The following is a 70,993-nucleotide window of genomic DNA, read 5'->3' as shown; positions in this document are numbered from 1 at the left end:
AGAGACCTCAGAGTGTGGGTAACCATTTTTCAAACCCCCTGCCAAATATTATGTATATGTTCTACTTTTTATGTGTGCATGAGTGTGAAGTTGGAAAATTTGATGTTGTCAAGCTCCCTACTCTAATTTAGACTTTGAAAGTCTATAAGCCTCTTGTTATCATGATAAAAAGGCCCATGGGAACCTGCGCCTCCAGGACTCACCGTCTCCAGGATCCAGTGCAATCACACTAGTAAAACAAAGCTCCAGGGCCCTGAAGTCCTTAGTTAAAGGCCGATGTTATCCTACCTGGAGATGTCTGCACTTACATAACTCCTAAGGAGACCCCAAACATCACCTGGAAGATAGGATTAGATCAAAATGGTTTTCAGACGCCACTTTAATCAAGTTTTGCACTATACAGTAATGGGCGGGGTGGTGAAAGACGGTGATTGTTTTCAAGCTAATTCACCTGCCCCAAGGCGAACAGTCTGGGCTCCCAAGAACAGAAAATGGCGTTCCTTCCCAGGGGAATCCCCTCCCTGAGCTGCCAGGACAGGATTTTGGGGAGAATGAGCACAAAGGACAGGGTAAGCTAGTTAAGAGAGCCAGGTAGATCTATGAACTCTTGCCAGTGCAAACCAGAACTAGGCATGAGGTACCCCACCACCCCAGTCCCAGCCACTCCCCCTTGAGGCCAAACCGCCTCCCCGCCGGGACTGACGGCCAGTGTTCACTTGGTAACTCTCCCCCAGTGGTGCACCCAGCGGCGCAGAAGCCCCAGCAGTCGTGGCCACCATCCAGCTGAGGCAGCCTGCAGGCCAGAGCCCTCCCAGGCCTTCCTCCTCACTGGCCCCTCCGCTTCCAGTGCGTCTGCCTGGCCATAGCAGAGCAGCCAGTATGTGGGTGGCTGTGGGGGGTGGGAGGGGCCGGAAGCAGCAGTGAAGCGAATCAGACGTGGGTTCTGGGGCTGCGCCGACGTGGCGGCAGGCCCGGCCGTGGCCCGCGGAAGGCCCCACAAGGCCCTGGGTCCTCCATTAGTTCTTCTCCGGGCGGTTTCTGTTCAGGACGGCTTTAGGAGCAAATTCCAGCTTGTCCTTAAGGCTCACCACCTGCGTGTGGTCCTTGCCTAGCAGCTCATCCAGCTTGCGGTCTTCCCGGCGCTCCGAGATGCTCTTCTCCTCCTCCACAGGCTGTGGCTCCTTGCCCCTGATGAACCATTCCAGGTGGTAGCCCACAGCTCCGACCACGAAGGCCACGGGAAAGGTGACATAGGGAGCATAGGTGCGCACCGCGGTCCAAAGCACAGGCCACATGGCATCTGCAGGGGAGCACAAGGCCATTAGGGAGAAGAGCGCCCTCCCCGCCGAGCATGGATAACCCGCCGCGGTGCTCCGCTTACCAGGCGGCCTGGCACGGCGTACTGAGCATCCACCCCATGCGGAGCAATGCAAGAGGGCACCCCGCTTTATGCAACAGTGGGGTCCCCAAAACGATCTAGGCAATGTCAGAGGGTCCCACTGTTAGGGAAGAGGGCGAGAGTCTATCTTATGGACTACACTCTTTGACAGTTACACAACCATGTATGGCAGTGTTCCCCACAAGAGACCCTCTGAGCCTTACCTAATACAGCTTCAAGCCTGCTGGTGACCCCAGGCCCTCCCTGCACAGTTTGCCAGCATTTCAAGAGTCGATAAGAGCCTTCCTTTGCTCTATACAATTTCTCCATCAGCAGAGCTGGCCACCCCTTCCCCACCACACACAATCCCACCGTGAGTCTCTTGTCCTTTGCCCCACATAAAGAAGGAGCATATTTAGGCAGCCAAATCCATTACCCAACCAGTCTGAATTTTAGGTAAAGAGATAATGGTTTTTTCTTATTCTGAACCTGACTTTCCTGACTAGATGAACCTCTACAAATCTGCTGGCCAAATCCCTTTCAAAATACACTCTCTTCAACCAAAGTCATATCCTCATATTTACATAATTAAAAATATCACCAACCCATTATACATTCTCTGGACACCCTAGAACTTGAAAATGAAAATTCTATGTTTAAAGAAAAAAACACTGTACAGAACTTCCCTGGTGATCCAGTGGTTAAGACTCCATGCTCCCAGTGTATGGGGCCTGGGTACGCTTCCTGGTCAGGGAACTAGATCCCACATGTGGCAACTAAGAGTTCAAATGCCACCAACTAGAGATTCTGCTTGCCACAACTGAGGCAGCACACAGCCAAATAAACAGCAGTTGATAAAGAATCTGCCTGCCAATGCAGGAGACGTGGGTTCGCTCCCTGGGCCAGGAAGATCCCCTGGAGAAGGAAATGGCAACCCACTCCAGTATTCTTGCGTGAAGAAGTCCATGGACAGAGGAGCCTAGCAGGCTACAGTCCATGGAGTTGCAAAGAGTCAGACGCTACTGAGTGACTAACACTTTCACTTTTTTTTTTTTCATAAAACAAAACACAACACTGCACAAGCCATGGCCCTAGAGTTTCCAGAACTGAAGACAACACCAAAAAAATGTAAAAACACACAAAGTGGGTCACGCTAATGGCCATTCAGTCTCAAATGATTATTGTTAACAATTATCAAGGACTACTCACAGTGATATTCATTCATGTTTATTTACTGCGCACTAAGTGCCAGAGCCTGGGGTAAGCACTCTATATATTCTATCTTCTCTAAAACACATGTCCACTCTGCGATAGATGGCATTACCAGAGGGTTACGGAACGTGCCCAAAAGTCTCAACTGAAATATCATTCCTTTTGTACCCCTGTAAGTGTTTCCCCAGCTCGGCTGTCTCTGGTCTACCTCACCAAAGATCAGATGACTCTCTCCCTCTCTCTTTGGTTCCAATTCTCTTTGGAGGAATCCCAGCATTTTGTGGACCCAAGATTATAATGGACCATCACCAGGGGAAAAACTGCCAGAGCAGCTCTGAGGTTGCGCTCTGAGTCCCTGTCTTAACACCAGGCACTATACCAGACAATTCACACACTAGTCGTCACGTGACCTTCACAGGTGCAGATCGCCTCTATAAGGAAGGAATTACTAGTCCAGATTTTTGTTGAAGGCCACAAAGGCTCAGGAACCTAACCTTAACTGGCCCAAGATCACCAGAAATGACAAAGCCACTAATTGGAACCCAGGCCTCTCCATCTTCAACACCTCTGTTCCTTCAGCTGGAAAAAACACACTGCAAATAGGTGTATGTGTGTATGAGCACACAGTTCACTCCACGAAGTCCTGTCCGCCTCTTTGTGACTCCATGGACTGGCTTCTATCCAAATCCTGGTCTTCAAGAGAGCTTCCTGCAATTCTTCCCTGTCAACTTGGCACTTCACTTCCTAAAAGAGCTTCTCTTTTTGAAAACTCTGAGATTTGTGATACATTCAGAGATCTGTGAAATGATAAGGCAGCCCTGAAGAATCTCAAACCTAATACGTCTTCATTTTCTTTCCTATCTTGTAAGCAAGTCCTCTGTGAGTAAACACTTTCCCTCAACAGCAACTCTCTGCACAGGTCACCAATTTGTCTTAAAATATATGAAGCATGAGTCCACCGTGTTTTTCTCTCTCATATGCAGCCCAAGGTCTCCCTCTGTGGTTCACATTCTAATCATCCCCAAATCACTTAATCCATTCAACATTTAGAAACACTTTGTTTGTGTCGCACATTGGGCTGGCCTACCCCATTTGTGTGCATTTCTCAAAACACTTTGCGGTCCAAAAGGGCAAGGCCAATGTTTGTGCGTTCCCACTGTGGCCTATCCATCTCCCATCCTTCCCACCCCATCCGGCATTAAATGCTGAAAAAGTTTGTTGAATGAATGAGCAAGTGTCTTGTGTAAAACCACCGCAGTCACTCAACCACCCGCCCTTAAAAGGTGGCAGGAACACAGCAGGTGCCTCTGCTGATCACAGGAAGCTAGATACTCTAACAAGTCATCCCTAAGGGGTCAAAACGGGAGGCCAAAGTGTCTGGCAAATACCGTGAGGCCTATTTCCAGCCCCGCACGGAGGAAGTCTGAGCAGGAAAAGGTCAAATGGGTTGCGGGGAAACCTGCCCTTGTGCCGGGGGTCCTGGAGGCCCAGTGAGATGAGAAACTGCAGTCAGGAGATTTGAGAACCGCTAACAAGGGCAAAGGAGGCCAGACTGGGTGGAAAAATCAATCCTGACCTTCACTGAGACCGGTCCAGGGATGAGAGCGCAAGGTCAGGGTCCAAGGGTCTGCCCTTCGCCCTTCTCTGGGTTCCCTGGGCCCGGCCCCTGTCCCACCTGTCTGACCTCGTCGGGTCCGTCCTCACCCACGTGCCTAAGACCGAGAAGCCTTGACAGCTAAGTGTTCGCAGGGCGCTCGCTCAGACGCTCACACCGAGCCCGGGGAAGAGAGAGGGGCCATCTCTTCTCAGGCCTCGTCAGGGCCAGAGCCAACGCTAGGCATTACCCCTCCCCTAACTCAGAGGTCAAGGCCACGAGGCGTCACCACAACTATGGGCGGCCCAGCAGCAGCTCCGGAAGAGAGACCGCCTGCCGAGACGCGTGCTCACCTGCGCGAAAGTCCGCACACCACAGTCCGGACCCCGCCCTCCAGCCGAGCGCCTGGAGCCCAGACACCACCTCTCCCAGCGGCCCGCGGGGCCTAGCCCCGGGACCCGCCCACTGGCGCCGGCTCCCTCGGAGCGCAAGGATTGGCTGAAAGGACTGGGGAAGCTAGGCGCCCGCAACCGGCCGCGCCGAGCTGAGATGCGTACAGCGTCCCCTTCCGGCTGGGAGGTTTCTCAGTGACGTCACCACGGGCTTTCGGTTGGAGAAAGGAATCAACTGATGTTGACTAGGCGGCTCCTAAGACTTTGGTCTGGACACAGAAAAATAAAAAACATGACCCTTGACCTCAAGAAGGGCTCAGCAGAGTAAAATCTAGAACTCTTAAAAACTATTCCGATCTGGGCTAGCTTTCTAGCCGTGTGACATTGGGAAATGTGTGACATTCAGCCGTGTGACTGAGCCTCCTTTCCCTCTTATGCATAGACGTAATAATACCTATTTCACAGGATGTTGTGAGAGTTGATGAGATAATGTATGCGAAGTGCTCTGCTGGCATATCGCAAGCAGGGAAATAAATGACACTACTGTTAGCATCAGTTCAGTTCGGTCGCGCAGCTGTGTCCGTCTCTTCGCGACCCCATGGACCACAGCACACCAGGCCTCCCTGTCCATCACCAACTCCTGGAGTTTACTCAAATTCATGTCCATTGAGTCCGTGATGCCATCCAGCCATCTCATCCTCTGTCGTCCCCTCCTCCTCCTGCCCCCAATCCCTCCCAGCATCAGGGTCTTTTCAAATGAGTCAGCTCTTGGCATCAGGTGGCCAAAGTAAAGTATTGGAGTTTCAGCTTCAACATCAATCCTTCCAATGAACACTCAGGACTGATCTGCTTTTAGGATGGACTGGTTGGATCTCCTTACAGTCCAAGGGACTCTCAAGAGTCTTCTCCAACACCACAGTTCAAAAGCACCAATTTTCCAGCGTTCAGCTTTCTTTATAGTCCAACTCTCACATCCATACGTGACTACTGGAAAAACCATAGCCTTGACAAGAGGGACCTTTGTTGGCAAAGTAATGTCTCTGCTTTTTAACACGCTGTCTAGGTTGGTCATAACTTTCCTTCCAAGGAGTAAGTGTCTTCTAATTTCATGGCTGCACTCACCATCTGCAGTGATTTTGGAGCCCCAAAAAATAAAGTCAGCCACTGTTTCCACTGTTTCCCCATCTATTTGCCATGAAGTGATGGGACCAGATGCCATGATCTTCGTTTTCTGAATGTTGAGCTTTAAGCCAACTTCTTCACTCTCCTCTCATACAAATAATTAAAATACAGTAACACCTAATTCTTACTTGGCCTGGCACCCCACTCCAGTACTCTTACCTGGCAAATCCCATGGATGGAGGAGCCTGGTAGGCTGCAGTCCATGGGGTCTCGAAGAGTCAGACACAACTGAGCCACTTCACTTTCACTTTTCACTTTCATGCATTGGAGAAGGAATTGGCAACCCACTCCAGTGTTCTTGCCTGGAGAATCCCATGGACGGGGGAGCCTGGTGGGCTGCCATCTACAGGGTCGCACAGAGTCGGACACAACTGAAGTGACTTAGCAGCAGCAGCAGCAACACCTAAGTCTTACTTGGCCCCCCAGGTGCAAGTAGTCACTCCCTCCTCTGTGTCTCCATTGCACCCTGTACAGATGTCTATTTTATAGCGTATAGAAGAAGAGAAAAAAAACACACCAGAGTGTAGGCTTCATAATACCCCAGGTAGCTCTGCGTCACCACCTGTGTGATGCAGCAATAACACATACTAAACCCCTCCTCTTCCCCCCATAGAGACCACTGTTTCACACCTCCACGCCTTTATTTACACTTTTTCATCTACCTGGAATGCCCTTCCCACCTTTCTTTACCAAAGGAGCTCTGGCTTGTTTTTCAAGCTTAAAGGACATCTTGGTAGGAAGCCTCCTAGATTGCATTATCAGGTTAGATCCCCTTCCTGTACAGTTTCAAAGATCTCAGTACTAAGTTCTGACAATGGAGGAGGAGAAAAAGGAACTGATAAAGAATAAAGAAAGGTGTAGGAACCGGGGACTTCCCTGGTAGTGTCGTGGTCAAGACTCTGTGCTCCCTATGCAGGGGGCCCAGGTTTGATCCCTGGTCAGGGAACTAGCTCCCACGTGCTGCAACTGAAAGAGCCCTGGAGCCACAATGATGCTCAAAGATCCCGTGCTGCAACTAAGACCTAGAACAGCCAAGTAAATAAGTTTTTGAAAAAGAAATGTATAGGAAACCACTATTAGCAGAAAGTGTTCACTAACTGAATATGTAGAGAGAAGAAAGCTATGACAAACCTAGACAGCATATTAAAAAGCAGAGATATCACTTTGCCAACAAAGGTTCATCTAGTCAACGCTATGGTTTTTTCCAGTAGTCATGTATGTATCTAAGAGTTGGACCATAAAGAAAGCTGAGTGCTGAAGAATTGATGCTTTTGAACTGTGGTGTGGAAATGACTCTTAAGAGTCCCTTGGACAGCAAGGAGATCAAACCAGTCCATCCCAAAGGAAATCAGTCCTGATATTCATTGGAAGGACTAATGCTGAAGCTGAAACCCCCAATACTTTGGCCACCTGATGCGAAGAACTGACTCATTGGAAAAGACCTTGATGCTGGGAAAGACTGAGGGCAGGAGGAGAAGGGGACGACAGAGGACGAGATGGTTTGATGGCACTGTTGACTCCATGGACATGAGTTTGAGCAAACTTTGGAAGATAGTGGAGGACAGAGCAATCTGGTGTGCTGAAGTTCAGGGGGCTGCAAAGAGCTGGACATGATTAGCGCTGAACAACAACAACAGAGAAGAGAACAGAATGGCCTACAATAACTAGCCTTCTGTCAGCCAATTAACATTTTCTAGGCATTGCCAAAGCCTTTCACTCTGTGGATCACAATAAACTATGGAAAATTCTGAAAGAGATGGGAATACCAGACCACCTGACCTGCCTCTTGAGAAACCTATATGCAGGTCAGGAAGCAACAGTTAGAACTGGACATGGAACAACAGACTGGTTCCAAATAGGAAAAGGAGTACATCAAGGCTGTATATTGTCACCCTGCTTATTTAACTTATATGCAGAGTACCTCATGAGAAACGCTGGGCTGGAAGAAGCACAAGCTGGAATCAAGATTGCTGGGAGAAATATCAATAACCTCAGATATGCAGATGACACCACCCTTATGGCAGAAAGTGAAGAGGAGCTAAAAAGCCACTTGATGAAAGTGAAAGTGGAGAGTGAAAAAGTTGGCTTAAAGCTCAACATTCAGAAAACGAAGATCATGGCATCTGGTCCCATCACTTCGTGGGAAATAGATGGGGAAACAGTAGAAACAGTATCAGACTTTATTTTTTGAGGCTCCAAAATCACTGCAGATGGTGACTGCAGCCATGAAATTAAAAGACACTTACTCCTTGGAAGAAATGTTATGACCAACCTAGATAGCATATTCAAAAGCAGAGATATTACTTCACCAACAAAGGTCTGTCTAGTCAAGGCTATGGTTTTTCCAGTGGTCATGTATGGATGTGAGAGCTGGACTGTGAAGAAAGCTGAGCACTGAAGAATTGATGCTTCTGAACTGGGGTGTTGGAGAAGACTCTTGAGAGTCCCTGGGACTGCAAGGAGATCCAACCAGTCCATTCTGAAAGAGATCAGCCCTGGGATTTCTTTGGAAGGAATGATGCTAAAGCTGAAACTCCAGTACTTTTCCACCTCATGGGAAGAGTTGACTCATTGGAAAAGACTTTGATGCTGGGAGGGATTGGGGGCAGGAGGAGAAGGGGACGACAGAGGCTGAGATGGCTGGATGGCATCACCGACTCGATGGACGTGGGTCTGAGTGAACTCCGGGAGTTGGTGATGGACAGGGAGGCCTGGTGTGCTGCGATTCATGGGGTCGCAAAGAGTCAGACACGACTGAGCGACTGAGCTGAACTGAACTGAGGCACTGGAGATGCAAAAATATCTGGGACCATCTTTTCCCTCAGGAGTTGTCTAATGTGGAAGCAGAAGTGTCTAGGAAATGTTGAGAGAGTGTGCAAAATGTGATGGCAGGAGTGTGCACAAGCGGCACAGAGAAGGATCCTCAGGAAGAATCAGGGAAGATTCCCCAGAGGAACCTTGAGTCTCAAATGCTGGCGAGCAGTTCTGCTGCTTGAGAACTGAGTGGGGCTCCAGGACACAGACTTAGGAATCAGAGAGCTGTAAACTCAAATGCTGGCCCTGCTGCCTGCTAATCTCAGAAAATCTGTTCACCCATTGTTTAAAAAAAAATGACAAAGAAAGTGGTTAAGATTTCACCTTCGGGGATGGGGGCGGGGGTGGTGCCATGTGCACTTTCGATTCCTGATTGGGAGCGAAGATCCCACATGCTCTCAGTCAAAAAATCGGGGGGAAAAAAACCAGAAACAACACTGTAACAAATTCAATGAAAACTTTAAAATTGGTCCACATCCAAAAAAAAAAAACTTAATAAAAACAAAATCCCTGGGTTGGGAAGATCCCCTGGAGAAGGGAAAGGCTACCCACTCCAATACTCTGGCCTGTAGAATTCCATGGACTATACAGTCCATGGAGTCACAAAGAATCAGACACGACTGAGCGACTTTCGCACTTTCACACACTTCACTTTCAGCTCCTCCTAAGTGCTTGGTAATTGGTCACCCATGTTTTGCTTTCAGTTTATGTTTCCTTTTCACTTTACGTATTCCTCGACTTCAGGCCTCCTTCTTCAATGTCCTATGTCCATTTATGGCATTATTTAGTAAGCCCAAAACTTGACTGACATTTTCAAGGCCTCTTCATCTTTGCATTAGTCCCCACATCCAGTTTACAGCACCTAGGCCTCCTCAATGTCTCTCAAATTCAACATCATCCCTTACCTGGTCCACCTTGGCAACTCCTTCAGTGGTCTCCCTGCCTTCCATTGTCTCCTTCAGTCCATTTCTTTCAAACACTTAAATAAAACCATGAAATCTCCAGCTTACACTCATGGGTCCCTTCCAGCCACATCTCCTTTATTTCCTCTCTACCCTGTCCTGCCTGTCACCTCTCAGTCTCTGCTCTTCCCATCATCTACTACACACGTACTGTTCCATGACCTTGCCTAGGTGGGTCTGTTTGCCTGAAATGAATGTCTTCCCTTTTCATCCCTCACTGTAAAACCCATAATTCATCCTGCAAGACCCAGTTCAAAAGGCCTCTCTTGCAGAAAGCTTTCCCAGACTTGCTGGCTATTAGAGGCTTCCTCCTCTGGTCTCTTCAGCTGCCTGGGTGAATAGGCCTCCCTTTGTGCCATAACTTTGTGTTTATGTGACTCGCTAAGCCAGATGGGAGCAACTCAGGATGGGATCTAATCCTTCACATGCCCATGGAGCTCAGCACAACAACCTGGGCCACAACACCCTAAGGAGACTCCCCCCGTCAGCCCCTCCATCAGCCACCCACTGGGAGATTTTAGACATCACGTCTACAGCAGGATGCCTACACAGTCTCAGATGCTGCCTGTCCTCTGCCATCCATTCCCATATACCTCTTGGCCCCAGCAAGCCTGGCCTAGTTATGCAGATTCATAAAAAGCTGTATAATGTAGAGGGTTAAATTTAGACTTAGCCATTTCCTGGCTTCGTGATTTGGGGTAAGTTGTTGAACCTCTCCAAGCCTCAGTTTTTTCATCTGTAAAATGGAGTTGATAACAACACCTGCCTCATAGGACTGCTCTGAGTATTGTCTAGTTCAAACTTCACCCAGGTCCCCACTTTCGAACCTCAGGATGATAAAGTCACTCAGCCAATGTCTCTCTTGGTAAGTCTTGGGATAGCAGACTTATGAGCAGTTTTAGGTGAAACTTGAGAGAGTCAAACAATTTTAGTGTTCCCAAACCTGGCCAGCATCAGAATCACCTCATTTGTCAAAGACTTAGCCAAGGGCAAAGATTCTATTCACTTTGTCTTGCACAGGAGCCCTCTTCACCTCCCAGTGGAGAGAGGACCTCTTGCTTTTCAGGTGGTCTTCCAAACTAGCCTGTAAAATATCTGCTCATGTCACTCTCCTGTTCAAAACTCTTCATGGCTCCCCATGGCCCTCAGGATCCAGGCAAACCTTCCTCAAATTGACTCAAAAGCCCAGCATGATCAAGCCTCTGCACTCCCAATGCCTCTTTCTCCCCCAGGCTTCTGCACAGATGTTCTCTGATCTTGTACATTCTTTACAGCCCTCTTTCAGGGGCTAATACCTAGTCATCTCTCCAGCACTCACCCTTATAATGTAACTGCTTGCTTGTTGCTGCTGCTGCTAAGTCACTTCAGTCGTTGTCTGACTCTGTGTGACCCCATAGACAGCAGCCCACCAGGCTCCCCCGTCCATGAGATTCTCCAGGCAAGAACACTGGAGTGGGTGGCCATTGCCTTCTCCAATGCATGAAAGTGAAAAGTGAAAGTGAAGACGCTAGTCATGTCCGACTCTTCGCAGCCCCATGGACTACAGCCTACCAGGCTCCACCATCCATGGGATTTTCCAGGCAAGAGTACCAGAGTGGGGTGCCATCACCTTCTCCGAGCTGCTTGTTTACTTATCTGTTTTTCCCATACAGCTGCTAGCACCATAAGAGTAGAAACTTGTTCAGGGCTATCTTCCCAGTGATGGACAGGGCCAACCGTGGTTCTTGATAAATACTTGCTGAATAAATGAATGAGAACTGGCTAGTCCAGAGTGACCCAGAAGAGCAGGCAACCCTTTGGGAAGGTTCTTCCTCCTGTCTCAAGGTGACACGTCAGCCTGAGGACTGGCAAGAAGACATGGTGAGCAGGAGCTGCCATCTTTTCCGGGGCTCAAAAGGCTGTAGAGCTAAAAGCTCAGGATTGACATTGGACAGACTTGGGTCTACACTCTTAGCTCTGCCTGTGACTTTGACCTGAACACTTGACCTCTCCTGAGCTTCAGCTTTCTCCTCTGTTAGAAGATTGAGCTACATTCATGTAAAGCACTTACATCTTGCCTGACCCACAGCAAGCATCCAATAAATGTTAGGCTGGGGATGCCACTTAGCTTCCCAGGAAAGTTCTGTTCTCTCTTTTGTTTCCCATCAATGTGCCCATGCACTGGAGGCATCAGAAAATGCGACGGCACAGAACTGAACAGTTTTCCGGAGCAGAGAGAACACTGGCTTTTTAGGGAAAAGAACACCAATATTTGTTCATATCGAAGAACAGCAGTCCTCACTGTTTATGAAGCACATGCTTCCCTCTGGGGCGGGGTGGAGGTGGGGGTGCGGGGCGAGGAGGGAAGCCCAGGCAAATGGAAGGCATAAAGGAAACCAGATTAACTAGAAGGAGGTGAAAGACTGGCCTCTCCACCCCAACCCCAGCCCCTCTAGGAGGATCTTTCTGTCGCCACCAGGAGGCCAAATCCCCTTTCCCCCAGCTGGCCCACGAAACCCTGCTCTCCCCAGATCAAGATGTTGGCTCGGGCATCCCCATCCCGCCACCCCGCTCCCTGTCCCCCCCACCCACTCCCCCACGCACGCACGCATGCGCAGAAGTGGCTTCTTCTGGAGAGAGCAGCTGGCTCAAGTGCAGTTCTGCCGTTTTATTTTTCCTGGGATACTCAAGGGGATGTGGGAACAGCCACAGGTGTGGTGAGGGGAAGCCCCCATCTCCCCTCCCCAGCAGCTGGGGAAAGGGGAGAGGCCCAGGCGCCCTGGTCCTGGGTTGGTCCAGCCACTGTGGTCCCTGGGCCCGGTGGGCTGAGGGCTCAGGGGAGAGCCCCTGGGAGGGTGGGGCGGGCTCCTAGGCGGGGTTCGGGATTCTTCATAAAAAGCCACGAAGCTTGATTTCCCCACGAAGCCCAGCCCCGCGGGGTGGGGGAGGGGGTGTGGGGTGGGGAGAGGGGGGACGCAGAGCCCAGATGGGGGACCTGGCCCGGCCTGGCCCGTGGGGGGTGGGGTGGGGCAGTAATGGCAGAGATGGTGCCCGTGGGGAGGAGGTGGGGACGAAGCGTCGGACCTCGAGGAAGAGGGGTCCCGGTGGGGGCACAGGGCGGAGAGGCACGGCCCCCAGCCCAGCCCGGGCGCCTTCGCGTGGGGTCAGGAAGGTAAAAAACCCACGAGCGCGTGACGGGCAGGAGGGGCCGGGGCGTGCGGTGCCGGCGGGGCGGGCGCACGGGGCGGCCCGCGTTCACAGTGACCTCGACGCTGGGTGTACAGTACGGGTAGAAAACCGCGGGCCCGGGCCCGGGCTGGGCGGGCCGGGCCGGTCACAGCCTGGTCTGGGCCTCGGGGATGTAGATCTCGATGCTGTCGGCGCTCTCGGTGGCCGAGCTGTGGCGGAAGGAGGCGGCGCGCTTGGCCGCCAGGAGCCGCTTGCGCGCTTCCTGCCGCTGCCGGTCCACCGAGTCCAGGGAGCGCTCCTTCACCGGCACACCCCGGCCCCGCGAGGGCTTCTTTGGTATCGGCGGAGGGACCTTCTTCTCCTCCTGCCGGCAGAGGCGCGGCGCTTAGTTTGGAGGCGGGGTCCCGGCTGACTCCCCACCTCGCTCCCCCTCGGCCCCGAGGGGTTCACAGCGCACACCTCTGATCGTGAGCCAGGCTCTCGCGAGCGCGTGCGGGGCCCCCCCGACGCCCCAGGGGTGCCTCTTCTGCCAAGGTCAAACACATTTTTCATCTTTTAAAAAAAGGTGGACTCGTGCGCCCCCTGGTGAAGCCGTTTTCCACCTCTCGCGTCAGAGAGAGGGTTTGCTCCCTCTCGGGAGTGGATGCTCTCCCTCCAGACCCAGGGGGAGCGCAGCTCCCCTGACCCGGGCGAGGCAATGCGGGCCACATTCCAAGCTGCTGGGCCTCATCTCTATGAAGGTCTAGTGAGATGGGGGCTGAAGGTCCCCTCTGTGCCTAGAGCCAAGCTGAGGGCAGTCTGCCATTCTCGCTCCCTCAAACCACAGCTGCAGCCACCAAAGAAAGGGGTTCTTGCAGCTCAGGCAGAGATGAGATGGTTCTTGCCTTGGAACCGAGCAGAGGGCAGTGACCCAGAGGGTGGTCGTAGAGGGTCCCCATCGCCTGTCCAGGGCTGCCTTGGCTGCCCAGGGTCTCTTCTCCTGCCCTCCTCTCCCCTGCCCACACTCTCTGGGGAAGGGCATTTCCCAGGGTCTGGGCTCTTGGCTTGAAGGGACCTCCCCCCACCTTAGGCTCCAGGAGTTTCCAGCTGTTGGCCTTGAGTTGCTGTAGCTCCAGGAACTTGAGGGTCACATCCTCGATAGAGAGCTGCAGGAGGTCCCAGAAACCCGCCAGGTCCTGGAAGGTGGGCACAGGGAACGCAGTGGGGTCCTGCAGTGGAAGGAGTCAAGGGGAAGCAGCCAGTCAGAGAGGCCTGAGCCCCAGCCAGGGCCTGAGAAAGCCCCACCCCACCCTCACTGTCCAGTTCAATCTGGGAGAGTGGAGTGGGGACCGGGAGGCAGGGAGACAAGAAAGAGCCCAGACCTCTCCATCATGGGCACAAACACCTGTCCTCACTTCCAGGCATCCACACGCTCTGGTCATCTACCAGGCACACACACCTGGTGGGCTCTATACCCACGAGCACTCACCATGCTTTGCTGACACAGCCGGAAGAACTGCTGAACCTTTTGGGACAGGAGAAGTTGTGTGCTGCCCACGGCACTGCGGATTTTCTCCAGGACTGGAGAGCAAAAGGAGATGGGGGAGGGGAATAATGCCTCTCCTTCCTCTGCCTCCAGGAAGTCTGCCTGGGATGACTCTGACCCCTCTTGTTATCTGGCACCATACATCTGTCAGTCTCCTCCGGCCCCTTCCTGTCCCATATACTCAAGATACTAACAAGCAATTCCTGCCCCACTTCACCAAGAAGACTGACTCCCCAGACACTGATGTTTCTTGCCTCATATGATCTACATTTCTTGACTGGTTATCCTCCTGTGTCCTCTTCCCTTCCATGTCAGAGGACAGGTGGAAATCAGTACCAGTCCAGCCCTACAGCCTTAGCCAGCCAGGCACTAGCTCAGTGACGCCTCGCTGGCAGAACTTTGTCACCCATCAGCATGTGAGTCCTTGGCTCACTGAGAATTACCAAAGAATGAATTACCCAATTACCAAACGTCCCTGACTCATCTTCTAGTCACGATCCTATCAGCTTGGGGGTTCGGTGGTAAACCGTTGTCTCCCCTCACACTGGACCTGCGGGCCCCTCTGGCAGGACCATGTCTTCCTGGCTGAGTCTCCTCCCAGGCCACAGACAAGAGCTGACCCACACACCGCCACCCCCTCTGCCTGAAGTCCTGCTCTCACACCTGGATCAGACCTGGATTCCCAGCCAGCCCAGGTAGGAATAGGGGCTCCTGGAATCTCCATGGTCTTGGGCTGGTGGCTACCTCCTAGAAAGCCCAGCCCTTTCACCCACTCACTTTCCCCAGTCCTAGCTCTGGCCTCCGAAGCTGCTCGCGCTTCCTTCCAGGAGCTCCCGGCATGCTGCCAGTGGGAGCCACCAAGGCCTGGGGTCACGCCGCCAAACTGTGAGAAAGGCACAGTCGCGCCCAAGGTCCTCTCCTATCCCACCGCATCCCCAGCCACCGCCAGGCACCGGGCCTCGGCGCCCAGAGTCCCCGCACTCACTCTCCTCCGGCAGCTCATAGTCCTCCGCCTCGCGCTCCATCTGCTGGCACCAGTGCTCCAGCTTCTCCACCTCCGCCCTCAGCATCTTGATGAACCACTCGCCATCCCGTGGGCAGGGGGACGTGCGGCCTGAGTCCGGGAGGCTACGTGAGCCACGCTCCATCCAGGAGTCGCGGCGCCCGGACCCAGGGCCAGGGGTAGGGGCAGGGGCAGGGCCGGGCGACCCATCGGTGGCCGGCGGCTCGTACGGCAGTGGGTAGCCCTCGCGGTAGGCCCACTGGCCCTGCGTGTGGACCGTGCGGAAGACTGAGTAGGTGGGGGCCCGGGGCCCGGGCTGGGGCTCAGAGGCATGCCTCTGGAAGGAGCGTCCGAACTGCAGAGCCTTATCTTCTGTGGCCACTGCGGCCAGGCCGGCCAGGCCCTCCAGCTCCAGGTCAGCCTGCACGCCGGCTGTCACACTGTTGGAGCGTTTGAACCTCGCCCGCCTGGTGAGAGAGGTGGCAGTCATCCCTGCCCCTGCCCAGTCTCACCCCAGCCCTCATCTGCACCCCAGGCCAAAAGGACAAGGAATGAGACAGGAAGCCTACAAAGTGATGGACAGTCATCCACCACCTTTAAACGGATCGGTCCTCACCACGGGTGAGCACATAATATACCTAACTGCTGCACCGGTTCTGGACAGGGGTGATGGTCAAAACATTAAACCACGCATACTCGATGGGCAGAGCAGAGGCTGGCATATACCCATCAGACAAGACACAGCCAAAGTACTAGGGCGTCATCCTGCAGAAGCTGGGTTGAGGGGTGGACCAGAAGTGCCCCAGGAGGGTCCAGGGTGGTGGCTCTTCGCCACAACCACAGAAGTATCTCAGCATTTTAACAGTGTGTCTTTGCTAATTTATACCAGCTGTATGGGTATGTCCTTACTTCTATGGAGAGACAAATCAGCTGTGGCCCAGAGAGGCCCACAGTCACCCAGCTGCGAAACAGCAGAGCCAGAATGTGGACCCAGGGCTGCCACGCTCCACAGCCCAAGAACTCCCCACCACACCAGCTGCTAGAACATCAGGAAGAACTGTCTTAGAGCAGCTGGGGGAAGGGGGTTGGGCTGCAGCTGGGAGGACTTCTCCTCTAGGGACCCCATGGCTCAGCACAGAGCCGGGCCAGACAGTCAGCAGGTGCCAAGAGAGCTGAATTAAGTTGCTGACAGGAATGACACAGGGCCTGGAAATTTCTTGTCTTTGAGTTAATAATATGCAAATCATATGCAAAACAGAGTCAGTTGGCCTTGTTCTCCCCTCCCCACCCCCCCATCTGACTGAGTTCAGTCAGAGTGAGGGCTCTTTTCTATGAAGAAGTCACTTCTCCCGAGGGGCATGAGGTTGGGGGTCAGACAACACTTAAAGAAGTGAGAGTCAGGAGATGCGGGGGTGGCAAGGAGAGATGAATAGAAGTTTGCGGTCTGGAAATTCAAGGAGCAGGCAAGAAAAGCCCATGTGTCCTAAGCTCCCTCCACTCTCACGGTCAGAAGAAAAAGGGGGTTGGGAGCTAGGTTTAGGGGCTCCTCCGCTTCCTGGGAGACTCCCACAACCCCCACAACTTCAGCCCTCCTCTTGCTGCCCAGGCCTTCTTTCCCTGCCTGCTTCGCCTGCCTGCTTCCCTCCAGCTGGCGGGCTGCCTGCTGGGAGCCTGTTGCCATAGAAACCAGGCCCGGAAGGATGCGGCAGGACCCAGGAAAGAGAGATGCACTCGTGTGCAGTCTCCAACCAGCCCTATGTTCCAACCCCCACCCAGAGAGAGAGAAAACAGGAACATAACCACGTTGCGTCCCACATGGTCTTCACCTTGCCACCTGCCCTGTCTTGCCCTGGTCAAGATTTGCATCACTCACCGTGACTACTGGATCAGCCTCCTTTTAGACACAACTGCCTCCACTCAGTACAGCAGAGAAGAGCACAGAACTAGAAGGCAGACCTGAGCTCTAATGCTGGCCTTGAGGCCATGTGCCTTTGGGAAGTCACTCACCTTCCACCTGGACCATCTAGTACATACATATACATATGTGTGTGTGTGTATAAATACATTATATGGTACATATGAATATATATTACATACAAACACACACATATATGACATAAAATGATAGGAATGGACCAGTACATTGCCAAGGTACCTCGTTTCTCTAACATTATACTTTGCAGGTGGGGGATGAGTGTAATTGGCAAGGGAGATTGAGAGGGACAAACTTCCAGCTACAAAATATTATAAATAACTCGCAGGGGTGAAATGTGCAGCATGAGTAATATAGTCAGTACTACTGGAGTAACTTTATATGGTGACAGATGGTAACTAGACTTATCGTGGTGACCACTGCAATATGTATATATATATATATATATATATATATATATATATACACACATACATACATACACATATATATAGTGTATGGAAATACTGAATTTTTAAATAAAATAAAATTATAATTTAAAAGATTATATCATATACAATTATACCTATGCATATTTTAGGATCTGGGGCCCAACTTTCCCTCACCAATCCACCCAGGACTAGAATAGTCTTTCTTTCTTTAATACTTATTTACTTATTTGGCTGTGCTGGGTCTTAGTCAAGGCACAAGGGATCTTTATTCTGAAGTGCAGGATCTTTAGTTGTGGCATGAGAACTCAGTTGCAGCATGTGGGATCTATCAGTAGTTCCCCGACCAGGGATTGAACCTGGGCCCCCGGCATGGGGAGTGCAAAGTCTTAGCCACTGGACCACCAGGGAAGTCCCTGGAGCGGTCTTTCTGAAGTTGACCTCTGCCCAGCTCATTCCCCTGCTCAAAACCCTTTCATTGCTCCCCACTGCCACCAAGATAGAGTCCAGGCTTCCTGTGCTGATGTTTACTCTGGACGCAGCTCCCTCTAATCTCATCCAGCTTGCACCCTCTGCTCCCCGAGTAGATTCTCGGGGACTTTAGCCCCTGTGCTTGCTATTCCCCCACTTGAAAGGGCCTTCCTCCTCCTCACTGCCTGTTGGTTCCTTGCTCAAGTGCCCTCTTCGGTGAGCCTTCCCTAGACCATCTGCAGACCATTTCTCCCTCAGCGGTCTTCTTGCTCATGGAGGCAGTCCCACTCTTTAGCACTTCCCAGGTGGCTCAGTGGGCAAAGGATCCGCCTACAGAGCAGGAGACACAGGTTCCATCCCTGGGTCAGGAAAACGCCCTGGAGAAAGGCATGGTAACTCAGTTCAGTATTCATGCCTGGGGAATCCCATGGACAGAGGAGCTTGCTGGGCTGCAGTCCATGGGGTGGCAAGGAGTCAGACAGGCCTGAGCACTCATGCAGGCTGCTGTTTGGTTCCATTTCTCTGTTTCTGGTGAGAGTTTCGTGTGTCTAACTGAACTGTTAGGATGTCCTTTGGCTTCCTTTGAATATTTTTGTGCTTTGAGCTCCAGTTAGTCTCTGGCTCCTTCAGGGCTCCAGCAATTGCAAACCTCTCTGGGAAAGGTGGGGCTTGGCCCAGTAAACACATTAGTGAAGATATGCCTCCCCTATTTGCTTTCCTGTTACCCCCACGAAGCATGGACCTGTCCTTTGGTATCACTGGGTCTGTGCCTTTCACTCTCCTCTGAGAGGTCCTGAGAAGATCACTCCGTGTCTTGATGGAAATAGGCCACATAGTCTGGAACTTCAGAAGCCTGAGTGCTCCAGGCTTCATGGTTCTCAAGTCAGTACCTCAAGGAGCTCTCTCATCGTGTCTACTTGAAGGAAGACCAAAGAAATTGAGGAGCTTATAGGATTACTGGAAACACAATCTTTACCAACACGTCCAGCCAGGAGCCAGAGATTTGCACAGCGCAAGCAGGAAGTGGCCATCCTTGAGCAAGTGGCACTTAAAACTAGCAGTGTGGGATTTCCCTGGTGATCCGATGGTTAAGAATTTGCCTGCCAGTGCAGGTGTTTGATCCCCGGTCCAGAAAGATTCCGCATGCCGTGGGACAACTAAGCCCAGGCACCACAACTACTGAGCCCAGGTGCCTAGGACCTGTGCTCTGAAGCAAGAGAAGTCACCGCGATGAGAACCCCGGGCACATCAACCAGAGAGTTGCCCCTGCGTGCCGCAGCTAGAGAAAACCTGCTCGCAGCAACAGAGACCCAGTGCAGCCAAAAATAAATAAATGATTTTAAAAATAAATAAAACTAGCAGTGTGGGATAAGATTACCCAAGAAAAGAGCAATGGAACAAAGATGCAAAGTCCTGGGAACACAGACATTGCAGGGACTGGTAGAGACAGTGTAGCCCCAGATGTGTCTAAGCCAGAGAGGAAAAGGAAGAAAAACAAGAGAAAGTCACCTAAAAGCAGACAGGAGACCAAACAAAGTGGGGAGTCCCCCAAAAAAGGGTCTCACGAGGGGATAAGCAGCCAACTGGAAAATGCAACCAACTGAGAATGAAAGGTGTCCACTGACTTGGTAACATGGAAGCCACTTGTGATCAGGGCAAGAGCCAGTTGGATGGAGTATGAGCAAGAGGCAGAGGCAGGGGCTGTGAGAAAGAGTGCATGCTTGACTGCTCACTCACGTCCGACTCTTTGCAACCCTATGGACTGTAGCCCGCCAGGCTCCTCTGTCCCTGGGATTCCCCAGGCAGGAGGTGGAGAAAACTAGGCCAGACAATGGGCTTCCCCGGTGGCTCAGCAGTAAAGAATCCATCTGCAACTCAGAAGACACGGTTCCATCCCCATGTCGGGAAGATCCCCTGGAGAAGGACATGGTAACCCGCTCCAGTATTCTTGCCTGGGAAATCCCATGGACAGAGGAGCCTGGTGGGCTACAATCCATGGGGTCACAAAGAGTCAGAGAGGACTTAGCGACTAAACCACCACCACCACCATCAGGCAAGACAACTCTTCCAAAGAGCCTGGTAGAGAAGGGAGGAGGAGAGAAGGCAAAGTACTTTTAAGGAAGGGATAATATGATTATCTGGCAATTATCTCTCAATAGGACTGGGAGGAGGGACATTTTGTTGAGGATGGTTCTCACATGCTATATCCCTAAGGGGCAGGCAGAATAATGGCCCCCTGAAGAAGTCGATTCCCACAACCTGTGAATATGTTACCTTCCACAGCAAAAAAGACTTTGCAGAAAAGACCACATCAAGGATCCTGAGATCCTGCACTATCCAGTTGTGTACATTTTAGTCAAAAGAGTCCTTATCAGTGAAAGAGGGGAGCAGGAAAGTCAGGATCAGAGAAGGCAATGGGGCAACAGGATCAAGGCTGGAATGGCATCATGTGAGGACTCTGTCCGCCACTGTTGGCTCGGAAACCAGAAATGGGCTACAAGCCAAGGAATGCAGACAGCCTCTCTAAACTGCGAAAGGTGACAAAATAGATGCTTGCCAGAGACTCCAGAAGGGATCAGTCCTGCCAACACCTTGATTTTAGCCCAGTGAAACCCGGTTCAGACTTCCAACCTCTAGAAATGTAAAATCATAAATATGGAGTATTAGATGCTGCTAAATTTGTGACTATATATCCTATCAGCAACAGGTAACAATGCAATTTGTAAAGAGAAGTCAACTGAAGCTAGAGGAGAGAAAGGCAGTAATCCAAGGACCAGATATGAGGGGAATAAATAAAAACGAACATCCTCTAAGCAGTTTGCATATGCTAAAGCACTTTATATGCTTTAATCAATATGCTCAATCATCACATTAGTATCACCCCTACTTACAGGTGAGAAAACTAAGACTTACAGAAGCTTAGTGACTTCCTAAGACCCGACAGTATCAATTTAGGGCAGTCTGTCCACAGTGGCCAACTCTTAAACCATGGCACTCCACTGCCTCCCTAGGACTGAGGGAGAGGGCAGCTTTAACCAGAAAGGCAGATACCTCAACCCCTGAGGCCAGACTGTGGGAGGAGGCAAGGGAAGAGACGCAAGCTAGAGATTGGTCCAGAAGTGGAAAGAGATCCCACCAGATGACCTCAATTGTTACAATAAAATATGCTGGGAGGGGACTTCACTGGTGGCCCAGTGAAGACTCCACACTTTAACTACAGATGGCACGGGTTTGACCCCTGGTCAGGGAACTAAGATCCCACTTGCCGCAAGGCATGGCCAAAAAATAAAATATAAATTAAAAAAATAATGAAGTAAGCAGGGCAGTTGTCTGCTGGAGATCAGGGGCTAAGGAGGCTGGGGGAGGAAATGAGAATGAACAGCTTTTGAGGAGGCAGGCGAGCCGAGTGGTTAAGCATGTCTATTTTGGAGCCAGACAGCCTGGGTCCAAAGCCCAGCTCTATGGTTTGTGCCTCAGTTTCCTTATCTGTAAATGAGAGTGATAACAGTACTGTTATGATAAATCTAAATAACTTAACCGCACCTGGCCTGCCCATTGCAAATGTTAGCTATTATATGGTAAGGCAGGAAGACTTGTAGCTTGCACTGAAAAGAAAGGGAGGTGAACAAATGAAATAATGGGAGTGTAGCACTGAGAACCCAGCAAGACCATTGTAGTTACTGATTATCATGATTGCTTTTGATCATTTCCATCTGTTCTCCCACAGCACTCTGAATAAAACCTCTTTTATACTCCATATCACACTGCATTATAGTTGCGTTTTTGTCTGTCTCCCTTATTAAATTGGGCAGTTCCTCAAATAAACGTTGCTTGAGTGGTAGATTGGTTGGTTGGTTGGTTGGCTGGAAGGATGGCAGAGACTACGAATCATCCTTCAACATCCATTGCTCTTCTCCCTTAATTATAGAATCCCACAGTTTTAAGTTAGACACATGGCCACTTCAAATAAAGATTCTTTTACCAATTCCCCCTTGCAGCCAGGTGCAGCATGTGGTTAAGTTGTAGCTGAGGGGATATAAGCAGAAGTAGAATGTGCAACTTTCAGAAAATGTTCCTAAAGGGAAAGGGTATGCCCTTCTTTGTTCCTTCTTCCTCCCTGCTGCCCAGAATGCAGACACAATGGCCGGACCCCAAGCAGCCATTTTGGACCATGGGATGGAAGCCAAGGACTGAGGACGGAGGAGCAGTAAGGTAAAAGAAGACTGGGTGCTGCCACTGTGTAGCACCTGCCAGCCCTCAACTGACTCTGGACTTCTAGGCACAAGAGAAATAAACTTCTGTCACATTTGAGTCACTGTCATTTAGGGATTTTCTGTAACTCACAGCCAAACCTAATCCTAACTCGAACAGATCCATTTTCAGAGCACTGAAGTGCAGGGCTTATGCCCCTATTTAGTTTTGGATCTGGCAGTATTTGCTGCAGTCTTCACCAACAGCTGCAAACACAGGATAGAAATTGGCTTCAGTTATGAATCACCATTAACTCATAACAATGCCTTTCACAATATTTTCTCCCCAAGCCTTTTAACAAGGTTGAGGAGGCCTTCTCCCCTCAAGTCCTTTCGAATGACAATGCTCACATTCCTGATGCTTCTGGAAGTTGTTATCATGGTTACTTCTGGGAGATGTTTCTACTGTGATTCTCTAAGGGATAACAAAAGGCTCTGGGAAGAAACTGGCTTATCCCAAGAGATGCATTGTCCAAGGAATGCTCAACATTCTAGGAGTTGTCAAGTGGTTTGGCTAGGAGTATTTGGCAGCAGACTGGCAGGGGTGGGAGGGAAAATGGGCCTGGAGATTTCAGCAAGGCTCAGCCATTGTACCAGCTCCCTCTCTGACAAAGCATCCAAGAGCTTAAACATATAATCAATCAGGGCTTCCCATGTCCACCATCCCTAGCCTGGGGGCTGTCTCCCTACCCCCACCCAAGTGGGGCTAGGATGGGAGACTGAGGAAGAATCATGACCATCTTGGAGCTGACGGCAGAGGACTAGAGGTGGTGTCCACCCCCCAGTCTTGTGGCCAGTCAGCAACTCACTGCTTCTGCAGGACTGCTCTTGGAATATAACATCATGAGGACGGATGCATCCTGTTCTTTCAGCACATGCCCTTCACAAGTCCCAGTGCCAGAAATGACGGTGATGCTAAGCAAGGGGTGGACTTCTTGCACAGAGTCCTCCATGTATCCCTAAGTGGGCATTTGGATCTAAGCAGGGTTGTCAGATAAAATACTACAGGCCTCTCAGTTAAATTTTAATTTCAAATAAATAACAGCTAATTTTTTAGTATATGTCTCAAGTACTCTTTGGGAAATACTTTTACTAAAAATAATTCATTGCTTATCTGATAATCAAATTTAATTGGCTGGTATAGTGTTTTCTACTCATGTTTTTTGTTTTGTTTTGTTTTTGCTAAATTTGAGATTTAAGATAAGATCTTAGTGGGAGAGATCTAGACGTGGAAGCTACAAGGGGATCTCATGATTGGACAGAGTCGGAAGTAAAAATCACATGGTTTCGATGTTCTCAGAAGGCCCTACGAACATTCTTCTGAGATTCAGCAAGGACATTTGATGCATTCTTTTATCAAGGCCCAGAGTGTGCTGGGTCTGGAAAGACAGGTGCTGTGGGATGCTCTGAGACAGGGCTGGTAACTGTTTCTTAACTATGCTCCCTCCCTCTCTCCCACCACAGAGTCAGCACCTGCTGGTCCTTCTGCCGGGAATGCTCAGCTCCCACTTTTTGTTGATTTTTGCTCATCCTTCAGGTCTCCACTCAAATGTCACCTTCTCCGCAACGGGGAGTCCATGCCTGGCCCCCCGATGGGCCCAAGCCCCGTATCACACACTCTCACAGTGCGTGTGCCTCTCCTCCGAGGCTCCTGCAGTGACACTTCTGCATCGCTTAGGAGGTTCTTAGATTAACGCAGCAGCCAGCTTCACAGTGCAGGGTTGTGTCTGGCTGGGTCCCTCGTTGTGTCCTTGGTGCCCAGCACAAAACGTGACACAGATACCAGGGATACAACTAACGCCTGTGGACAAATGAATCTTAGGTGGAGGCATGGTGGAGATGGAACTGAAGGGGCACCAACCCCAACTCCTGTCTATCTCTAAGCCAGGCCACCACTGCTGATGAACAACAGCCAAGACCCACAGGCAACTCTCAGGTGTTACGGGCAATAAATCTGAATTTTTCGCCTAACAGGTTGGCAGAGAACCCCTGCATAGCAGAAAAGGAGAAACTTTTCCTCCCCTGCCATTTTTAAAACCAAAGTACAGAGAGAGAAAGAGAGAAATACTGGGACCAGTGAGACAGGAGCAAGGATAAGAGAGTCCAGGAAAATTTGGTGGCAGCGGGTGGGGGGGAGCTAAGCCTGGATGCATGCCTAGAAAGGCTGCTGGTACTCATGGCTCACTTTTACGTACCAGTTGGGACATGGTGTGTGGTAAGTGAGACTTCGAGTGCCAGGGACATAAGGGACAGAAAGGACGGCGCAGGCGCATAACTAAGGATGCCTCCAGCAGACATGCAAGGAACCTGGCCAGAAAGATGCGCCAGATTTCTTCTCTCCCCACCTGTCACCCCCTCTGGATTCCCAGTGTGATCACCTGTCCCAAGCAATTCAGTTCCTTAGACACTGATCCAACACCATCTCCCCTCCCCAACCCACCCCTCCAAACCTCCCTGAGCACCTACATGAGGACAAGGAAGACCTCAGTCTCTACCTGTCCCCACCCTTCCTAACTTCACTCCAAATGCTTCCAAAATCAGTCCACTTCTCTATCTGCTGTTCATGGCCTAGTCCAGACGACTGATCAATGTAGTGGACTGAACCAACCACCCCCATTCACACAGAAATACTGGATCAAGCAAAGCCCCAAAGGTGGTTTTGCTACAATGCCAAGCTTGAAAATAGGAAAGAGACAACTTCAAGTATCAGAAACAAAGAAGAGATTCAAAATCTGAGTGGTGAACAGGAATCTAAGCCAAGTGAGCCACAGGAATATGGGCCAGACATATGCTAGAGGCTAGATGGTAATGCCCAGGGAGGATAAAAGGAGACACCCTGAGCCTGTGCATCCTGGGGACCTGGAAGGAGACCCCATGAATAAAGCCAGCAGCCAGAAAAAAAAAAAAAGGTTGTTTCATTTACAAATGCAGACTAAAAAACTCATGTCATGATTCAGGTATGTGGCCTGGAAGCAGGATGCTGAAAAATCAGAACATCAAGGCTGCTCTGTGTGTGGGTGTGGGGTCTGAATGAGTAGTACCAGTGAAATACAGAAACCTCAAGCTGAGATATTAACTCTAAAACTGGTCCCAAGCTCAAGCAGGACTTCGGCATAAAGGGAATTGAACCCAGGAGGAAGCAGTGGGCAGTAACAAGCAATAGTGAACACATAAATTGTTAAAACATGTTTGTAAATCCAAACTATTAAACCATAAAAGACATAACAACAACTGATTTGGCAGGGTTTTTTAAAGAGGTATAATCAGAATACTAGAAAAACATAACATGGAAAATGGGAACTAAGAAGGAAATTAAAGTGTTTCAAGGTTCTTATTTTGTGCCTATTTCAAGATAGAAATACTGATTTCATACTCTATTAGAGAAATGTGAAATTAAGTATATTGTTTGAAATCTGAGGGAAATCACTACTAAAACATATACTTCCAAACCAGTGGAGAGATGGAGGGAACAGCAGAAATAAAGTCACCTTGATCAGTTCAATAGATGGCAGAAAAGTAGGGGAGGATAAAAACAAAGAAAAAGCATGTCCGGAAGAAAATTTTCAAAGAGATGACAGAAATAAGGCCAAATGAATCAGTAATCAAAAATATATAAATGGATTAAATAGGTCTGCTAAACTCTAGCCCCATACTGCTTATGAGCAGCATACCTAAAACATGAGGATACAGAGACATGAGGAGACAAAGGATGAAAAAAGATGCAGTGGAAAACTAATCAAAAGAAAGCAGACATGGCAATTAAACCAGGCAAAAGCTACTTCAAGGCAAAAACCAGCAATAAGGATGAAAAGCATCCTAGTTAATGATAAAAGGGCCAGCCCATCAAGAAGATACAATAATCATAAGCCTGAATACTACTGACTTAAAAAAATGCACAATGCAAGAACTGCCAGTTAAGTTTTATTTGGGGCAAAATGAGGACTGCAGCCTGGGAGATACAACCTCAAACAGCTTTGAGAAACTGCTCCGGAGAGGTAAGGGGGAAGGATAGCATACACGGGATTTTGGTAAAGGGGGAGTACGTGCAATCAAGCACATTCTTTTGGAGAAAGTTTCTGCTGAGAAACAATTGTCACCATGAAGGATTTTAGTGCTTTTCTAGATATGATGAGATACAAGAATTGGGCTCGTAGAAACAGCTCCTGAGAATATCTGACTATCTGAAGATCTGTCCTGCCGGCTTTCCCGCAGAATGCCTCGTTTCTGCTCTCCACCCTGAGCTCCCTCATGGGTGTCGGAGGCGCTGTTGCAGCAACAGCACGTGATGTAATCCTCGCAGAGGGGGATGGCAAGCACCCAAGGCAAGTGCCAATTTGTGGTCGACAATACTAAATAGCGTTCTTTCAAATTAAAGAAAATGATTAATGAAATTCCCAGGGGAAACAGCACATGCATAATTATGGCAGGACATTTTTAACACACCTGTCTCATAACTGTTAAACATCCAAAACACAAAGGTAAACATTTGAAAATGTAATTTATAAGTCTGACTACATATACGTATATGATGAAGAAGCCCTGACAAATTCTAAGGAATAAATATCATACAGAATGCATTCTGTAATCACAGTGTAGCAAATCTAGAAATTGAGAATGAAAAGGAGCCCTGCACACACACACACACACACACACAAATACATTTGGAAATCTTTAAAAAATTCTTCTAAATAATTTACAAGTTAAAAAAGAAATTATGATGAAAGTTACAAGCTAGTTAGAGCAGAACAATGAAAACACTGCGTCCCAAAACTGATGAGATACAGATACAGCAATGTAGTTAGAAGCGAATGGATAGCCTTAAAAACACATTAGAAAATAAGAAATAGGTGTTGGGAGGCTGAAAATAAACAAACATGGTAAAAAAAAGAAAATAATAACACAAAAGTAGTAGTTTCAAAAGGAAATATTAAAGGTAAAAGAGAAACAACAGAGACACTTATCCAAACCCAAAGCTGGGTTTTTTTTTAAGACTAATAAAGGACAATTTTTAAAAATATATTAAAAATAATAAAATATACAAACTTTGGGCAAAATGAGTCAAGAAAGAGAGGTAGGGTATAAATATGTGGTATTAGGATTAAAAATGAGGCACAGCTTATAAATATGTTACAATTTTATAAAATTATAATACTATCAGAATATTTATACCAAAAATTTTGAAAACTATAAATTTTTGTTACATGGCCCATATTTTAGAAATACATGAGTCACCAAAATTGACTCAAGAAGAAAAATAAAACCAGAATAGATCAATAACCGCTAAAGAAACTGAAGCTGTAGTTTGAAGTTTCTCCTATCCTAGAGAGGCATCAGGCCCAGACAGCTTTATAGGCAGCCTTTACCAAAACTTGAAGGAAGCGATAACCCTTATTTTACACAAATTGTTTCAAAGAACAGAAACACAGAGAACACTACCAAGCTCGTTTTCAGAGTCGAGCATAACCTTAATGCCTGAACTAAATAACAACAATCAAAACAAAATTGTAGGCCAATATCATTTATGAACATAAATATAAAAATCTTAAATAAAGTAAAAGCTATTCAAAAATCCAGCAATGTCTATGAAAATAATACCACAAGACTGTGACAAGAACTGTTAGAGTTCCATACACTCATTCCATATACTCATACTTCCATATACTCATTCCATATACTCATTTTCTCTTTGTCTGCAGCAATAAGAACCCTAATTTTCAGCTCTGCTCATTGCACTTTGCTTCCCAATGAAAGACTATTCCACAGCCAACCTTGCAGCCAGATGCCACCATGGAATGAAGCTTTAGCCAATGTGATGTGTGAAAGTGCTGTCTGTAACTTTTAGGAACTCTCTTAAAAAGGACGGACTGCATCCGCCTCCTCTCTTCCTCCTTGATACAGCTCAGAATGCAGACAGGAGAGCTAGGGTTTAATCATCAGCTTCTTGGATATGAGTGCTATACAAAGGGTGGAAGATCAGCAAGATAAGCAGAGTCTGGGGTCCTGACACTGAACTTCTACATCCAGGCTTTTTATTTGTTTGTGTGCATGCTAAGTCACTTCAGTCATATCCAACTCTTTGTGACCCCATGGACTGTAGCCTGCCAGGCTCATCTATCCATGGGATTCTCCAAGTAAGAATACTGGAGTAGGTTGCCATGCCCTTCTCCAAGGCATCTTTCCAACCCAGGGATGGAACCTGCATCTTCCTGCAGCTTTAGTGAGAGAGAAATATACTGAAGACACTACTGAGTCCCTGTCTACTGAAAGTGAAAGTCGCTCAGTCACGTCTGACTCTTTGCTACCCCATGGACTATATAGTCCATGGAATTCTCCAGGCCAGAATACTGGAGTGGGTAGCCTTTCCCTTCTCCAAGGGATCTTCCCAACCCAGGGATCAAACCCAGGTCTCCCGCATTGCAGGCGGATTCTTTACCAGCTGAGCCACAAGGGAAGCCCAAGAACACTGGAGTGAGTAGGCCCTGTTTAGCCAAACTTAATCCAAATTGATAACGGGATTCATTGAGGTTTAACCCAGGAATGAAGGAATGGGTCAACATGGAAAATCGATCGATATAATTCAGCACATTACAGATGAAAGGAGAAAATTTAGGACTATATCTCAGTAGATTCTGGAAAAGCACTCAATAAAATTCTACTCTCATTTTTTATTGAAAAATAAAAACTCTTAGCCAGGTAGAAATAGAAAGGAATTTCCTTAACTGGTAAACAATTTCCATCAAAATCTGCAGCCAACATCATCATACATCTAAGTGGGACTTAGAAGATATTCACTAATATCAGGAATGACACAAGAATGCTACACTCAACAGTGAACTGGAAGTCCTAGTTGATACACTATTACAAGAAAAAGAGATTTTACTTTTATCTATATACTTATTTGACTGTGCCATGCAGCTTGTGGGATCCTAGTTCCCTGACCACGGATTGAACCCACACCCTCAGCAGTGGAAATGTGGAGTCCTAACCATTAGACAGCCAGGGAATTCCAAGAAATTTTTAAAATACAGATTTAAAAGAAATATTCTCATTTGCAGAACTGACTACACTAAAAAAAAACATCATGATTTTCAGACAAACTTTGGGTCTTAATAAGACAGAGCAGCAAGGTTGCTGAATACAAAATCAACATGTAAAACCTAATAGTGTTCCCATACATTGGTAGTACCCAAGGATACATCTAACAGGGAAAAAAGATCCCCAACTTGAGATTGTCCACAATGCCTTCCTTCTGGATCATGAAAAAATCCTGCTTCCTAGCTTCCCCATGTCTGCCCTCACTTCCCTCAAATTAATTCTTCACTCAGCAGCTAGTGATCTTTTGTAAACATAAATTAGATCACACCACGCCCCTTCTTTAGCCTTTCAAAGGCCACACATTAGTTAGAATTAAATTCCAAGCGGAGTTTAGGGAAGAATGGATACATGTAGACGCATGGCTGAGGCCCTTTGCTATCCACCTGAACTATCACAATACTATTAATCCAGCTATCCAAGTGTCCAAGTGTTAGTCACTCAGTCGTGTCTGACTCTTTGCGATCCCGTCAGGCCCCTCTGTCCACAGAATTCTCCAGGCAAGAATACTGGAGTGGGTAGCCATTCCCCTGGTCACGGGATCTTCCCAACCCAGGGATCGAACCTGGGTCTCCTGCATTGCAGGCGGATTCTTTACCGTCTAAGCTACTGTACTCAAATATAAAATAAAAAGGTTTTTTAAAAGAGAATTAAATTCCAGTTCTTTATCATGCCCATGCTCTACGTGACCCGGCCCCATCTATTCTCCAGTCCACTGCCTCACAACCACCCCATCCTGTTCCACACCAGCCCTATGAACCTCCTTCAGTTCCTGAGGCATGTCCCTCTTTCCTCTTCCAGTGCTGCCACACAGTACTAGCCCCTCTTTCTGGGATGCTTCCCGCAAGCCCACCAGCCCCTCGCCCACTATCACCTGAGTGTTCCCAGTCAGCCCGCAAGTCTCAGCTTCAATGTCACCTGCTTAATCTGAATAAAGTCCCTTCTCTCTTAGCGCCTGCTTTTTTCTTTCACATGACCACTGTAATGTGCAACAATATCCCATTACTTGTTATACCATAGTGTGTAATCATATTTTTACTCATGTATTATTTTCTTTTTCAACTTTATTTAATGTATTTATTTATTGGCTGAACCACACAGCCTGTGGGATCTCAGTTCCCTGACAGGGATCAAACCCACACCCCCTGCATTTGAAGCAGTTTTAACCACTAGACCTCCAAGGAAATCCCACTCATGGATTGTTTATTCATTGCCTTGATTCCCTTCTAGGCCATAACTCCTATGAGGGCAAAAGTCATGTCTTTCATGCTTCCCGGAGTGTTTAACCGAAGCTGTCATATAACAGACGCTTAATAAGTATTTTCTAAATGAATCAATCCAGGAATGAATGACAGAGTTTGCTGATTTAGCTCAAGTCTCAGCAGCATGCCTGCTATACTCTTCCCAGGATTCAGGTTTGTTTGGAGGAATGGGGGTCTATCTGGATGAGGGACCAAGAAGCCTCATCAAGAGGCAAATGGGGCCTCCTGGGCTTGGTTTATGGTCCATGGTTCAGCATTAGAGTTGGCAGCAGGGTTCTGAACACAGAGCTGCACCTAGCCATGACTCTACCCCGCCTCTCAAGAACTCAAGTCATGGACTTGTAGGATTCGGTTTGCCATGAAGTACAACTTTTCTGAGCTCTTTATGGTATATTAAGAATTCAAAGGGGACCTTCCTGATGGTCCAGTGGCTAAAGACTCCACACTCCCAATGCAGGGGGCCTGGGTTCGATCCTTGGTCAGGAAGTAGATCCTACATGCTGTAACTAAGACCCAGTGAAGGTAAATAAATAAAAAGAATTTGGAGGACAGGAGCTTTCAGGAATAATGGGGGCAACAAGGGTGTCTTTTTGCTGTCCTCGATAGAGACGTTCACAGCCTTAAGAGCATTTGGAGCTGCAGGGAGCTAACATGAAGAGGAGGGAAATGGTGCATCCCCACAGGAACCTCAAGAAGTCTTGATCACACACGCACAAGATGCTCCCAGGGGTTCCCAGAAATAGCTGGGGGAATTTAGGGAAGGTCTAAAAGCCCAACTTCGGCAACCACAAACAGAGCTGCTAGGGACTGCTACGGGCACTCTAGCTTTACTCCTTCAGGGGGTACGGCCTGGGCCACACCGATTACCAGGAAACTCTTACTGCCAGCCCTAGGCAGGTTCCCAGACACCACACTTAGGGCCACTGGCCTGGGAGCAGGGCAGCCCAGAAGGCAGATGGGCCACTGTGGCACTGCTACCTGGTCATAAGGGAAAGAAAGCATCTTTCACAGGAACCCAACAGAGGGATTCCTTCCAGTGTTCCCTCCAGAGCTCTCAGTGCTAATTTTTCAGTTGGAAATTAAGAAAACAATCTTTCTGAGGCCATCTCATGCCAGAGAGTGGCTGTTGATTTCTTGGGTACAACACAGACTCAAGCATATAATAGGTACCCCCGACTGGTTAAATGCTTGTGTGAGGCGAATGAGGAGGAGTGTTATATCGACCAGGGGTCCCTGAGAGGCAATCTTCATGTTTATTTGTTTCTTTTTGAGCTCACTTACTTGTACACCACAGGAAGTCAGCAGGGACTAGAAAAATCCTGTGATCCTCTGTAAAGCACAACTGCTGGAGGCCTACTCTGCACCCCCCTGCTGCTGCTCCCTACCACCCCCTTCCCTGGACCTCTGTATGTCTCCTGTCCACTGCTCAGCACCTGGGACAGGCACTGGAACTAAGAGAATTCACTTTAGATCTGATGACTGCCCGGGGTGGGGCATCTCTGTGGCTGCTCTGACGCCTCCCCAATTAAAGGGCTTGTTCGCCAGGACCAGGAGGAAAGGGTTACAGGGAGACCAGGCCTGTGAGGTCCTTATGCAGCCCTCTCTTCTCTTCTCCCCCTGCCCACAAGGCCTGAAATATCCCCACTGGGACCTACCTCTTGTCTTCTTCCACCTGTACACCGATGGAATGGAACTCTCTTCGACTCCTATTCTCTGTGTCTGAGTCCGAGATAGTCTCCACCTGGTGGCAAGGTTGGGGAGTCAGTAGGCAGGGCTAGACCAAGGCCCTTAAGCTTGAGGGCCAAGGGAGAAGGGCAAGCGATGCCTGAGCCTCAAGCCAGAGGGCAGATCCTGCAAATATGACCTGCCTGAACAGGACGGCAGACCCAGGAGGTTAGAGGCATTAAGGTTACAACTTCTGGGCACTGCTCTCCGCTTGCCAGGGGTGATGGTGCCAGGATGAGGGACAACGATGTGGGCCCGGCTGTTTGAAGCAGCAACCCCACCCCACGCTCCGTCGATGATCAGGCTAAGAGCAAGCAAGGAAAAGGTCTGTGTATCCAGAAGGCCTCACTGACCCTCTCAACCCATTCTCAACATGGCCAAGGCCATACAGAATCCATGGTGTTAAAAATTTAAGCAATCAAGAAAAAGCAAACTTTCGTTGGCGCCTCCTCCTGCCATACCTGAACCCCGATGGACGGCCGCCACTTCCGCTGCCGCGCCAGGCTCCGCAGCTCCTCCCGGCCAGGAATGGTCTTGATGATGAGTGTGGGGGGCTTGGGGCTGGCCCGGGGTGGCACCGGCGCCAACTCCAGGGTGCGCGCGCCCATGGCCGGGCCGTCCAGCCCGTCCGCGGAGCTGCAGCGCCGGGCTGGGCCCTCCGCCGCGGTGAAGCTCTCGTGGGCGGAGTCGGTGCTGCTCTGGGCGGTGATGGAGATGCGGGGCGGGGCCTGGCTTCCCGGCGGGATGGGGGGCGGGGCCTTTCTGAAGTTGAAGGCTGAGGCCAGGGAACCCAGAGACACAGCCGATGAGAAACGCCGTCCCGGTGAGTCTGTGGCCGACCACCCCCGACACCCACGCGGTAGCACAGGACCCACCCACGCCTAACCCACGTGCCGCTACGTAAAGAACCACGGATCATTCCTTCACCGGCCCAGAGAGGCGAGCGAACCGCCCGAAGTCGAGCAGCACGGCCGCGACCAGGGCAGGAGCTGGAACCCAGATCACTCTCCAACCTAGGGCTGGACCAGGGGCAGAGAGGGCATACTCACAGGAGCCGGGCCTCCCTGAGACAGAGGCAGGGGCAGCAAGGAGGGGCAGGCAGTCGTCGTCTTGAGAGCAGCCAGCCTGGATGGCCCGGAGGTAGCTGTGGCTCCGCATGCGGAAACAGCCGGGCAGATCCAAAGCGTCCACGGCCTGGGACTCCAGTTCCCCAAATACGGACCCGCACATGGCCTCCAGCTGCTGGTTCAGCTCTTCGCTGAGCTGGGTTGCAGGGACCAGAAGGACAGTTACCGTGGTGCTCGAATGGGGGCGTGTCTGAGGCACTTTGCCTTAGGAACATCTCTAGTTCTGCAGAGGCTGAGTCTCAGTGTGAGACTTCCGCATTTGGACTAAAAGAAACCCCGAGCCCATGCAGAGAAAGATGGAGGCACCTCTGCCCTGTGCCGGTCCTGGGGCCTGCTTTGGGATCAACCTTGATGTCTAATCTTTCCTCTAAATACTCCGTCTGCCCCAGCTATACCTCTCCCAGGCGGCGCCATCTTCCTCTCCACCTGATCCCATCCCCTCACGTTCTCTCACCTGACCCCTGGGGGAGAGGACAAGGGAGCTGACAGCCAAGTATGGGGGGTGGGTACTGCAGGAAAGAACAACTGTTACTATTTACGACCTGAAAAAGTGAAAGTCGCTCAGTCTTGTCCAACTCTTTGCGACTCCAAGGACTACAGTCCACCAGGCTCCTCTGTCCATGGAATTGTCCAGGCAAGAATACTGGAGTGGGTTGCCATTTCCTTCTCCAGGGGATCTTCCCCGACCAGGGACTGAACTCAGTTCTCCTGCATTGCAGGCAGGTTCTTTACTGTCTGAGCCACCAGAGAAGCCCATTTATGACCTACTGCATTACAAAAATGATCGAAAGCAACCTACAGAGATATAATCATGTGGAAGGAAGGAGATTAATGAGTACATAATGGAGCAAAAATTATCAACCTTGTAGTGTTTCAAGCCCTCCCCCACCTTCTGCCCACTAACTAAGGAGGGACTCAGCCTGGTTCAGCCTGCAGGTTCCTACCCTGCCCTCCTCCTCTGAGGGAAGTTCAGTCATTGAGGATCAAGATTCTTGTTTTTGGTTTTGATAGTTTGTGACGCAGAATCATTTTGTGATGTGTTAAAAAAGAATTTAAGCAACTAAGAAAAAAGCAAAACAAGAATTTTGTTCATGGAACCATGTTGCATAACACTGCACTAAGACTAAATACACCAGAGGCTGTTGTTTCATTTGTTTTGAATGAGAAAACTGGCAAAAAGAAAATATAAAGGTATGGAAGAAGGTGGGTTAGTGGTAAACTCAACACTCAGGGAACAGGATGGTTGCATCTTTGACCCTGAGCTTCAGAACAGCCAACGCTTTGAGTATAGGCTGTGGGTTGTCTGCAAGGGCTATGTTGTAAGACTCAGCTGGACTCAAATGCTGGCTCTCCTACTTCCTAGCAGTGTGGCCTGAGAAAGTCATTTAAAGTTTTGGGGCCCCAGTTTAATCACCAGTCAAATAGGAAAGATAATGGTACCATACTCGTAGGACTATTTAGGGAACTCAAAGAAAAACATGGGAGGCACTTGGTGCAGGTAAGCCTTCCATCTGTGCCATGTGATGGTGTCAGGGCCTGCCTGGCAAACACAGGCCACCACTCATGACAACGGTCACTGAGTCCCAGAGAAATTCCCCCACAGGTGATTATGCAGAGGCCACTGGATGAAGTCATGGACAAGGTCCTCAGTAGCAACCAGAGGATGAATATGACAGCAAGTATCCCGTGGCTGCATCTTGTGAGTTCTCCCAGGAAAGAGTCATGGCATCCGATTTACGTGTAGTCAACAGAGAAAGGAGTGGCTTGATCCATGTGTAAAATGTAGCTCAACATTTCCAAACTCGGCCTCCAAAGTATATATGATATTATAACACTACAGTCTACCTCAAATTGAGCAAGAATTTCCATCCTATTCTACCGATAGGCAAACCAAGGTTCAGAGAGGGTAGATGAATTATCCAAAGGTGCCCAGCATGTACGTGAGAAAACCAAAGTGCTGTTTCCTGACTCTCCTGCCAGGCTGACTGAGTATCAGAATTTCCTGGAGACCTTGTTAAACTTACATTAACTTGGGCACCACCCCAAGGATCTGAACCCAGAGTTCTCTAACTCTAAGCCTCTCTTCGTTTTGACTGCTTTGAAGGTCAGAGCCAAATTTTCTGGAGATTCAGGTTCAGTGATTCCAATATTGGCCCAGTAATTAAAAAGGAAGACTGTTTTCAGCTTTTTTCTAAACGAACTTCATTACAAGTGTACAGAAATTACAAAAAAAAGTGTTAGTTGCTCATTCATGTCCAGCTCTTTGTGACCCCATGGACTGTAGCCTATCAGGCTCCTTTGCCCGTGGAATTCTCCAGATAAGAATGTTGGAGTGGGTAGCCATTCCCTTCTCCCGGGGATCTTCCCGACCCAGGGATCAAGCCCAGGTCTCCTGCATTGCAGGCAGATTCTTTACCATCTGAGGTACAAGGGAAGCCTGTGGACAAGTCACAGCTCCTTGTGAGTCTACCTCTCAGTTTCCTATCTCTTGACCTCTGGGGTACCAAGCACCAGTGGTGCCAGGCTATTTCCTAAAGCTCAAGAGATAACCTGCTGCTGCTGCTGCTGCTGCTGCTGCTGCTAAGTCACTTCAGTTGTGTCCGACTCTGTGCGACCCTGTAGATGGCAGCCCACCAGGCTCCCCCATCCCTGGGATTCTCCAGGCAAGAACACCGGAGTGGGTTGCCATTTCCTTCTCCAGGAGATCTTCCCGACCCAGGGATTGAACCCAGGTCTCCCACATTGCAGGCAGATGCTTTACCGTCTAAGCCACCAGGGAAGTCCTCGTTAATCAGCTATGCTGCTGCTGCTACTGCTAAATCGCTTCAGTCATGTCCGACTCTGTGCAGCCCCATAGACGGCAGCCCACCAGGCTCCCTCGTCCATGGGATTCTCCAGGCAGGAACACTGGAGTGGGCTGCCATTTCCTTCTCCAATGCATGAAAGAGAAAAGTGAAAGTGAAGTTGCTCAGTCGTGTCCGACTCTTAGCAACCCCATGGACTGCAGCCCACCAGGCTCCTCCATCCATGGGATTTTCCAGGCAAGAGTACTGGAGTGGGGTGCCATTGCCTTCTTCCAAGAGATAACCTAACTCCTGCTATTTCTAGGCTAGGCTCAAGATACTCCCCAACCAGAACCAATCCAACCCAGAAGGTCACTCTGAAGCACAAGAAAGCTGACCCAAACCCAGCAGAGAGCATTTTGGCCTCAAGTCTGAACACCAAGGATAGAAGGAATCTCACTCTGTGGCTTATCTCTGTATCTCTAGCCCACTTCTGTGTGTAAAGCACTAGGTATAATATCTGGCATATAGCAGATGCTTAATAAACATTAGCAGACTTCTCTGGTGGTTCAGTGGTTAAAAATCCACCTGCCAATGCAGGAGACATGGGTTCAATCCCTGGTCCAGGAAGATTCCACATGCCATGGGAAAACTAAGCCCCAAAGCCACATCCCCTGAGCCCATGCACCTAGAACATATGCTCTGCAACAAGAGAAGCTACCACAATGAAAAGCCCATGCGCTGCAACTAGAGAAAGCCTGCACCAGCAACGAAGACCCAGTGCAGCCAAAAATAAATAATAAATACAGTTTTAAATAGAAGGAAAGAAACTGAAGTTGCTCAGGCGTATCTGACTCTTTGCAACCCCGTGGGCTGTAGCACCCCAGGCTCCTCTGTCCATGGAATTTTTCAAGCAAGATTACTGGAGTGGGTTGCCATTTCTTTCTCCAAAATTTTAAAATACTTATGTATATAATAAAAATAAATAAATTTACATTGCTACTATTATTAGTAGCAAGAGGTTCTTAAATCACAATGACAATACTTCTCAGAGGCCCCTCCTTCCCAAAGGTTCTCAAGCTCTTGAAATCCCAACCATATGTTAGTTCCATGACCAACTCTATCTAAGGCAGACAGAAGGGGGGTGAGAAACTCCCCAGGGCCACACATCTTCCATCTCTACTAGCCAAGAGGAACTTCTAGAGTTCCAACAAGGGACCAGGACCCAAGAGAAATGCAGACTTTTATAGACTCTCAGAGGAATATTGCATCTGAGCTGATCTTTACTGCATTACAAGTATGAAATTGTAACATTATGCTGTGAATTCTCCTATTTTCCCTATACAGCCTTCCATCCTGCTCTCCCACTTACTTCCAGGTGAGTCAAAATCAAAAAATCCTCTTGGGAAATAAGAAGCTTAACCTTTCTGCAATCCAGACACAGAATCAGTACTTCCAAGGCTGTAGGATATTTAAAAGAAAATATTTTGTTTGGGTTTAATTGAAAACTGTCTGTACTGATGCTGGTGGGTCCAGTTGGGGGCGAGGCAACATCCTGTATACGCATTTGGCTTAGATAACTTTGGAAAACTCTCTCATTTAAAAACATTCTAAAACACTGGATAAAATATAACAAACGTTTTATATGCATAGCTGAGCTCACAAGAAAGCGAGATAAGTCCCTAGGGGACAAAAACAAAGAGGAGATTGGAAAATCAGAATATTAACTGTGTGAGCCAATGCTGCAAACAGCCCAGTGGAGGTGGGAGGTAGGGGGAAGGAGGAGCTGGTCTCAGTAACCAAAGGACTTAGATTTTAACACCCACTTGGATGTAGGAGTAAGGCTCTGGGCCCACATGAAGCATGGAATTGGAAATGGGAACCTGCATACAAGTAGAAAAGGAGAAAGCTTTGATAAAATGATAAACTAGAAAAAAAAATCAATTATCGGCACAGACTGATGACAAAGGAGTTAGTCAGCAGTCTAGGCACTGAGGAGGGGGGACAGAAGATAAATTCCCTAAGGATTTACACTCACAAGGTAGCTTTCACACAGACACAGAATTTTGTATCTACATGGGCCAGATCCCTCCCCAGATTAAAAATTAACATAAAATGGTCCCAGACCAAGAACAGTCTAACAGAGCAATCTAAAAATCTGGGGGACCCACTCTGAAGCCAAGCTGATGAGGATGATCACAAATAAAGATTCACTGAAGATGAACTCATATTAGAAAGTGTGATCTGACGCAGCCCCTAAATCTTCACCTCCTGGCATTTACACTCTCGCACAGTCCCCTCCTCTCAAGCGCAGATTAGACTTATTTGTCCACTTCTAATGAAAAGAATATGGCAGATACAGTGGCATGTCACTTCTGAGATTAGATCACAGAAATACTAGGGCTTCCATCTCGGACACATTCTCTCACTCTCTCAGAGCCCCTGCTCTGGGGGAAGCAAGCTGCTGCGCTGTGAGCTGTGTTATATTGTGAGCCATACGGTGAGTCCCACACATTATGGATATGAAGCCTGCGGACCGTAGGTGAGCATGGAAAGAGATCTTCCTCTAGTCAAACCTTGAGATGACTGCAGCCTTGGCCAACACCTTGATAAAGCCTGTAGGACATCTGACCCAGGTGGCACCAGCTAAACTGTGCTCAGACTCCTGACCTATAGAAACTGTGAAATAATAAACAATTTTTGTTTTAAGACTCATGTTTTTATTGGTTTGGTTTTGGCTACACTGGGTCTTCGTTGTGCTGTGCAGGTTCAGTTCCTGGTCGAGGGATCAAATCTGCGTCTCCTGCACAGGAAGGCAGATTCTTAACCACTGGACCATCAGGAGAGTTCCAAGACACTATGTTTTGGGGTTATTTTTTATGCAGCAATAGATAACTGGGCCTCCCAAGTAATGCTAGCAGAAAAGAGCCTGCCTGCCGATGCATGAGACATAAGAGACACAGGTTCGATCCCTGGGTCAGGAAAATCCCCTGGAGGAGGGCATGGCAACCCACTCCAGTATTCTTGCCTGGAGAACCCCATGGGACAGAGGAGCCTGGCAGGCTACAGTCCAAAGGATAGGAAAGAGTCAGACAGGACTGAAGCTACTTAGCACAATAGGTAATGAATATAAACAGCGACATAAATAAGAACTAAACTTTTATTGAGTTAAGCTATTGAGAATTCAAGGTTTATCTGTTATAGCAGCTAGTATTACCTTAGCTAAAGCAGATTAGCTTTTAAACAATGTTTAAACTTTCTAAAACTTAAAAGATAAATAAAGCTAAGGATAGAATAAAAGCTTTGAATAAAAAAAGCAGAAAGATTTCCAAAGAAACCAATTCAGATTTCTAGGTGGAGGGAGGGGAGGGGAAAATTAAAACACAAGTAATAAGTAGTAAATGAAACACAACAGAAGAGAAAAATAGAGAACCAGAAAATATATCTGAGGAACTTACTCCGAAGGCAGCAAAGAGAGGTAAGGAAATGGAAAATATGAAGGAGAGGTTAAGATGTACAAAGGAAATGATAAAAATACTCCAAATACAACTAATAGAAGTTCTAGAGGAGGGACTAGATAAAATATGTCTGTGTTAGTCGCTTAGTCGTGTCCAACTCTGTGTTACCCCATGGACTGTAGCTTGCCAGGCTCCTCTTTCCACGGAATTCTCCAGGCAAGAATACTGGAGTGTGTAGCCAGGCCCTTCTCCAGGGGTCTTCCCGACCCATGGATTGAACCTGGGTTTCCTGCATTGCAGGTGGACTCTCCAGGGAAGCCCAGATAAAACAAAGAAGAGATATTTTAAGAGATAATAATGGTGGTTTAGTTGTGAACTCATGTCCAACTCTTGCGATCCCATGGACTGTAGCCTGTCAGGCTCCTCTGTCCATGGGATTCTCCAGGCAAGAATACTGGAGTGGGTTGATAATAATAGTCTAGTCATTAAGAATTTTCCAGACTTCTGACTTCAGACACAACAGAGGGAGGATACCAAACCCTATGCCCTAAGACAACTATAAAGCTGCACAAAGCTCTCCAAAACAACCATTTTATCACTCTGAAAATCAATCAAAGTTATACAACAAAGAAACACATTCATGAAAATTGCTGAACTTTGGGTAAGAACAATGAGTCTGTAGTGTCCTCACCTGGAGTTGATCCCATAACACAAGTTCCCAGCTCTATAAGTTGCAATAGTTCAACTAGGGTGGACCAGGCTATGAAAACCAGCTGCTTAACTGCAACTAACAAAGGGGGCTCACTTTATTTTGAGCACTGTCCATTATAGTGTCAAGAATAAGAATAACCAGCGGCACTAACAGGTTGAGGTTTCAGCACTGTTTGGGAGCAAGCAATGGGACTGGCAGACTAGACAGGAACTTGATGGGGAATTCTAGAGGGGAAAGATAGCCACAGAGAGTTTGATAAGCACTTCACATAATCGGGGTTAACTAGAGGCTGGGTGCATGTACCACAAAAATCAGAAAGGCTTTGAGCCCACCCACATATCCCTGGCCAATAGAGGCTATGCATATGTACAGAAGAAATGTAGGAGAGCCTGTGAAAAATAAAAGCCAGAGCAGGCTTGAAAACAGCAATATTCCTCAGCTCACACATAGAACCATAAAAGGAGAGAAAGGAAGCCTTACTGGCTTGTAGTTTTTGAGCACAACCTCTGATCAGTCTCTGGCTGGACACTAAGCTATGCAGAGACAGGGTCAACCCCCAGGAAACCAGGCTTTAAAATAAAATCAAGAAAGAAAAAAGTTAGTGGAGACATCAGAGGCTACATCTGGCAAGGTAGATAGATTTCACAGATTTAGACCAAGAATTAGCAAATAAACAAAGCAATAGCAATCTTCAAGAGGTAAAATAAGAATCCAGAGTTGCTACAACATATTAAATAAAAGGTTCAGTATTCAACCAAAAATTTTACGACACATGTAAATAAACAAGAAAATGTGAATGTCCCTGGATGTTTGATTTACTATACAAAGACTACAAGGCAGGTATTATAAGAATGTTCAAAGAACTAAAGGAAATCATATTTAGATATCTAAAGAAAGTATGACAGCAGTGATGGCTTTAATAGAAAATCACAATAAAGAAAAAAATTTTTTAAAAGAAGAAAAGAATCAAATGGAAATTCTAGACCTGAAAAGTACAAAAACTGAAATTTAAAATTGGCTGGAAAGGCTCAGCATAAAAAGTTATCAGTAAAACTTAAGATAATCAGCATAGATTAACCAATATAAAGAATAGAATGGGGTGAAAGATTGAACAGAAATGAGCAGTGTCTCGGAGACTTATGGGCAACATCAAGTATATCAGTATGCATGTAATGGGAGTCCCAGAAAAAAGGTGAGAGAGAGGAAGAAAAAATATCTGAAGAAATAATGGCCCCAAACTTTCCAAATTTGCTTAAAAACAGTAATCCACAGGTCAAAGAAACTCAGTGAATCCAAAGTAGGCTAAATACAAAGAGATCCATACCCAGACACATTACAATCAACTTTCTAAAGACAAAGAGAACATATTTTTTAAGAAAATCTTAATAACAACAAGAGAAAAAACAATTCATTACATACCAAAAAAATTATTAATTGACTTTTCATCAGAAATCATGAGCACCAAAAGCAGTGATGTTCAAAGTGTGTAGCACTCAGTGTATAGTCAAAGTGCTAAAAGAAAAAAAACTATCAACCAGGAATTCTATATTCAGCAAAACTATCCTTCAAAAAATGAAGGAAAAATGAAGACGTTTCCAAATAAATACAGACTGAAGAAAGTGTTGCCAGCAGAGTTATCTTATAAGAAATACTAATGCAAGGTCTTCCGGTTAAAAGGAAGCGAAGTTACCCAATGGTAACTCAAATCCACATGAAGAAATGAAGAGCACCAGAAACGGTAAATATGTGAGTAAATATAAATATGTGTCACACTTTTTCTCTCAAATTCTTTAAGAGACATAAGATTTTAAAAAGGTTAAAAAAGACAGAAGAGTGTGCAAAGTAGTTATTCCATTACTGTTATCAGTTTATAATAAGTTTTAGCTTATAACACATAGATAGAAAATATATATGACAATAATAGCACAAAGAAGGGAGAGGAAAAGGAGATATATTAGAGCAATGCTTCCATATTTTACCAGAATAAACTAGGTTTTAATTAGTGACACATGTAATTCTTAGTGCAATCACTAATGCACTAAATAATAAAGGGAATTAACAAAATAAAACTGTACACAAAATATTTAATACAAAAGAAGGCATAAAGGAAGAGCAGAGGAACAAAAATGACATGAGACAATCCAGCCAGATCAGTAATCACATTAAACGTGGACAGACAAAACACTCATTCAAAAGGCAGAGATGTCAGACTGGATCAAAAAGCATGCAGATTGAAAGTAAAAGGATGTCAGCAAACAGAAGCATGAGAGAATGTTCCAGATTTGATGAAAGACATGAATCCTCAGATTCTGGAAACGTGTGTGTGTGTGTGTTTGTGTGTGCGTGCGTGTGTGAGCATGCACGCACACATACACATCATTGTGAAACTGCAGGACACCAAAATCAAAGGCAAGATCTTGACAGCAATCAGAGAGAAGTGAAAATTACCAACAAAGACAGTTGGGTTAACAGCAGCCTTCTCAACAGCAACAACAGAACAGATGACGGGGAATATCTTCAAAACACAGAGAAAATAAATGTTGACCTAGAATTCTGTAATAAGCTAAATTATGTTCTGTAATAAGCTAAACTATATTTTTGGTTAAAGGCAGAATTTGCCGCTGACATGTACTGAAAAAAATTACTAAAGAATTTACTTTAAAAGGAAGGAATGAGAGAATTCCCTGATGGTCCAGCGGTTAGGATGTGGTGCTCTCACTGCCTGGAGCCCAGGTTCAACCCCTGGTCAGGGAACTAAGATCCCACAAGCCACATGGCATAGAGAAAAATAAAAGGAAGGAAGGAAATGTAAGAAGGTATAGTGAGAGGCAACTAAAACAGTGTACATGCTAAAGTACTAAAGTACAAACTAAAATACTGCCACAAGCACACGTGAGAAAGGAGGCGGAGATCAAGAGTCAATGGAGGAGACAGGGGATGGAGCAAGTAACCTGGAGAGGAAGGAAAAGGGCACCCGCAGTTTGCTTTTGGACATTTTAATTTTGAGATGTCTACTCAGCATCCAAGCGAGATTTCAATACACAGTTAGATATACATGCCTGGTATTTATGGGAGAATGTGGGCTGATGATAAACATTTGGAAGTCATCAAGCTCTCAATATGCTTGAAAGCCATGAGCCTGGATGAGCTTACCCAATGAGTGAGTGTAAGAAGAAGTCCAGGAACTAAGCCCTGGAAAGCTCCGGTGTTTAGATCCTGAAGAGTTTGTGGGCCCCAGTGACACAGACTGAGAATAGGCAGCTAGAGAGAGAATCTAGAAGAATCTGAAAGATGTGGCATCCTCAAGGCCAACTGAGAAAAGGGTTTCAGGAAGGAGAGAATCATCAGCTGTTAGATGTTGCTGATGGATCAAGTGAAACAAAGAAGGAGTATTAACAAGTAAGTTTAGCAACACAGGCTGGTCTTATGTGAAAAGATGACTGTGCCAGGCAAGATTCCCTGATTCAGGAAATGTAACAAAGAAATGCTGAGAGACAGCAGCGGCAACAAACAATGAGAGCCAAGGAGGAGAGACTTTTGCATTGCTTTTTTTTCCCCAGCAAACAGCAAAAATAGCTAACCTTTATCGAGTGCTGGCTCTGTGCCAAGAACACTATTATGATGCCTATTTTTAAATAGGGAGAGTGGGGCTCAAAAAAGTCAAGAAACTTGCCCCAGGTCACTCAGCTGGGAAAGAGTGGAGCTGGAATTCAAACCCACCTCAAGCATTTAATTGCTAAACTGCACTCACTGCCTTCTTTAGTTAAGGGGAAAGTCTATACTTAGGTATAGAACTCACACTTATAAAATACCAGTTTGGGGCCAGCTTCCTTGTGTTTGCATATATTTCCTCACTGAACTCCCCAAACCCCTGTGAGATAAGCATCACTACAATTGTCATTTCCACCATGAGGAAACAGAGGCGTTGAGAGGAAAGTATCTTGCCAGTGGTCCCCAGGGTGGAGTGGAGGGGAGAGAGCTCAAGCCCTGATCATCTCTGAGACTGAAGCTCTGCCCTCTTCAGTCCGTGCAGGCAGTCCTGCCTTTCACATGGGGCGGGGGAGCTGGAGCAGTCAGACCAGGACAGGGCTCGGGAAGCTCAGAGAACTGACACTGCCCTTCCAAGTTCATCACTTGGAGGATGCTTGGCGGTTTTTAAGGATGTGACTCTCTGAGATCCTCAGTCTGATTCAGCTCTGAGAATCCCAGGGCATGCTTCCCAGCTCCCCAGGACCAGACCTGTGCTCTCTCCAGGGGCAGATTCCTGATTTTTAAGACCAAGGCTGAGCATGGGAGCGAGTCCTCCTCCCCACCCCATCCCCCTGGCATGCTGGGCTGCTTCCTACCTGTCCGGTGGTGAGGGAACGGCTGTAGCCAGGAATGGAGCTCCGCGGGTGGAGCCGGGGTGGGACACAGCAGCTGGGAAAGGTCAAAATTCCAGATTCAGAATGGGGGTCTGCTAGAAGGTGGGGGAGGGGAATGAGAGCAATGGGGTCCCTGAGTGGGTTCTGTTCCTCAGAAACCCCCAGAATCTCCAGGAGGAGACTCCTGAGTAAAAGGACTGTGCTAAAGAGGCATTCAGAAAGAGGCTTTCACAGGCACCCCCTCTTCATACAGGCCAGAGCAAGCCTGCCCAGTTGAACCCTAAGCACGGAGCCTGACTGGTACCCACGCAATGCACACCTCCTGCAGGCACCCAGCATCAGCGTCCTGCCCCCTCCCCATCCCCCAGCTCTCCCTGTCCTTACTTGATCCGGGCCTGGTCCACACTGGAGGAACGGCGAGTGGTGAAGCGCCGGGCGACCGCTTTGGGAGATGTCTTGGGGCTGCCGTCTGAGTCTCCGCTCTCCTCGTCCCCCATGGCTTTGATGTAGCTGCCGCTCCGCATCCTGCGGCAGGGGATCTCTCCGTCCTTGCCCCCAGTGGGGTAACCCCCCCAGTCATCTTGCGGCACCTGCAGGGACAAGGGGCCTCAAGTACCTACTAAATCGGGAAGCCGGGACCCTCTTTCTTCACCGCCAGTGGGAGATGCACAGCCTTGGCTCAAGCAAACCATGCTCAGGAATATGTCAAGCCAGCTCAGGTGAGGTCTCCCCTACAGGACATGCCTCTTCATCCTCCATGGGCCTTCTGCTACTTAACTGAGGGCCATCTAAAGAGTCTAAGGCTCCCACGATAGGTACCAAGAGGTTGCAGCTCAGAGGCCAAAGTGACCTATGTCAATCTCACCCCTAGCAGTAAGGCAGCCCCTGACATCAGTCACCTTTCACCCCTCCTTCTCCTTCATCCTCTTAATGTGCTTACATCCCAAATCCTCTGATGTCCCCCTCCCTTCTGTGAAGAGCCACAGGAGTGACATCAGTTTGTGTTTCAGAAAGAGCACTTCAAGAGTCCAAACAGAGGTTGGATTGTGGAGAGCCAGGAGCAGGGCAGGGGCTCAAGTGGTGAGAGGGAGACCAATTAAGAGGCTGATGCTGTTATCCAGGCAAGAGATGATGAGCCCTAAATTAAGACAATGACAATGAGGGGGAAGAGAAGATGGAAATGAGAGGTGTTCAGGAGCATCAGTGAGCCTGATTAGACATGGGGGGTGAGGGGGCGGGGAGGAGTCGTGGAGGACCGGGAGGCTGCCGGCTGAGGACCTGGGGGATGGTGGCATTGCTCACTGAGCCACAGAATCCCAGAGAAACAGATTTGGGGGAAAGGTGATAGGTTCAGGGTTGAGCATCTTGAGCTGGCAAAGAACTGTGGAGCAGGTGGTTGAGTGTTTGGTTCTGGAGTTCAGTGGAGAGATCTGAGCTGGAGGCAGACATGGGGGAGTCATGGGTGGCAGCTGAATCCATAGGAGTGAATGAAACAGCCCAGAGGAAAGAAGAAAGAGAGGTGGGCAGGAATCCACTGACATTTAAAAGGGGGACTGCGAAGAAAGGGAGAGGAGCCTATGAAGTCACCTGAAAAGGAGTGGGCAGATGGGTGGGAGAGAAGTCAGGAGAACGCCCTGTCACGGAAACAGGAGACATTTCCAGAATAGAAGGAGTTGATAATGTCAAATGCCACAGTGCATGCTAAGGTTAGCGGTTTGGGCTGGGGAGTTAGAACCATATTCAAATTCTGGCCCCATCACTTGCTAGCTGTGTAAATGTGAGCAAAGTTGGTTAAACTCTGCCACAGTTTCCTCATCTGTGAGCTGGCAATGATAATTACGCCTGCATCACAGCATTGGTGGAAACAATAAGTGAACCAACAGAGAGTAAGTGTTCGAAATTAACTGTCGTAACGGTGAGCATTGAGAGATACCTTTCAAGGAGGACTCTCAGGAGGCCATTGGTGACCACTGCCAGGACGTTTCAGAGGCCAGGAGTGTGGAAGTCAGTCCAGTAAAGGGGAGAATGAAAGGAAATGGTGGAGTCTATGCTCTAAGAACTTGGAAATGAATGGGAGACAGGAAGGAGATGGAAGAGGGTATGGGGTTAAGGAAAGTTGTTTTTTGTTTTTTTTTTTAGGATGAGAGCAATCTGGCCATGTTTGCAGGATGAGGGAAAGTCAGTAAAGAGAAAGATAGTCTTTAAATGTGGCGAGGAAGCAGGGACAGTTCATGGATGGAAGGGATCCCGGGGAGATGGGCTCAAGCCCTATGGAGGGGTCACTGTGGGATGCATGGTCCTAGTTTCATCTCTGAGCCAAGAAGGAAGGGGATGATAGGGGCTGGGGATCTTGATGAGTCTGCAGGTGGGTGAGGGAGTCTGTAATGGTTGGCCTATGCCTGTTGGAAAGAACAGGCTAAGTGGGGGTGGGGGTCAGGGTTCGGGGAGAGCATAGGGTTCCAGAGAGGAACAGAGACTCTAGGTGAGGCTAGATGAGAGGCCAGCGATCAGTGTGAGAACAGGGACTCAGGGATGGGCGGGCCCCATGAAGGAGCCCTCGGTGGGAGGACAGGGCTGAGTGGGGGGCTGGGCTCAATCAAATGGGAACACAGGGAGGAGATGAGGCTCCATGAAGGAACAAGGGCTCCAAGTGAGAAGGGGGGTTCTGGAAGAAGTTTGCGGGAGACCTGAGTCTAGTGGGAGAATAGAGTCTCAACAAAAGGGCTGGGCAACCAACCAAGACACCTGGGCTGATGCGGCCTGCTTCCCCTGCTTTTGTGCCAGGGGAGTACAGGTTGTCTGGAGAGTTTCTACAGCCTTTGTTCTCTGCCAAACAGGCTCAGACTTCCCAGTCCTCAGATCCCCTGGAACCCCAGCCCCTGATTGATAGGGCCTCCCCTTCCCCATACTCTACGGAGAGCAGCCACAGGCAGGCAGAGGGAGGTGGCAGGCCAGCCAGGGCACGCTCTGCCACACTGCAGGGTTCCCACTCCATGGCCACTGCAGAGCTGCCGGCTCCTCTGCAGGACGCTGTGAGGTGCATGTTAAAAAGGAAGCCCCCAGGGAGGTCAGGGCAGCCCTGGAGAAGCAGCAGGGAGCAGCGGAGTGGAGGCAAGTCTCCAGGGATGGCAGAAGAAGGGTTGGTGTTCTCTCCTGAGCCCTTTCTTCTGGACCCTTCAATTCCCAGTTTAGAGAACCTTCCTACCCAGGGAGAGGGCAGTGCAAGACCAATCCTGAATCCTAGAAGTCTCCAGTCTCCCCTTCTGTCTCTTGCCCCTTTCTGCTTCCACTATGGCCCTTGAGCTTTAGCAAGTTCCCCACCCAGGAGAGCCCTAACATGTGAACAACTTACCAAAAAGGCCAGTGATACCCAAAGGACACGTGCAAGCTCAATACTCCATGCCTCTGAACACGGTGCAGCCTCTTCCTGGAACACTCAGTCCTGGAAACACTGCACACGACTAACTCCAACTTGTCCACTGTGCCTCTGTTCAGGGGACACTCTTCCTAGAAGCTGCTCTGAGCAGCCCCTGGCCACCACCACCCAAGTGGGTGAGGTGTCTCCTCTGGGCTCCCAAGGTTCCCAAGGCTCTCTCCTCTCGCCGCCTCCCTGCACTCTCTTCTGTGTGTGCTGTGCTTAGTTGCTCAGTCATGCCCGACTCTTTGCCACCCCATGGACTGTAGCCTGCTAGGCTCCTCTGTTCATGGGGATTCTCCAGGCAAGAATACTGGAGTGGGTTGCCATGCCCTCCTCCAGGGGATCTTCCCGACCCAGAGACTGAACTCGGGTCTCCTTCATTGCAGGAAGATTCTTTACCATCTGAGCCACCTGGGAAGCTACCTTGTCTATCCCACTGTTAAACTGTGAACTCCTCCGGGCAGCATCTGTGTCTGCATCTTTGCATTCACAGCACCCAGGGAACACTCATAGAATGAATGGATGTCGATTAACTATGTGAAATGTGGGTTTGGGGGATAAGTCTACTGGACTTCTAGAACTTGTCTAGACTCTTTCTCCTCCAACTATAGGAGGGCTCACACATCAGGGGACGTGGGAGAGGAGCAAGAGACAGAGAAGAGGAAGGTGGATGGCAGGAAGAGTCCCTAACCCCATCTCTATAGGATGATGGAGAGGGGACAGTGAGGGATGGACCAAGGCTCCCTAAGAAGAAGGGGTCAGAGCTCCTAGCCTCACCTGCAGACACCATAGAGGTGGTGAAAGAGGACAGGGACAGTGTGTCAGTTATCAGCTGCACCATCCACTCCCAGGAAGCCCTAGCCCGCTGCTGGGTCTGGAGCTCAGACCTCAGTGTGCGCCCCAGCCCAGCAAAACCCACAGGACAGGTTCCCTGGCTCTTCCACAGCCTCGTGGGTTTACCATCAGAGGCACATTCTGGAAATAACTGACCTTCATATCCAAACACTATCTGGACCACCCAGATTTGGGCTGAAAAGAGGTCTGGAGAAGGCCTGGGGGCAAGACAGCTGCTTTCCAACTGCTGACCTCCAATCTTGGGGAAGCACAAGCAGGCAGCCCCACTCTGTCCTGTTCACTGCTCACCCTCAACCTCATTCTGCCTCCAGCCTCACAAGACAGAGGCCGGCACAGCTTGTCCTAAACAGCAGGTAGAGGAAAAGTCTTCCTGGCACTGACATACGACATCAAAATAGAAGGACCCCTTTACTGCACAAATGGGGAAACTGAGGTTCCCCAAGGGGTTCAAGGTGTTACAAGACAATGGGGCAGGGAAGAACCTGCTGCCTCCAGACCCGTCATCATGGGAAGAGCTGGCTCCCATCCAACCCCTTCCACAGCCTCTGGGGCAACAACACTGGTGAGGGCTGAGGATCCTGTTCCCCACCCCCACCAAAGCCTCACCTGCAGATAGTGATAAGTCCTGGCTTTGGCCTTAGCCTCCGGCCCCAGGAGCCCCTTGCTGGGCCCAGCCCCTGGGTATCCATCCCGGCCCTGGCTGACCATCATGGTATGCCAGGCACTTCGCTTGACCGATTGTCCATCCAGTGACATGGACATGCCAGTGCAGGCAAGACAGCGGCCTTCCGACCCCCCCGAGCGCCCCTTGAAGCTCAAGTCCCGGTAGGACCCATCCGGAGCCTCCAGGCAGAAGGGACCCCCGGGCTCCCCAGGGGGCCGCCCACCGGCCAGGAAGCCGCTGTCACTGTCCAAGTTGTCATCGGAGCTCCACCAGCCCGCGGCCTTGGCCTGGTGCCGGCCATCCCCCTTGCGGTCCTTGCTCTTACTCCTCTTGCCATGCCGGGACTGGTGGTGGTGGTGGTGGTGGTGGTGATGGTGGTGGTGGGAGGCGTGGGGGCCACCAGAGCTCGGGCCTGGGTAGCTGTCTCCCCCGGAGCCACCTCTTCCCTCGGCCTTGGGCCCGTTGTAGTCCCGCTTCCCTGGAGCCTCCAGAGAGTGGGACTTGGCGAACAGCTTCTGCACGGAGTGGACCAGGTGCCGGATGCGGCTGGGGCTCTCGCTGCGGGCCTCGGGGGCAGCGCCAGACCCCGGCCCGGGCCCGGGCCCGGCCCCTGCCGGCCCCCGCTGGTATGGCAGCGTGTGGAAGCCATCCTGTTGAACCGGCAGCTGCTTTTCAAACTGGTCCAGCAGTGTGGGAGGCAGGCGGGGGGCACCCTTGCCCTGCGGGTGGCCCACACAGTCTTCACAGGTGTCGAAGGGGCCCTGGCCGGGGTACATCCTGGGGAAGGTGCTGCTACCCCCCCCAACCCCGGCCCCTCCTGGCCCTCCCTCGGGGCCTATGGATGGCCCCTCACTCAGGCTCAGGGGCCCTTCAGGAGAAAGGTGTCCCAGGCCAGCTCTTGGGGCACAGAAGCGGGGCTCGGTGGAGAAGGCCTCCCCGGAGCCCACCAGGTACGGGGCCCTGGCAGCAGGGCCCACGTCCATATGCTGCTGGTCGGCAAAGCGGGCTGGGCGGGGATGGCTGCCTCGGTCGCCATGGTAACCCCTCATGGCCTCAGCAAGGGCTCTTCATAGCGCTGGGGGCCAGGCCCCAGGAACCTCCTGGGAAAATAGGGAGCAATGGGATTAGGGTCGAACAACAGGCCACTTGACCTGAAACTTTTATCAGGTATTCTTAGAACTGCTTAGGTAATGCATATCAGTTCACTGTGGTTAACTGTACTGTCTTTAAGGGCTTAAAAGTCATATAGACAAAGACACTCACAAAGGCACAAAATAATATCACCATTCACCAAATGCTGCAAAGATGATAAATACTTATTCCCAAGAGAAAATGTCCTCAACCAAACGGTTTTTAAAAAAATCTTAGGTAACCAAAAGTAAAAAGATACCAATACAAACATAAAAACAATAGTCAAACACACGAGCCATTATGTGAACTAGCTTCTAACAAGCTGGTGTGAGGGAAATTGAGCCAGCGCCACACCTGTGTCCCATCCCGACCCAATTCCCCTGCTATGAAGAGCCAGGGCTCTGGGTCACAGCTCCCAGAAGCAATAACCAAAGAGAACGTTGGATCCAAATCTACATATCCATCACAATTCTGTAGGATAACCCCTCCCCTTCCTTCCACACCCAGTTCCTTCCATCTGGCTGGAGGCTCATTCTCCCTCCCCTCCAGGGCTGAGACAGGAAGGGATAACCTGAGATGACTCCTCCCTCCTCTTCTGGGTTCCAAATACTCACTGATGAAATTCCCCCCGTGCCTTTTACCGCCACCCCCATTCCAGTGGAGGAGAGGTCATGAAGAGAGGAGAAACGTAAAAGAGGAATGCTGGCTATTTAGGCAGGATCTGAATCCTAAACTGGGGTTAGAACCCAGGAGTTCCTCCTCCCAGGAACAGTGGGCTGGCAGGGCAAGGAGCTGATGGAGGGAAAGCGTTGGAACCAGTGGCCCTGGCCCCTATCCCAGGCTTGCCAAGGCTACAGGACAGACAGGTCAGCTCTCAGCAAGAACTGCCTCCAATCAGGACTCCAGAGCTGCCAGGACAGGAGCTGCAGCAGGAGGGAGTGCCAGCAGGAGGGACGGGGACCAAGGAGCTGGCAGACGGCGCCCTCCCTCATCCCAGACCAGGCTCCTGGGCCATCTGCTGACTGTGAGGAGATGACAGCCTCAAAGACTCCAGACAGCAGCACCTCCAAGGTTCACCCGCCCTTCCTCCCCACCATGGCCTCCCCATACCCACCATGGTTCAAGCTTCTTCCAGATCCCACTCACAGTTCATCTCTGAGGACTTGCCATGTACTGGGTACTGTGCATACTCAATGCTCTCTAATCCCCCTGAAATCCTATGTGTAGATGTTATCCACATCTACCCATGAGAAAATAGCTCAAAATGGTAAGGTCACAAAGCCGGTAAGTGGGTGAGTCACCTTGCATCAAGATTCAAACCCAGGTTATTTTGATTCGAGAACCCTATCCCCCAGACTCTCCTACCACTCACCATCTGGGGTGTCCCATCCTTGGTGTCAGGATCTCCACCGCCAGGCAGAATCCTAACTTCAGGAGGCTCAGGACCACTGGCTCCTAAACAGAAAGAAAAGGGTGGTAAGCAAAGAGGAAAAGAGATTCTCCCGGAGTCCTCAGAGGACTGGTCTCTGGCCTTGACAGTTTCCCTGCCCAACCCCCCAAGCCAGGACTGATTGGATCCCCCATGATGCAAAGCCTCTGGACCCCCAGGGAAATGAAGTTGGCTTAATTATGCAAATGCATGCAAATAAGCTTACAGGTTGGACTACCTCCAACTGCAGGTGTCTGTGTGATCTGTCCGTGGTGCTGAGCCTCTGCATTTTCATTGCCCTCAAATATGATTCCATTCCACAAATATTTGTTGAGCAGCTACCATACCAAGACTCAGAGTGAGACATGAACAGAGGTGATTTTAGAGTGGTCCCTGTCATTAAGAGGCTTATAGTCTAACAGGGGGGCCAACCTTTCACATGAGAGGGTTATTTTAGGTCCCTGTATTTTTGCATAAGCTGCTCCATCCTCCTAGAATCTACTTTCATCCACCTCCCAACACACTCCCCTGGCTAACACTTATTCAGATTAAGCTCCACCTTCCTTTGAAGACTTTTCTGGGTTATGCCTCTCTATTGCGTTTTTAGAATACCCTGGGTTCCCCCATGAAAGCAACTATCGCATTGCACTGAAATTGTCTGTTTCAGCTTCTGTCTCCCCAAGTAGAATCCGGTCTTCTGCAGAGTAGGAGCCAAATCCTATTTATCACTGGATCTCCAGCACTCAGCTCGGGGCTTTGCCCAGAGATGGTACTTAACAAATGTTCACTAAGTAGATGAATAAATGACTGTGCAGGAAAGAGGTTCCAAAATGTTAGGCCAGTTAAGATGAGGGCAAGAGCAGATCCAATAGAGGGAAACTGAGGACGACTTCCCAGAGAAGAGTGTGCTTGAGATGGAGAACAAGATGGCTGTGTGTCCGGGAGATGGAATTCCCAGCGAAGGCAAGAGCATGCACAAAGGCAGAAGAGGTGGGCAAATAAGCAGTTTTGAGGGGTGGGATGAGAGAGTTCCAGCAGACATTCGGGGTTTGGAAAACACTAGGAAGAGATGGGGGAGAGAGAGTCAGAAAGGAAGCCGACTCTGAAGTTTGCAGCAGCCGTGACTGGAAGACTAATGATGCCATTATTAGACACAGGGATGTCAGGAAGAAGAGCTAGCTTTGCGGGCATGATTAATAGTAGTGGAAGAGACACAGTCAGACCACAAGAAGAACTTCCTGACCCTGAGGGATGTGAGACAATGAAGAAGATTGTGAAGTCTCCTGGGAATCTTCCATAGAGGGGAGGGTAGGACCTGTCCAGCCTCTGGCCCACCCTATGGCCTGAGCTGGAGAGGCTGTTGGTTACCCTGCCTGGAGGAGAACTGGGGTAACCTTACAGATATCAACTGCCTATCTCCAGATGACAATTATTCTCCACCTTTACCCCTCTCTGGGGAAGCAGAGAGGACTTCAGACCAAAATGGCCTCTCAAATAGTTATTGGAAAAGCACCTAGAAGCATCTCTCCACCTTGGAAAGATGCTTTGATAGCTTGGTCTTTCATCCATGGCACAGTCCTCCTCTTCCTGCCCCAACCAGGACCCATGTCTGAGACTCACAGCACAAAAGGCCAGTTTGGCAGAAACCCAGACCACCCGGTTTGCTTCGTCTGTGGCCACATCAAGCCTGGGAATGTCCACACCAATGGTTTGGACATCCCCAGGTTTTCCCACGTCCCCCACCACTACACAGGTGCTGCTGCCAGCCACTGAGCCTTCATCAAGATCTTATCAAACTCAGTCTCTCTAGCATCGATCCCGGAGGAGGGCATGGCAACCTACTCCGGTATTTCTGCTGGAGAATCCCATGGACAGAGGAGCCTGGCAGGCTCTAGTCCATAGGGTTGCAAAGAGTTGAACACAACTGAAGCGACTTAGCACATACGCATGCACCATGCTCCCCCAGCTTTAGTCTCAGAGGAGATGTGCCCCTGTGTTTACTCCTCTCCAGATAAAGCACTCCCAGGGTAGTGTTCCCTTTGTCCTACAGGGTAGTACTTGCTAGTGGAGAAAAGCACAAACCCTGACACCCCAAACCCTCAGGCCACCCTGAGACCTGGTGACCCACCCTCTCGAAGCCTAATGATACCTGCTCACCTATCTCCAAGGATTTTCGTATCAAGTGATGCAACGTACATGAAACCACACTATAAACTCTGAAGATTACGCAATATAGTCCCCCATGTGAAGCCCTCATTCTGGATTTGCAAAATCCCCAATGTCCAAATACTACACAATACAATCAAATTCAGATTACTGGGAGAAAAGGAAGCTATCCGATTTCTGGATTTCTTAAAGAGATGATTTAATTGATATAGATTTAATTATATAAACTTCCTCCTATATCTCATGATTACCATCACATTCCTTTTGCTGCCTCCCCATTACTAAACATAATCAATAAGAAGGAAAAACAAGCAAGGAGGGGACTAATAATTCAATCCATCACCATGTCCTATGGATTTTGTTTCCTAAAAATAGATCTGCCCACTTATTTCCTTATCTACCAAATCACTGTCGGCTGACTGGCCAAAACTCATTCTCAGTCTCCTTTCCCCTTTCCCAGACTCCCTTGTACCTAGAAGTCACATGATTCACATTTAGCTAATAATATATACATACAAAAATCTGATGAGAGTCTCTGGGAAAGATTTTGCCTTTATAATACAAGGGGCAGGACTTGCCAGTACCATTCTTCCTTTCTTTTCAGCTTGAATACAATCACAATGCCTGGAGCCAGGGCAGCTGTCTTGCCACCATGAGAGCGAGGCATAGACAATCACAGAAATGCCGGCCCTGGAGTCACTGAGCCAGGAAACCAATAGAAACAGTTGCCTTCCTCCAGGCCTAAACGCAGGAAGGAATAAAGTCCTCTTTATTTAAACCACTGTTGGCCAGATTTTCTGTATTTGCAGCAGAAAGTGCTGCTAACTAATCCAACTACCTCAGAACAGCATCTCCTGCCTGGATGTCTGCATAAGCCTCCTAAATGGTCTCCCTGCCTCCATTCTTACCCAGTTCCCCTCCAAATGGTCATTTGGAAACACAAATCTGATCATGTCACTTCCCTGCTTAAAACTCTTCACTGGCTTATTGATGTTCTTAGGATAAAATGCCTTAACCCATCCAACAAGGCCTGCAGGCTCTGGCCCTTCCTGGGCTTCCAAAATCCTCTCACAACACGCTCCCTCCTTGCTTCCTCTGCTCCAGCCAGGCTGGTCTTTTGCAGTCCCACAATCCCTCCCATCAAGGGGCCTATTTCCCTCCCATCTGGAAAGCTTTTCCCACCTACCTCTGCCTTGCTAACTCCTACACACCCTTCAGATCTCAGCCCAGGTGTTGCTTCCTCAGGGAAGCTTTCTCTGGCCTCCCTGACTAGGTCAGATCCTCCTGCTGTTTGCTCTCAAGGCACTGTGTACCTCTATAGCTCTTCTATCATTACCATTTTCAATTTGTGTGATTCAGAAATTGTCTGTCTCTCCCATTAGAAGGGAAGCTCCATGAAGGTGCAGGAATTCCATCTACCTTATTCACTGCATTATCTCCCCCATTCCTAGAACAATGCTTGGCGGATGGCATGCGTTGGAAGAGTGGATGCAGACCTACAAAGAACAAGATCCCTTCACTTATGACATTTTAACTGCCTCCTTGGAAAAGTCCCTGATGCTGGGAAAGACGGCAGGCAAAAGGAGAAGGGGGCGGCAGAGGATGAGATGGGTTAGACGGGATCACCGATTCAATGGGCACGAATTTGAGCAAACTCCAGAAGATGGAGGAGGACAGGGGAGCCTGGCATACTGCAGTCCATGGGGTCACAAAGAGTCGGAAGTGACTGAGCGACTGAACAGCAACAGAGATGCCAAGGGATAGATATTACCCTGCCCCGCAATTTGCAGAAGAAGACACTGAGGCTGGGAGGGCCTGACAGACAGTCCCAAGGCTACATAGCCGGTGGCAAACCCAGAAGTGAAACCCAGCGTAGCCTCACCCCAAAGGCCTTAGCTTTTCTCCTTCCCACGCTGCTGCCCAGGGAAGCCAAACTGATTAAACACCATTCTGAAGGAACGCAGTAATGGATTTTTTTTTTTTTTTTTAAAAAGAGAAACACAAAACTAAGAACCTCACACATACCACACACTTCAGAGGTAACCAGAGTGTGGTTTAGCCCTTTCCCCTGTGTGGTAAGTACTGAATTTGTCCCAAGTCCAAGGTCAGAAGAGTAGAGAATAGAGGAGGCTCCTTGAAGCCCTCGGACGACTCTGGGTGCTGGTGTTACTTTCCCCCGTTATATGGCACCAAGCCATCTACCTACTTCCCCAGGACACAGCGAGCTGCCCAGGGGGTGAATCTCTGGGCCCAGGGAAGCAGCCACTCTTGCGATCGCCTGTGACTGGCTGGGAAATAGGGGGGTGAAGGAGGCTAGGAGGGTGCTGCGTGTGACACACTCTCTGATGCAACTCACATCTTTCTGGCATTGGAAGAAGTGGCACACATGCCGTCACCAAGAAATTACCCAATTTAGCACCAACTACACAATCCAGCAATTAGTTTCTTAAACCGGAACTTGCTGGGGCTGCCAGGCTGGCGGGGTTGTTGTTACAAATCTCACTGGGAAACCAGCTGTGTAATTCGCCAGGAGGTTGTCACTGCCCCAAGCAATTACCTTCCAGAAAAAGAATGGAAAATGGAGGAAGGAAAAGGGCTGCAGAGGAAAAGAGTCACGGTGCTTTCCTTTCCTCTCCCCCAGGGCCCTGCTTGGTCAAGACAGCTGACGTTCCTTACTTGAGACCTAGGTGACTCCCAGATTCCCTGCATCAAAGTAGTTCCTGGTATAGCCTCTGCTGTCAGACTCTCTGGGTTCAAATCCCTTTCCGCTCACTTGCTAGCTGTATGTACCTGGGCAGGTGGTTCGCCTCGCTCAGCCTATTTTCTCTTTGTACAATTAGAGTTATCAGAAGTTATGAAGGCTGTGAGGGTCAACCAGGTAAAGCATATAATACTGTGCCTGGGACGTGGTGAATCCTCAATAAAGGAGCGATAGGTATTTGTATTTTCATTTTTCTGACTTTCTCCATGGGTTTACAGTGTGACCTTGAGTAGGTCACTTAATCTCTCTGGGACAACTGTATAAGACCAAAGGTATTCTACAGGAAAAAAAAAAAAAAACCAGTTCTGAGACTTCCCTGGTGGTCTAGTGACTAAGATTCCTCACTTTCAATGCAGGTGGCCCAGGTTCGATCCCTGGTCAGGGAACTAGATCCCACATGCCACAATTAAGAGTTCGCATGCTGCAACTAAAAAAGCTCCGCATGCCGCAAGTAAGACCTCGTGCAGTCAAATAAATAAATACATATTAAAAAAGAAAAAGGCAGTTCTTACTCAAAATCATCCACACCTGCACGCTCAAGGATCAAGGAGCCTTTGACAAAGGCCAGTGTCTCAGAGGTGAACACAAAGTGATGATTTGGATTAAAAATTTCAAAAAAGCAAGTATTAACTGCTTCATGCCTTCCCCCAAGACGCTGTCTGGAAGAGGTACATACTGGACATGATGGTCCAGATGGCAGCAAAGGGTACAGTTGCTCTCTGGCTGGGGATCAGCCTTCTCTAGTCCCCTCACACTGAGCCTCTGAGGTCATCCCCATACCAGTTCCAATCCGGCAGAACTTACAGCAACTGAGGCCTGGAACTCCTCTCGCTGCTCTAGGCCTGGGCTCCTCCAGGGCTGTGGGTGGAGGACCTCAGGGCTTTCCCTTCCTATTCCCCTTCCCTGGGTCAGCCTAACCAGAGTGGCCAGGATTCTGCCTCAGTTTCCCTTTCCAGTCCTCCTCCCCCGTATCTTGACAGCAGCTTGGAGGCTGAGGCTGTTTTGTCCACTGTGACGGGGCCAGCTACTGGGGAGCCCTGACACAGAGCCTCTGACCTGTATCCCATGCTCACTGATGGGCCTGCCTCCTCTGGCCTCCACCTTCTCCTGCATGCAGGGCTGTCGGAGCCCCCTTGACCATTTCAGCACTGGCTTTGTTCAGCTCTCTTGGGCAGGATCTCTGCCGTTGGTCAGCTTTCCTCACCCCTGGCCTCTCTTCACCTCGCTACCCAGACTTGTCGCTGAAGACTCAGCATGCCTTCTGCCCAACCTCCACCCTTCGGACCCGAGACAAACGTTCTCTTCTCCTCACTGCCCCAAAAAGTGGAAAGAAGAAAGGGTGAACAGAATAGGAGGGAGGGTTGGGATATTTTTCATTCACTTTTATTACTTTATTTAATGAACTCCTCCTGGGGGGTTAGGGTAGGAATTTTACAGAAAATGGGCTTACTGCTCCCAAACACTTGTGCCACAGGAAGATCCAAAGGCTAAATCCATCTCCTGACCCACTGGACGGCGCTCAGCTTGTGAATAACCCATACTACCTATAATCTCTTTGAAAATCCCACCTCAGGGGGCTTTATACTTGATGTTCTCTCTGCTGGAACACTCTGCCCCAGATATTCCCATGGCTTCCTCTGTCTGATGTTTCAGGCCTCAGCTCAGAGAAGCCTTCCCTGACCACTCACTAGCTGAAGTCGAGCTCCCTCCCCCAGGAACGCTCTACGTCACCTGTTTTCATTGCCTTCACAGGGCTATCGCTCTTTGAAATTATTTTCTTTATCTAGCCCATGTTTATAGTGTGTCTCCCCATAGCAGAATATAAGCCCCAGGGGGGCGGGGACTATGTCTGTCATGTGCTGTGGTACTCTGAGTGTCTAGAACAATGCCTAGCATGCACAGGTGTTCAGAAAGTATCAAGTGTATGACTGCATGTCTTCACTTTCCACTCCACTCCTGTGCCCAACAGCCCACAGACAGGACCTCTGCTCCTTTCCCCCTAAGGGCTCTGGAGAGCCTCTGGAGGGTGTGGTATTAGGAATCCCACCACCAAATCCAGCCCTGCTCATCATGTTTATCTAGCCCTTCTCAACTGGCAGGTAAGGATAGTCCTTTTTCAGCCCCATCTGGGGCTCTCCAGATGTCCCCCTTTCGCCTTCAAGGAAGGCAGTGAGGGGGAAGAGGAATGGGGTGGGGGAAGTTACCCTCCCAACACTGCAGAGCAGGAGGAGAGACCACAAGGAGGGGAATCTCCTAGCCCCAAATAGCTCTCTTTATCCAGACAATCTGGGCTCCAGCTTCTCTCCTAGCAGATGCCATGTGGCCAAGAGGTGCCAGAAGCAAAGTTCAGGCTTTTTCAGGGCTGTCAAAGGCAATAAGCGATACAGTTCAGGCTGCTCAGGCTCACGCCTCACCCCCTAGCTGCAGCCATGGTCAACTGCTTTGGGCCTATTCTTTCCTTTCTGTCAACTGATCAGTCCTCAGGAGGGTCTGCCTGCCCATGCTCCCCCTTCTACCTGCCTGTTTTGGGGAAGACATCCCAAGCCACCACTGAGAGACAGACCACCAGAATTAGAATCCTATAGGACCCTGGTCAGGGATAGCTAGCGAGAGAGCCTTTGGGTCCTGGGCCTCCTGGGTCTACCAGTTACTAGACGTGAAGCCTTAAGTCTCTGGACCTCTCTCTCTAGTTCAGTGTCTTCACTTTTCAAATGCGAGCAAGCATGGGTCCAATCTCACCACGATGTCATGAGTATTAAGGTCATGCAGGTGAAACAGTGCAGCGCTGAGGGTTAGCTCCTGACAACCAGGGAGAAACTGTGAGAACCAGTGAGATCTGGAAGCAGGGCCTTTGAGAGGACTTCTCAGTCTCCGGCAGAGGCTGGAGCCACACCTGACTCAGATCTGGGTCAGAGGTCCAAACCTGAAAGCTCACTTGTTTCACGTTTCACCCAGGACCTTCTGCTTGCCTGGCTTCTTTTTCAAGACCTCCCACCCCTGGAGACGTTAATGACAGCAGAGCAGCCCCAGTGGTCAAAGATGATGGCATCTGAGGGAACTAGAGGCCCTTGATCTGTAGACCCCAGCAATCCCTGCAGCCAGGGCTGGTGGTCTCTCTTCCAGCTCCAAGGATCTGGGAGGGCAAGTCCAGAGTGACGTTTTGCTGGGCATTGCAAAGACAACCATCTGCTTCCAACCATTTTCTCTCAGCCTACCTGCATGACCATGAGTCTCAATTCTGTCATCTGTAAAGCAGGGCTAACAAAACCTACCTCCTAGGGTGCAGCAATGAGTAGCCAAGTTGATCTGTCCAAGGCAACTAGCACGTATGTTTCCAAATGTTGGCTACTTCTGACTTCAGCACCTTAGTGTCTTTTATTTGTACGTGTTTGGTGGAACTTGGGCTATTGCTTCCCTGGGCTCCAGAATGCTGCCAGCCTTGAGCCTGCTATCAGAAAACAACAGGCAGAATCCCCCGTCTATGGCAAGGGTCCACTGGGCAGCAGTTTCTCAGCCAGGTCAGGCCTGTGGCCTGTCCTACTCCCTGGCCCACGGGTCTTGTTCCCTCATGAAGCCCACCTCCTGGGCTAGCACACTGCCCTGCAGGCTCTCTATGTGGGTTAGGACACGGGCTGCCTACTGTCTTCTCCAGGCCTCTCCCACAGAGGAGTCAAGCACAGAGCTGGGCCCCATGAGGGCTGGCTGGTTGGTTAACAGCCAGGTTCATGTGGTGGCACCTCTCACCCCTCAGCTGTGTCTGGTCCTCCCCCAGCATCCAGGGTATCTTAACCCTCTGCTCTCTTCTCTAGATTTCTGGGCTTAGCAGAGCCAGGACCACAACAGGAGAGAGAATGGGGACAGGAGTCAGCACAGACTGTAGGATTCTTCCATATGGAAAGCCTGTCCCCCCACCTTTGCCTCCGATGCGGTTCAGGCATCCTCTCTTCCAAGAAACTTCACCTAAGCTTGCCCACCTCATCAACCCCAGGGCATACCTTCTCTAAGGTCCCATACTTCAACACAGTAGGATAAAAATGTGTTTGCAGGGTGTGAACTCCTTAAAAACCAGGATCCATCTGCTTTATCTCTGTATAAACAAAACCTGGCATAGACTAGATGCTCAATAAGTTCAGGTTAGTAATTGAGCCATCGAGAAGTGATACCCATCTGCTGGGGCACAGAAATCGGGTGAGAAATGGGAGAAGGCATGAGGGAAATGACTCCCTGCAGCTCGACCAGAACTCTGCAGCAGGCAGGGCTGGGCCAGTGTGATGTGGGTTTCCTGGAGAGCTGGGAGTATCCTGTCCAGGGAGGCATATAAGCGGAGATTGGAGAACCACCTTGGAGGATGGTATAGGATCCATCGAAGCACAGAACACATTTCAGATCTCACAACCTCTGGCGCCTTTCAACTCCAAAGCCTAAGGCTCAGCTCACTGAATGCCTGCAACTGAGCAGGCACCGTGTCAAGTGCGAAGTGTACTTTTTCGTGTAGTCCTCAAAACCATCCTTTGCAGTAGGTACCATTATCACTCCCATTTTACAGATGAGGAGATTGAGGCTGAGAAATGAGGATTTGAATATGGATCTGGTCCTGGCCTGACACTCTCAACCACTAGGAGAGCAAGCCCTGGCACATCTGAAGGAGCCTCTCTCTGGCCAAACTGGTCTGATGAGATCACCAAGTGGACTCCCAGTGTGCCCTGACTCATCACTCAGCCTCAGGAAATCTCCACCCTCGCCATCCCTCCCCTTGCACATGGGCATCCATGGTCCCAAGAATGTTTATTCACAATTTAACACGTGTGTTCTCCAGAGGCAGACTCATCCAACACAACTCACATGGCATTTTTCCTCAAATAACTAGTCACCGTCACATGATGTGCACACACACATACAGACTTGTTCCCACAAGGGTTCACACATGTGCATTTTCACCCAAAGGACATGGATGCTTGTGCACACGGAAGCTACAGACACAAAACCTCACATACATCTTCACACGTTTATCCCCATACAACAGATACCCATGTTCATCTCACATCGCTTAAGCACCCATGCCTGCTCAATGTCATATATCAAATCCTCCCCCAACAAGAACTTTATCCATTGTTCCCAGATCTAATACTGGGCCCAGGTGAGCAATGGTGCTGCCTCCCTCTGGGGTTGGCCAGGCCAGGCAGCCCTAAGATGGGGAGATGGCTCAGCCTGCCTGTGATGGATGGAATTAATCTACTGAGCTGGAGAAACTAAATAATTAAATCCCTAATCACCCTCCAAGCCAGCCCAAGCCAATATAGCTGAGGGAGGGAGGGGGCTCTCAGGCCCAGACCAATATCCTAGAGAGGAGGAGGGGCTTGGGAAGAGAGGCCTAGACAGAACCCTCTAGGAGGGCTCTTTGGAAGGCAGACAAGCAGCCATGGTTCTCCAGGGCTGCCAGCGCTCCCTTTCCACGTGAAAATGGAGCAGCTTGGGAAGATGCCCCACCAGCACCCACTCATACAGAATGAGAGGTGGGGCACCGTCCTCCTTTCACCAGCCCCAGAGCCCTTCCTGTCTCTCCAGGGTGTGGGTCTTAGGAGAGTAAGGGGATGGTGGGCAGAACATTCAAAGTGCCCAGGACTAGCGTCATCCATGGCGATCAACTGCCCAAAGGGGCGCTGATGCAGAATCAGTCAGGCCCCAGCCACCCCTGGAAGAGGCCCTTCCCCAGCCTGGCGCAGAGGGCGGGGAAGGGCCCTCCACACAGGTGCGGCCTGCTTCCCTCAGGAAGAGGGGCCAGCACGTGACTAACAGGCTGAGGAAGGAGCAGAGGCCTGGGCAGGGGGGCTCAGGGAACGAGCCTGGGAACAGGCCCCAGTCTGATTGGCTGAAAAGTGGGTCATTTTCCTTTTGAAAAATAGGGAGAAAATGGAGAAGTAGGTCGGGCTCTCAGCCCCTCAGCCCCAGGCACCATCCCTTGTGGGGTGGGGCGAGAAGGAGAGGTCGGCACCTCCCAAAGCCCCCCCGTCTCCCCAAGGACCCCACTGGGGCCCCCGGTACAGGAGGCCAAGGTCATCATCACTCAGGACGCCCAAGGACATGCACCCTCTGAGGCCAGGCCGAGAGCACAAGTCTCACCTGCCCTGGGGGCCCTGGGCCCAACTGGAGGGGGGGGGAGGGGTTAGGCACGCAGGACCTAGAGGAGCCCCCTCCCATCCTCCTGTCTGTGTGGTGCCTCCTCGCCTCTCTTCTCCCTTTCTTCAACGTCCACGTGGGCAGAGTCGTTGCCATGACACCGCGGGCAGGTGGGCGGCTCTGGCTGCTGTCTCGGCCCAACCCCCATGCTCAGAGCCCAGGTGGGAGGGGAGCGGCGGCAGCGCCCCCGCCCCTGGTCCAGCGGCGAGCAGAGATTGGCAGAAGGCCCCTGTCACACACCCCAGAAGCCCGACGGGTCTCTAGCTCTTGGAAAGGAAGTAACCCAGATGCAGGCTTGGGGGTCTCGGGGAGGAGCTCTCAAAGAGGACTTGAGGCCTTCATCCCCGCCCATCCCCGGCCCCTGGGAGTCAGGGGGCGGCGCCGGAGGGGCTGACCCACGGCCCCCACCTCTTCCTCCGTTTCTCACCCGCCGGCCTCCAAGCTTCCCCCAGGTTCTAAGTTTCCGTCGCTTCACCCTAGACGCCGAATGGTCCTACCTGAGGGCTAACCTCAGTGCCTCTTTCTGCAACGCAAGCTCAAGTCTCCGTGCTCTCTCCTTAGAGAGGAAATCAGACCAAGCTGAGACTCTCAGAGAGACTACTCCCCTACCACCAAACCCCAGTCTGTCCTAGAAATTGGGTCTCCATTCCTTGGGTGTCCCCAAGTCCCTGAACTCGCACACCCTGGGGCAGGGGGGAACCGCTCACTCCGGAGTCCATACCTCCGGTCACGGCTGCCACCCTACTAGGAAAAAGGGCCAGAGAGGAGCAAGGGAGAGGAGGAGGGGCGCTGAAAGATCGGGGCTACCCAGTGGATGCCCGCTGAGGGTGCTGTCCTGCCTGCCACTACATCTGGCCTCAGGAAGTCTGGGCCTGGCCAAAGGTCGCTGCCTCTGAGCACCCCTCTCAGGGTCCATGTGCCTCCCCCACGTGTCTCTAAGTCTCTGTGACTCTGACTTCTGAAGACCCTTTCCACTGCTCAGGACCCAGGACCCTGCCCTTGCTTGCTGAGGCAGAAGCCCTGCATCACTGACCAAATGGAACCTGCCTGGCAGTCCTTTGAGCCTGGTTGACAGAGGTAGGCGGATGTGTGGAGAGCATCAGCCAGGGTTAGCTGGAGGATGTCCAGCTTGTCACTCGGTGCTCATGGCTTCCATACCATATTAACATATAAAGACATTTTTACTTTCTTCCTTAGCTTCCTTTGACTAAGACAGTAGATGTGACTGGCTAAACTATAATACGTGTGTACACGTGGGCCTGCGTGTGCATCCATGCGTGTGTTGTGTACACTGTATCTCCCTTTCGCCACCTCCACTCCTGATGTTCTCCATCAGGCCACCCTCATCCTAAATTTCCACCAAAGCTCTTCCAGCGGGCTCCTAACTGGTCTCCCCACCTTGTATCTTGGCCCAGCCCCATCCACTCTCCTCACTGCCTGCCACTGTGATGTACCTAAGATCTGTACGTAGTGAGTGCCTCTGAGCCAGGCACTTCTCGGAACACAGTGCGTGCCAGAGCAACACCAGATCTCTTCATGCTCCATTTTCATGAAGTTTATATCCTAGTGGAAAAGGAGATGCTGAGCAAATGCATGAAATAATGGAGGTGGTAAGTGCTGAAATTTTTTTTTTGAGGTGAGAGGACAGCATGACAAGGGGGCTATTTAAGATAGACTGTGGGGGAGGCCTCTCCAAAAAAGTGACTTTTGAGCGAAGACTTGAATCAAGTGAAGGAGTAAGTCACGCGGGTACCTGGGGGGAGAGCACTTCAGGCTGAGGGGAAAGCAGCAGCCCAGAGATGAGGCTGTGCTCAGCTCAGCATCTTTGTGGAACCGAAAGGAAGCACTTGCAGGGAAGGAACTTGAAATCAGGGAGGTCACTGGAGGCTACTTTACACACAGCACTTCTGTCACTCAGGGCCTACCAAGCAAGCACTCAGGATTTCACTCTGAAATGGAAAGCCATGGGAAAGGCATGATTCTGCTTCCCCACTGGCTCAGACGGTGAAGAATCTGCCGGCAATGCAGGAGACCTGGGTTCAATCCCTGGGTCAGGAAGATCCCCTGGAGAAGGGAATAGCTATCCACTCCAGTATTCTTGCCTGGAGAATTCCATGGACAGAGGAGCCTGGCAGGCTACAGTCTATGGGGTCGTAAAGAATCCAACATTAATGAGCAACTAACACTATCTTAGGCTGGCTGCTTTCATGGGAAAGCTCTCTGGAGGAGGGGCTGGCAAGGGAGGAGGTAGGGAGACCAGTTGGGACATTTCCTTTCACTGAAACACCACAGACCGCCCCCCTTAGCCCCCATGAATACATCTGTCCTCCTGCTTTCCTGAACAATCTCCTTACTTGGATCCAGGTCTAGATTGTAAGTTACCTGAGGTCGAGGACCATCCCCAGTGTCCGGCACAGTACGTGGCATGAAATAGACATTGGCTGAATGAGTGGGTGAATCAGGGGAGGCACATGTGATAGAAGAGGGACTCTTGGTAAGCTGTTGTTAACCTGGGTGAGTGAGGTCATGGGTTGCCATCAGGCCAATATTAGGACACACGTGCATGTTAATTTGCTTCAATCATGCTTTACTGTTTGCGACCCAATGGACTGCAGCCCACCAGGCTCTTCTGTCCATGGTATTCCCCAGGCAAGAGTACTGAAGTAAGTTGCCATGCCCTTGTCCAGGGAATCTTCCTGACCCAGGGATCGAACCTGCATCTCTTATATCACCTGAATTCTTTGTTACTAGCACCACCTGGGAAGCCCAATTGTAGCAAATGCCTACATATTTAGTAAACGCATACATATTTTGCATACTCTGTCTATATACATATGAGCGTTAGCATGTATGTTTACATCAACAAATCCCTCTTTGGGTAGGTATAGTCCTGTAGATTTTTTCATATGTACACATTAGAAAGTGCATTTATGTTGAGTTATGCATATTAAGGCAAAGACAAGTGATGTACACATATACATCTACACAAACACATGTACATGTGTGCACAGGCAGATACACACACGTGGACCTCCATAAAATCCCTGCCCCTTTCATCCACTGAGCCCAGACTGTCCGGTTTGATTCTTGATACCTCAGTAGTAATGTTAATGTTCAAGCTCTCAAACTCTTTCCCCATATACACTCCGGGGCACCATAGCATTTGATCAGCCTTGAGCTCAGCTCCCTTACTCAGCTATCCCCAAGGCCTAGACAGGTTTCTCCTCTGCAAACTCCCTTCATATGGATGGTGTGGGGAAGAGTGAGGCCCCATGAAAGATAATCTGAGAGACCTCAAGGAGCCTGATTTTTGGAGAAGAGCTACAGGCATCAGAGTGGATCGAGTTCAAGCCTGTGTGAAAACAACTTTCGAACGGCCCCAGGGTTTAGTCAGAATCTCTCTCTTTCACCCTTTCTGTCACATTTACTTACGCGGATGACAACTTATATACATCTATTCATATGCTGTTCATTCATGTGCTGCCACGTACATGCTCACATGCATACTTACATCCACATATACATATGTTTGAGTGAGCACCCCACCCCCCCAACAGGTTTAATTAGGTAATTGCCTTTCTAGTCACATGAATACCTAGATGCATACGTGGAGTCCTACATATCTATACACATGTGTCTATGAAAACTCACAAATGTGTTTGTACACATTCATACAGCACTCTCACACTTATGTATGGGCATGTTCAAAGTCACATACACACTCACAGGCAGAAACACACAGGCACAGGCACCGGAAGAGCAGAGACCCCCAGCCTCTCCTCCGGCTTTTCTATCCTATGCACAAAGCCGGAAGTCCATCTTCTCTCCAAGTGACACCACAAGCTTGCACTTGCTCTCGCCTCTTGCCAGTCTCCCAGTTCTTTCTGGAAAGTTGTTCCTATTATCAATAAGATATGTCCCACTCCTGGACATACTCCATTTCTACCCCCTCACAGAGAAAAAAAAAAAATGTCATTCCAAAAAAGGGCTTTGTTATCCCCTTGTCTCATGCCTGGAATAATCAGTATTTCCACAGACAACCTGGGAGGCAGGGAACATGAAGCAAGTGCACCCCAGACTAGGAGCACCTTTTTCCACCCAAAAGGCAGCCCCCACTCCCATATATCTAAAACGTTTTAATTCTAAAAGGGGAAATGAAGGGAAAGCATTAAGGCCAGGATTCTTCCTCCCAGCCCCTCTGGGTATGGTCCACAGCTCCCAGATTCCAAAACAGCTATTGGGGCAGAGAAAAGAACAGTACAAACATTGTCTCTGGGCACTAAAACTTCTTGGGATGCCTCTCTTCTTCCCTAAAGGGCAGCTTCATGATGTCCAGTGAAACCCTCCCACCCCTGGAGGCTTAGAAATGTAAAGAGTGGGGGTAACCTGGGCTCACAAGACTAAAAGAAGCAACCAGAGCAGGAGCTGGTTAGGGAGCAGGGAAGCAAACTGAAGACCCCTCCCAGCAGGAAAGCAACTGCTGGAACACTAGATCGTGAATGTAGCAAGACTCTCCAAGGGGCCCCGGAGAAGGGGGTGGACATCCAACATTCCATGTGGGGGTGGAGGGGTGACTGCTTCAGGCAGTAGCAGCAGCTCCAAAGTAAAGTCTTATCAAAGCTGTTATGTAACCAAGAGAGCTGAGTAGAGCACAAACACCTCCCTCCCCAAACAGGCACCCACACCCACACCCACCACCTCCCAGCACCCACAGCACAGGAAAACTCAGCTCCTCCCAAGCAACAGAGAAGAATCATCTTGACGAGTTGCATGAAAAGCATGATGGGGGAGGGGCTCCTTATTAACCAGAAGTCACATCTGGAAAGGTTAGAACTGGTTCCATTTGGGGTCCCTAACTACCTCCCCTTTTTTCTTGAACTCCCTGCCACACCCATTTTTTGCCCAGCATCCAGAAACTTTCTCCTTCCTCTCCCCTCAAGAAGGATGCCATTTGAATATTTGATTGTTCTCCTGAGGATGGGAGGTGAAGCTGCCATCATCCACTCTTGCCTGTTGTTCCCCCTCCCAGTCTCATCTGCATGCCCTGACATTTGGCTCTCATCCCCCTGGGATGACAAGAGAAGGGACCCAGAGAAATAAATCCTTGCTCTATTCCCTTCAGATTTACAAAGATGGAGCATAAGAACCCAGAAACTGAGATGATCCTGACCCTAAGTGAGTGGGGAAAAGATTTACAAAGAAGCTGAGGATTGAAATCCAGAACCCCAATCCCCCAATTTGAGTAGTTTTTTTTCTCCCCCATATTTCCCTCTTCCCATTGCCCCATCGCTAGTAGCCTCCTCCTTCTTTGCTCCATGGCACTGAACAACCCCACCCACTCCTTGAGTCCTTTGCTTGGAAACCTTCCTCCCCAACAAAAGTCTCTCTCAAATGCTGCTCTGAGCTGTGGCTGGGCTGGGCAAAACATAAGACAGGCTTGCAGAGTATTTCACTGCCTGTTTCCTGAATTCAAAAGTATGATGGGCAGGGGTATGCTACATGGTATAATTACCCAGAACTCCTGAGCTCTACCCAACCCAGTCCTAAACTGGCAAAACTTGAACCCTCTTAATTCAGATCTGCCTTGAGCCTGAATTTCTGGGACTCAGTAGGAGAAAGGCTGATGCCAGTACCCCCAAGCTTATTGCGCTAAAAACTATCCAGAGAAGAGAGCTCACAGCAGAAACATCATCATCTTTCCATACCCTCACACTAACCATATGATAGTTTAGAAAGGGGAGGAGGAACTGAAACAGGAAAAGAGGGGTCCCTTCCCAAATACTATTAAGAACAGTGAGGCCTAAGGCCAGAAGAAGGACCCCAAAATCTATCTGTCCATTCAAGGACTCTGTCCTTGGAAAGTGGGTCATTTGGAAGAATTTTTCCAGTGAGCCCTCAACTCTGCCCGTCACCGGTCCCTCAATGCAGCCCCATTCAATACTCAGGACAGTCCAAAGCAGCAAATCCTATCGAGTCAAATTCAGCACCTGGGACAGCTCCCAGCCACTCTGCGGCCCCACTGCCAGAAAGGCAGGATGCCAGAAACGAAAGGCTTACCCCACTATACACCCTCTTTAGTACAGAAGCCCCTCTCCCCTGCCCCTCCCACACTCGCTCCCATCCACCGGAGGCACCTGGTACTCCTCCTTTCTCTGTGTCCAAAGAAAGAAAAGAAACCCAGACACGAGACTTCCCTGAGTGAGCCTAGAGAGAGGACCCCACCCACCTCCTTTCAGCCCTGAGCCTCTCAGCGGCACTCACAGCTGGTTCTAAAACCACTTTCCTTCTCAACCACCACCCCAAAAAATAAAAGAAATACTCACGTGGGGGCTCCCAGCCCTGCAGGCAGATGTGGTGGGGGGAGGCAGAGACAGGTAGCTCCCCACACCCTGTTCTGAGCCCCCTTTCTGAAAGAGCCAGCTCCCATCTGGACTGGGGGGAGGAAAGACATGTGGAAGCACTGAGTGAGGGGAGGGGAGAAGGAAGAGGGGAGGAGGCAAGAGCGGGGGACTGCAGGGTGGGGATGTCGGGATAGGGGCGAGGGAATCCTTTTTAATTTCATTCTCTCCCCATGTCTACATCAGCCCTGCAGGCTCAGCTCTTTAATATTTACACACAGGAAGAGGAGAGGATGAGAAAGAACAGGGAGTGAGGGGGGCAGGGGATACCTGAGCTCAAAGGGGATAGAGGCAGGAGCCTTGGAGAGCTGGGTGCTCACACCATCCCCAGGTCATTTCCATTCTGAGCTCTTGACTGGAAGGAAGAAGGAACTCTGGGACCATTCTGTCCCTTTGTTAACAAGACACTTTGAAACAGCATCAGAAAAAGATCAGATCCCCACCCACATACCTGGACACCCCCACAAACCCAGATTTCTTGGGTGCCTTATGTTCAGATGGTAGAGGCAGTATTCATGCACAAGCATGTTCTGATGCTTGGAGGCATGTTTGCATGTGGGCTGCTGTGTAAAGGCACATGAACATGTCAGCTAGCATGTACAGGTTTCTACAAGTATGTTTTCAGTATATGCACATGTAACAGCCCCTGCAATCATATGCAAACTTATATAATCATATGTGTAAACCAGTCCCCAAGCAACCTCCCCACAGCTCCCCAGCTACAGCCCCAAGGACAAGGCCACCCACCTCCCCAGACTCCCTTATTCACAGTCCCCTCCCTCGAAGCCTCACTTTTTCTTTCTGTGACATGGGGAGAAGGGATGGTGGGAAGGCATGCTGCATTTGAGCCCAGGGACTTGACAAGTTATTAGCAACGATGAGCTGGCAGCTCGTTACCATAACGATGTTGCCACCACTTCACCCCAGCTCAAACCCAGACTCCCCAGACAGCAGGAGGCCCGCTGAGCCAGCAGCCTTCAGACTGGGGGGTTGGGGGGCGGGGAGGGAATCAAGACATATCGCTTGTAGAGTGGAGGGTACGCAGCTGTTCTTCCAACCCCCACTGAGAGACCAAGCTTTGAATCTACCAAGTGGGAATGACATCAGACTCTGCAAAGGTTTCCTGACCATGGGGCTGGTAAGATACTGGAAGGGGTCT

General features: G+C 49.5%; 2 protein-coding genes and 2 non-coding genes across 4 annotated transcripts; 1 reads left to right on the top strand and 3 right to left on the bottom strand.

The window, feature by feature from the left end:
- Positions 1–16: 16 nt before the first annotated feature.
- Positions 17–4,637, bottom strand: SMIM12 (small integral membrane protein 12). The gene is made up of 2 exons (XM_068965378.1): positions 4,538–4,637; positions 17–1,300 (listed from the first exon to the last, which is right to left on the bottom strand). Exon 2 carries the CDS (start codon positions 1,293–1,295, stop codon positions 1,017–1,019), a length of 279 nt encoding a protein of 92 aa, XP_068821479.1. The 5' UTR covers positions 1,296–1,300; positions 4,538–4,637; the 3' UTR covers positions 17–1,016.
- Positions 4,638–12,847: 8,210 nt separating this feature from the next.
- Positions 12,848–50,821, bottom strand: DLGAP3 (DLG associated protein 3). The gene is made up of 10 exons (XM_068964333.1): positions 49,715–50,821; positions 45,220–45,425; positions 44,818–44,890; positions 33,441–33,654; positions 32,853–33,166; positions 32,322–32,407; positions 15,213–15,697; positions 14,171–14,262; positions 13,767–13,910; positions 12,848–13,066 (listed from the first exon to the last, which is right to left on the bottom strand). The coding sequence occupies exons 1-10, from the start codon at positions 50,819–50,821 to the stop codon at positions 12,848–12,850; spliced, it is 2,940 nt and encodes a 979-aa protein (XP_068820434.1).
- Positions 17,930–18,002, bottom strand: TRNAG-CCC (transfer RNA glycine (anticodon CCC)). The gene has a single exon. It is a non-coding gene; the product is annotated as a tRNA-Gly (tRNA).
- On the top strand, positions 43,153–43,225 carry TRNAE-CUC (transfer RNA glutamic acid (anticodon CUC)). The gene has a single exon. It is a non-coding gene; the product is annotated as a tRNA-Glu (tRNA).
- Positions 50,822–70,993: the final 20,172 nt, after the last annotated feature.

Source organism: Capricornis sumatraensis, chromosome 2 (genome assembly GCF_032405125.1).
Source record: "Capricornis sumatraensis isolate serow.1 chromosome 2, serow.2, whole genome shotgun sequence".
Lineage (NCBI taxonomy): Eukaryota > Metazoa > Chordata > Mammalia > Artiodactyla > Bovidae > Capricornis > Capricornis sumatraensis.
The sequence above is the reverse complement of the archived record's forward strand: the minus strand, read 5'-3'. Positions and strand labels throughout refer to the sequence as shown.

Excerpts from the sequence above, each read along its gene's own strand:
- SMIM12 (XM_068965378.1), bottom strand. The coding sequence starts at position 1,295 with ATGTGGCCTGTGCTTTGGACCGCGGTGCGCACCTATGCTCCCTATGTC.
- DLGAP3 (XM_068964333.1), bottom strand. The coding sequence starts at position 50,821 with ATGAGGGGTTACCATGGCGACCGAGGCAGCCATCCCCGCCCAGCCCGC. Across the intron at positions 45,426-49,714 it reads GGACTTATCACTATCTGCAG|GTGCCGCAAGATGACTGGGG; the intron begins GTGAGGCTTTGG and ends TTGTCCCTGCAG. Across the intron at positions 44,891-45,219 it reads GTGGACCAGGCCCGGATCAA|CTGCTGTGTCCCACCCCGGC; the intron begins GTAAGGACAGGG and ends GACCTTTCCCAG.